The following is a 72,089-nucleotide window of genomic DNA, read 5'->3' as shown; positions in this document are numbered from 1 at the left end:
CGGGCCGACAAAGAACTTTACGGACCACATCATAGGTTGATCCAAACGGTCCATGTGATGGAACACAACATAAATAGGTTGTGCCGTAAAATCATTTCCATGGGCTGATCCTAGCCCTCCAATCTATAGAGGTTTCCGTAATTGTTGTTCCTCTGAAGGTGCCCGCAATTCGTAAATATTGGTAAAGGTGTCCTGCATTCGTCAATATTTGGGTTCGGGTTGAGAGCTTGGGCAACCCAACCTGAGTGAAACCTAACATCTTTTTATCTTTTTTATTTTTAGTATGCAACAGCCACCCAAATACCAAAATTCAAAAACACGAAGTTCAACGAAATAATCTATGATCTTACCAGGCAGTTCAAGCACCAAAGCCCAAGAGCACAGAAGATCAGAATAATGGCAGAAGAAATCGGTGAAAAGAAATCAAAGACGAAAAGAAAATGCTTGAATGTAAGAGTGGGAATGGATATTTCCACACCCGAGCTGAAGCATGGAGCCAAAAAAGAATTCTCGTCCTTTTTAGGATGTTCCAAAGAAGTCCACGAAGGTAACTGATTGACAGAATTCGTGCACATTAATTTTTCAAAACAGACCACCTTCTTTTTTGCAGCTGAGAAAAGTATGAAATGAGGGTATTAGGTATAGGGAAACCCAACATCTTTTTATCTTTTTTATTTTTAGTATGCTTAAAAACTTGAGTTGGTCTGGGTTGGAAAAAAAGGTTCATCGGGTTGAGTCAGGTTGAAACTCATAAGGTTGGAAGTCGGGCCGGATCAGGTTCGGGTTGAGCAAATGGTTCCTTGAGTAGAACCAGTTCGGGTTGGCCTTGACCTGACCTGACCCGAGTTTCACCCCTAATTGCAAATCTCTACCTCTCTATTAGGTTTTTATGATTTTTTTAGAGAGTTGACAAATCTATGATAATGTTTTTGTTTCTATCATGAAACTTTTAATTTATAAGAATAACCAGTCTTTTTTACACCTGTTTTTAGTCACAACCTGAATTTCCAAATTGCATTCCTTCTCTTAAAAAAAACATTTTTAAAGCATTTTTTCTCTCTCCGTGCATCGCACGGGTGTCCCACTAGTGTATATATATATATAGACACACACACACACACACACACACACACACACACACACACACACACACACACGTAAAAAAACCCGTGTGATGCACGGGTCGACAAAGAACTTTGCGGACCACATCATAGGTTGATCCAAACCGTCCATGTGATGGAACACAACATAAATAGGTTGTGCCCGTAAAATCGTTTCCATGGGCTGATCCTAGCCCTCCAATCTATAGAGGTTTCCATAATTGTTGTTCCTCTGAAGGTGCCCGCAATTCGTCAATATTTGTAAAGGTGTCCTGCATTCGTCAATATTATGGTTCGGGTTGAGAGCTTGGGCAACCCAACCTGAGTCAAACCCAACATCTTTTTATCTTTTTTATTTTTAGTATGCTTAAAAACTCGAGTTGGTCCGGGTTGGAAAAAAAGGTTCATCGGGTTGAGTCAGGTTGAAACTCATCAGGTTGGAAGTCGGGTCGGATCAGGTTCGGGTTGAGCAAATGGTTCCTCGAATAGAACCAGTTCGGGTTGGCCTTGACCCGACCTGACCCGAGTTTCACCCCTAATTGCAAATCTCTCCCTCTCTATTAGGTTTTTATGATTTTTTTATGGAGTTGACAAATCTATGATAATGTTTTTGTTTCTATCATGAAACTTTTACTTTATAAGAATAACCAGTCTTTTTTACACCTGGTTTTAGTCACAACCTACATTTCCAAATTGCATTCCTTCTCCTAAAAAAAAAAAACATTTTCAAAGCATTTTTTCTCTCTCCGTGCATTGCACGGGTGACCCACTAGTATATATATATATATATATATATATATAGACACACACACACACACACACACACACACATGGAGCTAAAAAAGAATTCTCGTCCTTTTTAGGATGTTCCGAAGAAGTGCACGAAGGTAACTGATTGTCAGAATTCATGCACATTAAGTTTTCAAAACAGACCACCTTCTTTTTTGCGGACAGCTGAGAAAAGTATGAAATGAGGGTATTAGGTATAGGGAAACCCAACATCTTTTTATCTTTTTTATTTTTAGTATGCTTAAAAACTTGAGTTGGTCTGGGTTGGAAAAAAAGGTTCATCTGGTTGAGTCAGGTTGGAAGTAGGGTTGGATCAGGTTCGGGTTGAGCAAATGGTTCCTTGAGTAGAACCAGTTCGGGTTGGCCTTGACCCAACCTGACCCGAGTTTCACCCCTAATTGCAACTCTCTCCCTCTCTATTAGGTTTTTATGATTTTTTTAGAGAGTTGGCAAATCTATGATAATGTTTTTGTTTCTATCATGAAACTTTTAATTTATAAGAATAACCAGTCTTTTTTACACATGTTTTTAGTCACAACCTGAATTTCCAAATTGCATTCCTTCTCTTAAAAAAAAAACATTTTTAAAGCATTTTTTCCTCTCTCCGTGCATCGCACGGGTGTCCCACTAGTATATATATATATATATATATAGACACACACACACACACACACACACACACACACACACACACACACACACACACACACACACACACACACACACGTAAAAAAACCCGTGTGATGCACGGGCCGACAAAGAACTTTACGGACCACATCATAGGTTGATCCAAACCGTCCATGTGATGGAACACGACATAAATAGGTTGTGCCCGTAAAATTATTTCCATGGGCTGATCCTAGCCCTCGAATCTATAGAGGTTTCCATAATTGTTGTTCCTCTGAAGGTGCCCGTAATTCGTCAATATTTGTAAAGGTGTCCCGCATTCGTCAATATATGGGTTCGGGTTGATTGCTTGGGCAACCCAACCTGAGTGAAACCCAACATCTTTTTATCTTTTTTATTTTTAGTATGCAACAGCCACCCAAATACCAAAATTCAGAAACACGAATTTCAGCGAAATAATCTATGATCTTACCAGGCAGTTCAAGCACCAAATCCCATGAGCACGGAAGATCAGAATAATGGCAGAAGAAATCGGTGAAAAGAAAATGCTTGAAAGTAAGAGTGGGAATGGATATTTCCACACCCGAGCTGAAGCATGGAGCTAAAAAAGAATTCTCGTCCTTTTTAGGATGTTCCGAAGAAGTGCACGAGGGTAACTGATTGTCAGAATTCATGCACATTAATTTTTCAAGACAGACCACCTTCTTTTTTGCGGAGAGAAAAGTATGAAATGAGGGTATTAGTTATACGGAATTACAGATTTGGGTACCAATTAAATTAATTATCAACACGCGTGCTTCTTCAAAAACGGGTGGACCCCAATACCCTTTTGACATGATATCAATTATCCTCGTATGTTGGTGCAAGAAGGTACTTGCATGATTCTCTTTGCAGGTTCCTTCAGGTAGCTGAAATGAGTGGTTAGCAGATTCGTCCTGCAGCGTATCTTTATTATACCAGTAGCGTATCTTTATTATACCAGTAGCGTATCTGTATTGTACCGGTGGCGCACACGTGGCGTACCACTGGCGTACCTTATACCGGTGGTGTACCTGTATTGTTTCGGTGGCACAGACGTGGCGTACCGGTGGTGTATCTTTATTGTATCGATGGCGTACCTCTATTGTACCGGTGTCGCACATGTAGCGTACCGGTGGTGTATCTCTTTTTTACTGTTGGCATACCTGTATAGTACCAGTGGTGTACCTGTATAGAAATATGACGTGATGGGAAATGACACCATCACTATGAGGTGCCGTTTTCTTCTTCCCGAAGGCGGTAAATTCGAACCATCGCCAACTTTCAATTTTCTATTTATAGTGGGCCTTGGGTTCTTCATTTTTCCTAGGGGTGTTCATTATTCCGTTATAACCGAATCGAACCGAATTGGTTTGGTCGGTTCGGTTCGGTTTTTTTTCTTTTCGGTTCGACTTCGGTTATTATTTTTTTTGGAAATTCAGTTATTCGGTTTCGGTTTCGGTTATCTCAAAAAAAGAATCGGTTAACCGAATAACCGAAATTATGATAAAAACCATTATTTTTTCAAAAAAAAAGTGTTATATGGGCATTCCATGGGATGATCAAAACAGTCAATTTGATTGATCACAACTTAATTAGGTTGTGCTCAAAAAATCATTTTGATAGGATGATCCTAGCCCTCCGATCCAAACCAAAATTTTGCTTTTTTCCCTTTTTTTCTCCCAGTATTCGGTTATTCGGTTAACCGAATAACCGAATTTTTAATCGGTTCGGTTTCGATTGGTTTTTAGAAATTTCGGTTCGGTTTCGGTTATCGAAATTTGATAACCGAAGTTATTTCGGTTATCAAATTTTGGTCTATTCGGTTCGGTTATAACCGAACGAACACCCCTAATTTTTCCCATCCATTCTTCTCGCTTTCTATCTAGATAATACTACTGCAACTCTCTTCCCTCAACACCATGCCTGAAGATCATCTCGAAAGTAAATATGACCTCTCCTTTCTGCCAAGATTTGCTTTTGTCGATGTGGAATCATTACCGGACAGTGAATACCTCCGGAAGTACATTGAAGAGCCGGTGGCCAAGAGGACACGCTGGGCAACTCTCCTCAAGGGGGAGAGTTCCAATCCTAATCCTCCCTTCTCCCCCTCCTCTGCTAACCAGGGTCTGCAATCTTCATATGAGGGTCGCCACCCTCGAGGAGGAAAACGGGGCTTTGAAGGCTCGGCTCCGAGGCTTGTCCAAAGGTGCAGGTCCATCTAGTGACGGATACCAGTGTTAGAAGACTAATTGTTTAATACCAGTGTATTTATAACCTTTTATTGCATATAGTCAAGGCCCATCTAATATATGAACTTTTGGTTACATCACAAATGAGTGTAATATGATAGAAACTGGGTAAATTCCATTTCGAACGGCAGTTTATATTGTTATACAATAATTATTAAGTAAAAATCAAACCAAATTGATTACTGGAGAATTTAATTTCAAATACCTTTGGCATTCCCTCTTTTAAATAACACAAAAAAAAAAAAAAGATTCAGCCACACAAAAAGAAAATGATTAGCTAGGTAAATTTCATTTCAAAATAGATTGTTTGGTTCTTGGGTAGCCAAGTGGTCGATTAAATCATGCTCAATTGCATATAAACCTGAGATGAACAAAAAACATAGTGATAGTTTAATTGCGAACTCTTCAATCTTAACAAAACGCCAACGTCCTTAATAAGACACCAGCATCTTAAGAAAACACTGACGTCCTTATTAAGACGCCGGCGTCTTATTAAGGACTCCGGAGTCTTTTCAAAGGGTTTAAGAGGTAAGACATTTATCATTTTTTCACATTAACAGTAAGGGTTAAAGTCTCACAGTTCTCTACACGTAACTGGCATATTTGTTCTTGTCTATCACGAATCAAATATTGTTGTGTTTTTGCTTACTTCTATTCTATTGAATCTTAACAATTTGGGTTAAGAAGATGGAGGGGGTAGAGTTACTTTTATGGTATACATGAGTGTTTCCTAGTGATCGGCAAGAGATTCTTTTAGACTTTCCAAAATTACATCGGAGTCAATAGAACTAAATCCGGTAAATGTCTGCGTAAATGGGGTATTTTCACACTTACCCAATTGAATTGTCTCCCCCACTATGGGCAATCCAAATATGGCACCCACCTCACAGGTAGTAATGGTACCGACTGCCCTCCATGTTTAAAGAACTTTGCCCCTGTTTCCTAAGTAGGAATCAACTTTTCCAGCAGGGCACGGTCTGTAGGCATGTCCTCTATTTTTCGAACTAACATTGAGAACGGAGTCCTCCCTAACTCAACTAGATGCTCCTTCCTTAGGGATAGTTGTTTGTAGTAGTTTTTAAATTTGGTGGCACTGCATCTCGAATCATACGAAACCTGAAATTAAGACGATGTAATTAAGTTCTTCAACTGAAATCAAAATCACACCTAACATAACTACCCACCCCGTCTCTTACTACCCCTTTGATCTAAAGTAACGAATAATAGTTACTCTTCCTCACTGGCAGGGCCGTGAGGAAGAGTAAAAATTGAGCTAGGAATGAAACAGAATGAAACAGTAACTAGTAATTTAATCTAGCAAAAAAATTTAATTCCATATACCAATGGCGTTCCTTTCCTATCTGGTGGCGTATCATCTGTCTTTAAAAGGGTACGCCACCGGTACTGCTCCAATGTGATTAATCCTTCATCATTATGCCACCGTAAAGGATATAACGACATCGGAATTTCAGATAACGCCACCGGAATTTGAGATAGTGCAACCGGAAAATTGGATAACGCCGGCGGTAATAGGATAACGCCGCCGGAAAATTAGATAACGCCAACGGGAAATTAGATAACGCCACCGGTATTTTATTCACACTATTAATGATAGCAAAGGTGAATCGATAACGCCACCGGAAATAGGATAACGCCGCCGGTATTTAATTTACCAAGTTAATGATAGCAAAGGTAAATCGATAACGCCACCGGTATTTAATTTACCCAGTTAATGATAGCAAAGGTGAGTCAATAATGCCACCGGAAAAGGCAATAACGCCACCAGTACTATGCTCACCCAGTTAAATATAGGAAAGGTGATTCTATAATGCCACCGGAAAGGTGATAACGCCACCTTCTGTCTCTGGTTATTTCCGACGGCCAAGATCCAGACAAACCCAAGCTTCTATCGGTTCAAACACATTCAGACAAACTAGAAGAAGCCTTGTACATTGCGCCAACATAAATGGGGTGAGATGCATTAAATACAGGGGGATTTTCTCTACAAAGAAAATACGAAAATAGTGAAAAGGTGAATATGGAAGCACCAACATACAAGGACTCTATCTTAGTTCTAATAATGTCTGAAGGGTATTAGGGTCTTTTTCACATCTGTTTTTAAAAAAAAAATTGATAATTAATTTAATTGATACTAAATCCGTAATTTCTCATAATTAACACCCACATTCCGTATTTTTCTCTTCTTTTTTTTTTTTTTTTTTGGCAACGTACGTTCACCGCACATGCCAATCTACTCGGCTAAATTATCTTGGAATGGAAAGCCTTTTTTATTTTCTTTGTAAGTGGATGAGCTATTGGAGTTGATGTGGGTAGCTCTCATAAAGTAAAATCCAAATTAGAAAGTGGATGGGCGAGGATAACATGTCATCTGATCATATGATGATTTATACCTGAGGCCATGGGGAAAGGTATTTAGAGTGATCATATGTTAAATTAGCTCTTAAATTTCACTTGATAAAAATTTTCATGAATGAGAGAGAGTAAAGGATGGAGTTGGATGAATACCTTCAAATATGGAATATGAAAGTATCTCCCTAAATTGAAGATAATTCAATATCATCTAGGTAAAGGTAGTATGTATGGGATGTAAAAATATGATGAGTTGTTATAGATGCAGGGAGTACATAATGACTAAAGCCCTTTAGAATAATAATGATGTTTATTGGTTCATCAGCCCAATAATTCTTATCCATCAGACTCGGGTGCACGAGATGAGATCAACGGTCATGAGGCATGCTGTCCATAGGAGTACAAAAAATCAAAGATTTAGACTTCAGTGCTTAGTAACAAAAGATGGTTGTGTTGATATCATTACAACTGTTGAAGCCTAAAAGAGAGAGATGGTTGTTTAATAGAGAATATATATATGATGGGCGGCCGTGAAAACACGTGAAGTCTAAAAAAAGTAGGTACGGCCCACTTTTTTTGCCTTTTTTTACACGTTTTCTGTTATTTTTTTCCCTGTTTTTATGCCTACATTTTTCCTATTTTTTACACACTGTAATAGGATGATCCAAACCGTCCATGTGATGGGCAATGACATAAATAGGTTCAACCCAAAAAATCATTTCCATAGGATGATCCTAGCCCTCTAATCTATGTAGGAATCGCATATTATTATTTATGGAAACCTCTACAGATTGGAGGGCTAGGATCATCCTATGGAAATCAATCATAGGATTTTTAGTTTTTTACCCATGTTTTATCCATTGTAATAAAAAAGACAAATATCCATCCATTGTAATAAAAAAGACAAATATACATCCATAAAATGATTATCAAAAGACAAACAGCCCCTGTTTAGCACCCAACCATCCATTGTAATAAAAAAGACAAATATCCATCCATAAAATGATTATCAAAAGACAAACAGCCCCTGTTTAGCTCCTGTTTTAGCACCTGAAACAGGGGCTGTTTAGCCTCTGTTTAGACCCTGTTGGCCCCTGTTTTGGCGCATGTTTAGCCCCTGTTTTGGCCGCTGTTTTGGCCCCTGTTTTAGTCCCTGTTTAGCCTATGTTGGCCCCTGTTTTAGACACCCACAAAATGAATTTTACAAACAATGAAACAGAAAAGTTCACAAAGTGAAGTCACATCTTTAAGCCGCATTTAAATTATCATACTCCTAAAGCTTTCGCCAATGGTCTTGTTGAAACCTATCCAAGGCATGCTACTCATGGTATAGTTCCTGTGAACAAAAATAGGCATTTACAATACATGATGAAGGGCCATATGAACACAATACATCATTGTTATCATCAATATAACTATATAACTAAATATTTTACCTGCAACTTCCAAGGCATTAGTGGTAGTGGATTCTCTCGACACCGACGCCAACAGGTTCTTGGATAATGGCACCACTAGTTGCTCATCACTTGGATCATCGCCTGCATTTACCAAATACAAATAATTAATTTATTAAAATACATAAGAAGAATATGATTAAATATTATTTGTGTACTGTAAATCAAATATTGCAACTTACTTTCTATTTCATAACCAAACAACCAATTTCTAGAGCAAATCACCGCTTGGGCATTTTCCGGTCGAATTGAAGTTCGGTATTTGGTGAGAACTTTGGCTCCAATACTAAAAGCCGACTCCGAAGCAACGGTTGTTATGGGGATGCTCATGAGATCACGCGCCAATATAGATAGAACGGGATACCTCGCATGGTTGTCTCTCCAATACACTAAAATATCCATGTTTGCATAGTGTTTGCGATCGAACTTTGGCTCTTCCAAATAGAGGTCTAGTTCGGACTTTTTTGCGCTACTATTTCCACCATCATATTCATAATAATCAAATTCCTACATTATTAAGATATGAAAGTCAATAATAAATTAATAATACACAAAATTTAAAAAGAAACTACCACAAGTGTTTAGGGGGAAAAGAAAACTTACACTAATGTCGTCATCGTTGTTACTACCGCCCCTATTTTCCACCAAAGAATGGTTCGGAGTTACCACGGGACATTTGGTAACATATTCTTGAAAAAGATAAGTCAATGAACTTCGAACAATATCCACCTTCACCTTGTGATTGTCTTCATCAATCTTCTTATAGCAAAATTCTACAAGATTCATCTTGAAGCGAGGGTCAAGCACAACGGCCATAGCAAGCACAACACTATAAGAGTCCCAATACTTTAGAAACTTTGGTTTCATTTCTTGTGCCATGCTACTAATAACAGTATCAACACTCTCTATCTCTTCATTTAGGCGCAAATGAATTTTCCACACACATTGGAAATATAAATTCGCTGTTGGATACTCGGAACCCGATAAGAGAGTTGTAATATCAAAAAATGGCTTCAAGAATTTGTGCATTTTCTCCCCCCTTTCCCATTCATCTCTTGTTGGACAATACTTGTAACCCGGTTCCATCAAAGCATAATGTGCAAAAGCCTCACGATGTTTGAGGGCACTCTCAAGCATTAAGAAAGTGGCATTCCATCTTGTCGGTACATCCATGCGCAAACCCATTGACCCCGTCACTCCCACTACTTCACAACACTCCGCAAATTTCACTAATCTACCCTCGGATCCTTTAACAAATTTAACACTTTCTCGGATCTTGTTTAATGCAATATTAGCCACATTCAAACCATCTTGAACAATGAGGTTCAAAATATGAGCCGAACATCTTATATGGAAAAAACTACCTTCACATACTAAAGCTCTTTGAACTCGAAGTTGGCTCTTTAAGATTTCAACCAAAGTGTTGCAACTAGATGCATTATCCAAAGTTAGAGAAAAAATTTTCTTTTCGATCCCCCATTCCTTTAAGAATTGAAATATCTTCTCCGACAAAAGAACACCACTATGAGGTGGAGGTAAGTGGCAAAAATTGAGAATCCTACTTTTTAAATTCCACTTCTCATCAACATAGTGAGCGGTGAGGCAAATATAACCCTCGGTCGTACAAGATGTCCATACGTCGGATGTGAGACATATCCTACCGGGAACCCTCTCCAAAGCAAGTTTGAGTTTTTCTTTCTCTCTCTTATATATTTTCAAACAATCGGCTTTGGCGGTATTTCTACAATATGGTTTCACATCATGATTTAGATACGTGTGAACATCCCTAGTGCCTTCATGCTCTACCATTGAGAAAGAGTAGTTATGTTTCATTATTGAAATGGCCACCTTCTCACGATATGTCTCTTGACATAATTTTTTACCCCTCAATTGCATTTCATTACTTAAATGCATCTGTACTACATCCATATTTTCACGTTTTGGACACTTGGAGTAGTGCTCTATTAAATTCTTTGTCCCATGACTACTACTACCAACGGCATAACTTTTACTACACAACTTACATCTTGCCCTTTCTTTCTTGTTCTCGTCAAAGTATGATTCATATTCATCCCAAATTATTGCTCTACGCTTCTTACAAACTCTACTTGCAGTACTATCATTAAGAAAATTCTCATTATCATCATTTACATCTACGGGGGTACTCATATTCACAGTGACAGACATTAATGATCAAAGGAGAAGCTGCATTATCGAAAAAAAAAAAAGAAAAAAAAAAGTGAACATCAATAGAAGCAAGATAGAGTCGCCAAGATAGACTTGCCAAGATATAAAGTAATAACAATAACAATTAAAGAAGCCCCAAAGACGACATGGAATGGGGCTAGAACAAATGTTATCAAAACAATAAAAAAACAATTAAATGACAATTGAGATATCACATGTAAATAAACCGAAACAACCACTCTCTTGTGTAAATTGAAGCAGCCGCTCTCTTGTGTAAATTGAAGCAACCACTCACATGTAAAAAAATTCCAGCAAAAATATTTTTTTTTCTTGTAATCCAAACAGGGCCTTAATGAAAATGTAGAGAAATTGCAATCAATACAGAAACTTATGTGAGATACCTTCTCAGAATAGTGACAGGCAACACAGGATCCAGCAAGGGAACATTCAAAGGACGCGTTCCCTTTTGTTTCCCTAAAACTCAGCATCGATCTACGCTGAGATCCCCTTTCTTCAACATCTTTTCCCCTGCAATTCCACAATATCTTTTTAGTAAAATCAACCATCAAAATCCATCAGAAAATTTCTCTCTCTCTCTCTCTCTCTGACCTTAGGGTTTGTGTTTGCGTGTGGGCGTGTGTGCTATAGCAAATGGAATGGCAATATGATTTTTCCTTCTCGATAGCCCGGGTTGCTATTGGAAGGAAAAAAGAAGCAAAATAATCCCAAAAAAGGAAAATCACAGAAAGAAATCAGAGATTGAAGAATGGTATTTAGATGAAATTTCGAAACCAAAGCGACCATTGTAAAAGATATATTGAAACCAAATTGAAGAATAAAAAATATCCAATCCAAGAAGAAGGGGTTGCTATAGAAAGGGGAAAAAATCAAAAGAAACCCAAAATAGAAATATTGAAACCTAATCAAAGAATAAAAAATTTCCAGTCCAAGAAGCAGAGGTTGCTACAGGAAATGGGAAAAGAAAAAAAAATCAAAAGATGCCCAAAAAAGGAAAATCACATAAAGACGTCAAAGTAAGGAATAATCAAAGATTGAACGGAGAAATCAAAGAAGGAAACCCAGAAAAGGAAAATCAAAGATTGATTCAAATTGGATTGTGAGTCTGTGACCCAGACTCTGAAAGTATGATGCATAAAGTACTCTGAAAAGAATTTGAGCATATTGGAATCAAAACATAGATGGACCCCTTCACACCCATAGAATAAATCAATAAAATGGAAAATGGAGAGTTGGGGTCCTTGGTGTTTAAACGAATTGTTTGGATCGTGAGATTAGTGGAGCCCACTTTGGTGTTTAAATCCATAACTGTAACTCTGTAAGGAAGACTCCCACATTGCAAAATGCCCACTTTTTAGCAGATTTTGTCTTCATTCACGAGAGAGAGAGAGAGAGAGCCGTACCTGTGGAGAGGTGGCGACGCCGCGCCGCCGCGACGCTTCTGGAGGTTGAAGAAGAAGAGAAGAAACCCAAAACTCCAAAAGAAACGACCTGTTTTTTGACCTGTTTTTTTTTTTTTTTGTGAAAGTGAGACTTTATAACTTTATAAGGGAAAAAAAAAACGACATTATTTTTTATGTTTAGTTTTTTACGGGCACCCGCGGGCACCCGCGGGTCCACCCGGACCCGCGCAGTTTTGACGGGCCGGGTTGACCCGCGGGTCACGATAGAAACGGGTCACAACATCTTGACCCGGACCCGGAATTTACGGGCGGGCCGGGTCAACCCGCGGGTCCGGGTCAATTTTTGCCAGGTCTAGTTATAGCCAAGTATTGTTCGATGAACAGCATGGACCCAACAACTTTTTGGTATTCTCCGAAGAAGTACCTGCAGGTGACAGTGATCGTCAGAATCCAAGCACACGATCTTAGACATTAATTTTTCAAAATAAACCACCTTCTTTCCAAGAAAAGTTGAGAAAAGTACTGATGGGGTCTTAATTATGTGGGAATTGAGGAATTATGGATTCGGGTATCAATAAAATTTATCAAACATGCCTGCTTCTGCAAAAACGGGTGGAAAAAAAGACCCCAATACCCTTCCGACTAGGGGTGCAAGTTTGGCCATGTCAGCCCTGAGCCCGAACAGGATCAGGGCTGGATTTTCCAACCCTGATGTGGAGCCCCGATCCGAGAGAGGCGGGGGGACGAGCCCCCCAAAAAGTCTCTAGATCATCCACGTGAAGGAGAGCTCCACCAAGGAACTCTCAAAAGAGTACCCCTCACAGCATGAGTGGCGATGTAAAGTGAGATACCTCTCGATTCGGGGACTAGCCCGGATTCGAGACTCACCTTAAACAAAGAAAGAGTCGCCATCCAAGAAAGTGGGCCCTGGATCACATACTATGCTCTGTCGCAACAGATAACCAGAGATACAAAAGGTCCGTGCCTAATGACGAATGGGGAAGGGGTTAGGCGCCCCCAATTCGCCCAAGTGCAAGCACCTAGTCTCTTATGCGATTTATTATTAACCTTGAAGAGTTTTTGGCGAAAATCTTGTGAAATGGGAACGAATATCCCCGAGATAACGTCTAGCTAATCATGCATGTCTCGGGGATGATTAAGAAGCACACACAAAAGAAACGAAAGACATGGCACCTAAGAATAGCTAGGTTATGAGTGTCATGCCTAATTGTTGTCTAAGTTCTGATGGGCAAACACGTGCATGCTAAAGCTAAAGGTATAGGGTATGTACATGAAAGTAAGAAAACACAGCAAAACACACGACTCCACACAACAAACCCTAGACTCTAATGCGATACTTGACTCGGACCAAGATGGCCATCCATCCTGGCTGCACTACGTATCCCGGCCTCGGGAAGAATCAGAGTCAACGTAGTTCGGCGACCTATGCTAAACTACAATGCATAACCCTCTAGGACCGCTATCCTAGACTCGATCAACTAGACTCGACTAGTTTTTAAAATTTCTTGCTATTACTTAGGTTCAAGTGAATTGTAATTTTTAGGACTCCCTATATGTCCTAACTAATACAAACTTTGCCTTAAATTAATGCAGGTGAGCCCTACATCCTATGTGTGACTAGGCTGTGCGTCCTAAGGAAAACCATGGGCTATCTAAGAACGTTTTAGTCTAGCCATCGGATCGACTAAATGTCTCGCCGACCACGACTCGAGGCCTTCTAACTCTAGGGACACTCATACGACCAGATACAGTATATCAACACAATCAGGACAGACTCATAATTCTAAGACACCCCAAACGCCTAGGACAGACTCCTAACTCTATGGGAAGATCTTTTAGAAAATGGCTTGCAAGGTTATTTTGAAGAATTTTTGTATTTTGGGAAGGTTTGAGAGGTTTTGAAGCTTATGGAAGTTTTTGAAGTTGTGACTGAACTCAGGATGCCAGCTGCAAGCCTGAGCTGCCTACGTACCCCTCAGCTAGGGATCAAGCCATCCGTAGTTCGGACCAGATTTTCCTAACTACACTCTTAATGACTCAAGATTTTTGAGATTTTTAATGTTTTGAAGTGTTTTTGTTATTTTTGACACAAGAGGACAGAATCCTATCATCATAAGGGTAGGACAGACTCCTGTTATCCCGCAAAGGTTAGACAGCATCCTATGCTTTGCGGGGAAATTGGACAGAATCACGAGTCTGCAAGGGTTGGATAGCACCCTATACCTTGCAAGAGCGGATAAAAATCACATGACTTGATGAGAGGATGGACAGAGTCCTAACTCCTATGATGATAGGACAGACTCCTGAAAGATTGACTCTCTAGATAAGGACAGACTCCTATGCTAAAGGACTGACTCTCAAACTGGTGACTCTAAGAGAGGTGCTAACGAGACATGGCATGTCTCCTAATGATGGACTCACTAATGAGACAAAGCTTGTCTCTAAAGGATATAACTTTCTCTGCATGAGACATAGCCTGTCTCCCTGAGGGTAAGTTTTTCTACGAGACAAAGCATGTCTCTCTAAAAGGGTGTGACTTTCTATGAGACAAAGCATGTCTCCTAACATGGTAAGAGATTTTTGCACGAGACATAGCTTGTCTCCTAATAGGTAAGACATTTCTACACGAGACATAGCTTGTCTCCTAATAGGGTAAGACATTCATGCTGAGACATAGCTTGTCTCCTTAAAAGGGCTCTAGATAACTCTTTCATTGCCCTTGCAATGAAGAACTAAAGGTTTCAATGTATCTAAAAGACTGAGGATTCTTTACCTAAATAAGAGGAAAGAAGAGGGAAGAGGGTACTACCATGATCCAATAAATCCCTCTAAGGATGGGCTCGGGCTATCGCCTTCATCGCCCTTGCGATGAGAAAGGGATTTAATATTTACACATGTCTAAAAGACTTAGCAAGTCTTCTAAATGAGAGGGGAATGCTATCAAGACTAGGTAAGTTCCCTAATGATGGGCTTGGGCTAGCGCCTTCATCGCCCAACCCCCTCTCAAACACCAAAACCAAACTGAAAATCCGATGCAATCAAAGTTAAAAACATACCTTGCCTATGGGACAATCACGTGAAAGTCAGGTTTGAAGGCTAAAACCCATCTCCGCCTAGTTATTTTAATAAATGCATGAAATTTTGAGGATCACAAGTCAGGTTAAGAAAAGAAACCAAAGAATCGAATCCTAGGCTGAAATAATCTGAATATTCGCATTAAAACCATGAAAAAAAAGGATAATAGGAGGTTGAGTCCTACCAAAGAGGTACAGCCGGGGTTCAATTCTTAAATCCATACTATTATAATGCCCAAGATCAAGTTGAGAATTGGGACCAAAATGCAATGACCCATCACTGTGCAATTCGGATTTACACATTAGAAACTCCAAAAGAAAAAACTCAATGCGACTCCCTATCTGTGTCATTTGCGTACACACCTTGGGGGGTCAAAGGAATACATGGGATAATAGGATAAGAGACTAAATTGTATTTGGAACTCCTTAAAAAAGAACATCATTTTTTCTGACTAAAATCATTTCTGCCTATGGAATAAGCATAAAGCTATAATTATTCATGGCAAGATAACGAAGGAAATGATTCATCAACAGGTTATCATTGATATCAATAGGCCTTCTCAAGGCCACTAAATAATCATAGAGCTGGGTTCAAAATGTCAATTGTGTTCTTAAAATGACCTTTATCGAGGAGCAACTACATAGAAGTTAAGCTAAACATGAAAAACATAACCACCAATGAGCGCTAACATTAGAGGTTCTTCTTTTCTTCTCTCTTTTTTTTTTTTTTACAAGATGAGAAATGCCAGTCAAATATGATCTGTATAAGTATCGAACCAAACATATATTTAGCATCATGTCATGACCCTCATCAGGCACAGTAACTCAGCATGGCATAAATGAATCAAACCATTAAACCTGATGGGTGTAAAACCATTTAACAATGCCATCATCACAATAGAGTAGTGCAGATATTTGTCCTCTAACACTACCTTAGGGAAATGATATCATCACAACCTAATTTCTACTAACGCCCTAACTCATCTTGTAATCCAATATTATAAACACTAATCAAGGTCATCATAAATGCCCAGAAATGACTGAAATAGCAAAAAATAAAAGATGGAAGAAACAAATCCAGTTTGTGCATCTATCTAACATGGTTCCACTGATATTATTCCCTAAGCAAGGTTGCTTCAACCATTCATGGTTAACAAGGTCACTTAAATGAAAGACATGATTCAATTCTTTATATTTCCAAAACCAACCACAAACTTAATGTAATGAAAAACTCCATGCAACTGATTAACAAGGAGACATTAACTATACTAAACATGCCCAAACATATTGATTAGCACTCTAAACAAAACTTAAACAGAAGAGGGAAAATATAACCTGAAATTTGAAATAGTGATGAACAGGGCTCTAAATTTCGAACTCTTTCTAAGATTTCTGAGATGACCCAGATTCAGATATGAAGACAACAACGGCCGATCTTCGGGTTTTGCCGGAAGATGTTTGCCAATAAAATTGGAAGCTTCGGATGTTGATGGTCCGGCATGGCAAATCACCGGAATTATTTACAAATGAGCGGAGGTGAGTGGATTTGCAGAGAATGTAGAGGCAAAAGGTGAAAAGAAAATGGAAATGGGTTTGGAAAGGATTAATAGGGCTGCAATGAAGAAATTAATGGGAAAATTTTGGTAGTCACAGCTAGATGATGGTGGAATTTCAGGGGGTGAGATCTTACCAAACAAAATGGAGGAAAATGAGTGGATCTGATTGGGGTTAGGGTTTGAGATAGGTTTCCATGGCTGGATCTAAAGAGGATCAGATTTGAGAGATGGGTAGATGGTGGTGAAAGAAGAGATGTAAGAGAAGGATGGCCGGAGAGGGTGGCCGGAATGGGTGCCGGATTCCGGAAAAATCTGCCGGAGGAGATGGAGATGGGCTGGCCGGAGATCGGAAATTGCAGAGGTGGAGAAAATGGCTGAGGAAAATGATGGTAGAGGTGGCTGTAGAGGTTTAGGGTTCTAAAAACAAATAGAGAAAATGGTGGTAGAACCGATGATGGTGGTGGAGAGGGGGAAGATGGTGGATGGATGGGGGTTTGCCAACGACAAGAGAGATGGCTCGCCGGAGATGGGGGTTATGGAGGCTCGGTGAGATGGGTTCTGGTTTAGGTGGGTTTGATGTGGGTTATGAAATGGGTTTTGGGTGGAGATGGGTAGAGATGGTGGGAAGGTATGGATGAGATGGTGGGAAAAGAGAAAATGGATGGCAAGAGGCTGGGCGGAGTGGGATGGGCGGCTGGCCGGAGAAGGAGGTGGGTGGAAGAGAGGGATGAGATGGGTTTGGTGGAGAGGAAATGAGAGGTTTAGTGATGTATGGAAAGATGAATGAAGTGGGTTAGGGTGCCGGATTTAACGGAGCTTGCCGGATTCCGGAGGCTTGCCGGAGAAGATGAAGAGTTGGGATGAAATTAATGGCAGAAATGGTGGTTGAGCAAGGTGGGAAGATAGTGGTGGTGGGTTTGTGATGGATCTAATGGAGGTTAGGGGTTAGAGAAGAAGAAGGTGGTGTGGATGGGGGCTTGCCGACGGCAAGAGAGATGGCCGGAGAAGACGATCGGCCTCTCTCTCTCTCTCTTTCTCTGCTTTTCTCGATTTTTTCCAAATGAGAATCCCCTCTTTCAACCCTAATTCGATGCATATAAAGGGAAATTTTTAAATTTTTTCCTCCCCCCATCCTCCATGGATAGCCACCACCTAGTGTATTTTACGACAATTTTTAACCTAAATGGGGGGGCCAAGTAGAAAATGGGGCGGAAATTTTCTTCTTTTCAGATGATCCTAACCCTCTAATTCGATCCAAAGGCCAATAGGGGTTGCTTACACCTTAAGTAATATCAGAATTCCAAAATTGCCCTTATAAAGATAGCAAACTCCCTTTTCGCCCTGAATAAGGAAAATGGTATCAACGCACCAAATTTTGATATTTGCACAACTCAACTTGTCTCTTCTTCTTCCTTTATGATTTTTGCAGGGTAGTTTATAAAATGACAATAATCACTGATGACCCCCTTAAACGCCTAAAGAAGATAAGCTATCTAACATGTCATCCGGAACTTAGGGGTACGAATAGAGGAGCGATAATATCAAAACTCACAGGCATTTCGAGATTTTTGCAAATTTCAGGAACACAGGTACGAGGACCAAGGTCGGCGATTCCAGGGTACAAATGCAATTTTGGGTTTTCCTAGGTTGCGAAATATGTTCAATGGGCTAGGCAACAACAATATTTCTCAAAATTTTTGGGTTTATTTCGCACTTCCGGACCTTGTCCAACCTCAGGATTTCATTCGGGTTTAGGGCCTGGTCAAAATGGGGTGTCTACGCCTGAGGGCGGGTCAAGGTTCATTTTTTTAGACCCTAACTCAGGTTGGGTCGGATTCTGGGTTAATGCCTCGGGTACCGTGACCCGGCCCGACCCTAAGTTTTCTATTATAGAATTGAACCATCTGTGCATGTTTCTTTTGCTATTGTTTTCTATTATCTTGGATTGATGTTTCTTTAGATTATTATTACTAATTGTCTCTGCTGCCCGTCATGTTGATGAATTCATATTGTCTTATTTTGTTCCCTTTCTCTGTTTATTGATCATTTTGTTCTATATGATATGTGGTTGCTTTATTTTTGGCAATCTTAACAGGTATTTGCACTAGGGTCAATCAGGGCCAGCCCGGCCCTGCCCAATCAGGTTCAATCAGGGCGGGCCAGGGCCGCATTGAGCCCTGTAGGGCGGACAATGGGTTGAGGTTTTTCGACCCTGACTCAGGGTCAGGGCCGAGATAATGGGATCCAGGGTTGGGCTAGGGTTTTGAAAAACCCGACCCTGTTGCAGCCCTACTTCCGACATGATATCAATCATCCTCTTATGTTGGTGCAAGACAGTACTTGCATGATTCTCTTTGCAGGTTCCTTCAGGTAGCTGAAATGACACATTGCGGTCAGTAGATTTATTTGGCGGTGTATATGTATTGTACCAGTGGAGTATCTGTATTGTACCGGTGGTGCACATGTGGCGTACCGGTGGCATACATATATTGTACTGGTGGCGTACTTGTATTGTTCCGGTGGCACAGACGTGGCGTACCGGTGGTGTATCTCTATTGTACCGGTGGCGTACCTCTATTGTACCGATGGCACACACATGGCGTACCGAGGCATATCTCTTTTGTACCGGTGGCGTACCCGTATAGTACCGGTGGCATACCTATAGAGAAATATGACATGACGGGAGGTGGCACCATCATTATGAGGTGCCATTTTCTTCTTCCAAGAAGCGGTAAATCCAAACCGTCACCAACTTTCAATTTTCTATTTATAGTGGGCCTTGGGTTCTTCATTTTTCCCATCCCTTCTTCTCTCTTTCTATCTAGATACTACTACTACAACTCTCTTCTCTCAACACCATACCTGAAGATCATCTCGAAAGTAAATACGACCTCTCCTTTCCTCCAGGATTCGCTTTTGTCGATGTGGAATCTTTACCGGACAGTAAATACCTCCGGAAGTACAATGGAAAGCCGGTGACCAAGAGGAAACGCCGGGCAACTCTCCTCAAGGGGGAGAGCTCCAATCCTAATCCCTCCTCCTCCCCCTCCTCCGATGACTAGAGTTTGTGATCTTCTTATGAGGGTCGCCACCCTCGAGGAGGAAAATAGGGCTTTGAAGGCTCGGCTTCGAGGCTTATCCAAAGGTGCAGGTCCCTCTAGATACTGATACCATTGTATAGATGACTAATTGTTCAATACCAGTGTATATATATTGGTAAAATCCATATCTTAAGTAGCCCAAATATTACGATTCTTAAGACTGTTGGAAAAATTCATATCTTAAGAAGCCCAAATATTATAATTCTTAAGATTGTTGGATAAAATGGACGGATCAGATTTCTACATATCTTATAAACAAATAATGAAGAAATGATATATGGCTTAGTCAAAACAAGTTTTTCGAATCTAAAACAGGTTACTGAAGCGAAAACATGTTACTCGACCTCAAAACAGTGCAACTCGAAGCCAAAAATCCATGTACTGTAAATCAAACCATAATTGAAATAAAACATGGAAAAACATATTGCACTTATCTCTTTTGATGAAAACCGTTTGGAAAAATCAGATTTGAAGAAAGAAAGAGGCTGAGTCGTGCCACTGGTCACTCTCCTTAAGAATCGTATATGCCCCCTACCGGTGCAACCGAGATCCGCGAATCGACGCTCCAAGATAAAACAGCCAAATATGGCTCCAGTCCACGTGCACTCGCTAAATGTTTCTCAAAATTTCCAACAATATATAACATTCTTGTTTCTTTTATTGCAGATAATCAAGGCCCATCTCATTCTAAATGAACTTTTGGTTACATCACAAATGAGTATTAATATGATAGAAAATGTCTGGGTAAATTCCATTTCGAACGGCAATTTACATTGTTATATAATAATTATTAAGTAAAAGTCAAACCAAATTTATTACTGAATAATTTAATTTCAAATACCTTTGGCGTTCCCTCTTTTAAATAACACAAAAAAAGATTCAGCCACACCAAAAGAAAATGATTAGCTGGGTAAATTTCATTTCAAAATAGATTGTTTGGTTCTTGGGTAGCCAAGTGGTCCATTAAATCATGCTCAATTGCATATAAACTTGAGATGAACAAAAAACATAGGGATAATTTAATAGCGTACCCCTCATTCTTAAGAAAATGCCGACGTCCTTAATAAGTCGCCGACATCTTAAGAAAACATCGGCGCCTTATTAAGACGCCGGAGACTTTTTAAAGGAGTTAAGGAGTAAGACATTTATCATTTTTCCACATTAATAGTAAGGGTTTAAGTCTCAGAGTTCTCTACACATCATTGGCATATTTGTTGTTGTCTATCACGGATCAAATATTATTGTATTTTTGCTTGCGTCTATTCTATTGAATCTTAACAATCTGGGTTAAGAAGGTGGAGGGGGTGAAGTTACTTTTATGGTATACATGAGTGTTTGCTAGTGACCAGCTAGATATTCTTTCAGCCTTTCGAAAATTACATCGGAGTCAATGGAACTAAATCCGGCAAATGTTTGACTAAATGGGGTAGTTTCAAACTTATCCAATTGAATTGCCTCCCCCTCTATGGGCAATCAAAATATGGCACCCACATCACGGGCAGTAAACGGTACCGACTGCCCTCTAAGTTTAAAGGACTTGGCCCCTGTTTCCTAAGTAGGAATCAACTCTTCCAGCAGGGCATCCATAGGCATGTCCTCTATTTTTTGAACTAACGTGGAGAACAGAGTCCTCCCCAACTCAACCAGATGCTCCTTCCTCAGGGATAGTTGTTTATAGTAGTTTTTAAATTTGGTGGCACTGCATCTCAAATCATACGGAATCTGAAAACAAGACGATGTAATTAAGTTCTTCAACAGAAATCAAAATCATACCTAACGTAACTACCCACCCCATCTCTTACTACCCCTTTGATCTAAAGAAACGAATGGTAGTTACTCTTCCTCACTGGCGGGGCAATGAGGAAGAGTAAAACTTGATCTGGGAATGAAATAGAATGAAACGGTAACTAGTAATTTGATCTGGGAAATTTTTTTTAATTCCATGTACCGGTGGCGTTACTTACCTATCTGGTGGCATACCATCCATCTTTAAAAGGGTACACCATCGGTACTGATCTGGTGTGATTAATCCTTCATTATTACACCGCCGTAAAGGATATAACGCCACCGGAATTTAAGATAATGCCACCGGAAAAATGGATAACGCCGTTGGTAATAGGATAACGCCCCTCGAAAATTAGATAACGCCAACGAAAAATTAGATAGCGCCACCGGAACTAGGATAACGCCACCGGTATTTTATTTACACAGTTAATGATAGCAAACGTGAATCGATAACGCCACCGCTATTTAATTTACCCAGTTAATGACAGCAAAGGTGAAGCGATAACGCCACCGAAAATAGGATAACGCCACTGGTATTTAATTTACCCAGTTAATGATAGCAAAGGTGAGTCGATAATGCCACCAGAAAAGGTAATAACGCCACCAATATTATGCTCACCCAGTTAAAGATAGGAAATGTGATTCGATAACGCCACCGGTTTTTTAAATGATTTTTTTCCAGTACTATATAGAGATTATCCCAACGGAGAGGTAATACTCCTCTTTAACCTAGAAAAGGAAGTTACTCCAGTGGGGTCTCCGTTTGTTTCAGATATCACAGTACTTTACAGTTTAACATGAAACATGTAAAAAAATCCTACCTCTCTCTTCATCCTTCCCTGCTTCACTAGTAATTCGAGAGGAGGAACCTGAGGAGTTGGTGCGGCCTTCTTGGATTTCTTCGAACCTGCCATTTTGCCTTTAGATTAGAGGGGAGAGGATTTGATGAAAAGAGGGAGTTTGATGAACAAATGGAAGGGTGTGTTGAACAAACAGTAGAAATGAAATAGTTGGAATGAAGAAGATGGTGAATACCTAGAGATGAAAATGGTTGAAATGACAAGGGAGCGCAAACGGTGGGACGGTATTGGTTTAAAATTTTAAGTAACGTCGGCGGTATCACTAGAAGACGTCACTGTTCCATATTGATGTCCACGAGTCCTGGATTCGACCGTCTATGCATATTGGTGACGGCCCAGATTTAAACAAATCCAAGGGATTCTGGGTTCAAGGGAATTTTAAATCCAAACCAAACCAGCTGTGAATAAAGGCGCCACCTTTCCAAAAAAATATTTTAACACGTGTCAAGCATCCCTCTCCGTCTCTGGTTACTTCCAATGGCCAAGATCCAAAAGAACCCAAGCTTCTGTCGGTTCAAATACACATCCAGACGAACCAAAAGAAGCCTTGTACAGTGCGCCAACGTAAATGGGGTGAGATGCATTAGATACAGGGGGATTTTCTCTACAAAGAAAATACTAAAATAATGAAGAGGTATTCAGCACTAACATATGAGGACTCTATCTTGGTTCTCATAATGTCAGAAGGATATTCGGGTCTTTTTCACACCCGTGTTTGAAGAATCACTCGTGTGATAATTAATTTAATTGGTACCCGAAATCCGTAATTTCTCGTAACTATTACCTACATTCCGTAATTTTCTAAATTTTGCAAGGTACGTTCGCCGCACATGCCAAGCTACTCGGCTAAAGTTTGTGAATTGGAAATCCTTTATTATTTTCTTTGTAAGTGGATGAACTATTGGAGTTGATGTGGGTAGCTCTCATAAAGTACAATCCAAATTAGAAAGTGGATGAGCGTGGGTAACATGTCATTTGATCATATGATGATTTATATCTGAAGGCATCAGGAAAGTTATTCAGAGTCTCATATGTTAAATTAGCTCATAAATTTCACTTGCAAAAAACGAGCTACAAAAGCCCCACATTATTGGACCATCTCACCAAAGTGCATTTATTTTTCCTCTATTTTTATTACCATTATAAATGGTGAAAATAAATAAACTACTTAAATTGGGTTTTATTTTTCCTGGTTTTTAAGTGTCTTTTCTTCTTTCCCTCCAACCAACCTTCTCAACTCTCCCTCTCTTGCCATATTTCACAACTGGCCGCACAAATATTCTATGGAATATTTATTTGTAGTTGCTGATGGGACATAAATACGGCGCCACTCCCTAATCTCTCCACGTGTCGTCCATGCACCGATAAAACCTAACCAAAGAAAGGCGCGGGGAAACAGCAAGACCGTGCGATTACGACACGTATCACCTTCTCGCCGTCCAAACCTCATCATCACAAATTATGAAAGGGATTATCCAGCGAAACCACGTGCGCCGTCCAGACAGGGGAACGGCCCAATCCCGCCAAGGAAGGTTTTCTCTCCATAATGATGAAAAGGTCTGCGAGCCACCCTTGAAAAAGGGAGAGAGGGGAAGAAGAGAAAGATCATTTTTCCTCAGCTCACACAAAACAACCGGAAAAAGAGGCAAGGCAACGACAGAGGAGACTAGGAACTTAATCCCACTCTCCCTGTTAGTCCCCTCCGACCCATCCATCGGTTCAAATACACATCCAGACGAACCAAAAGAAGCCTTGTACAGTGCGCCAACGTAAATGGGGTGAGATGCATTAGATACAGGGGGATTTTCTCTACAAAGAAAATACTAAAATAATGAAGAGGTATTCAGCACTAACATATGAGGACTCTATCTTGGTTCTCATAATGTCAGAAGGATATTCGGGTCTTTTTCACACCCGTATTTGAAGAATCACACGTGTGATAATTAATTTAATTGGTACCCGAAATCCGTAATTTCTCGTAACTATCACATACATTCCGTAATTTTCTAAATTTTGCAAGGTACGTTCGCCGCACATGCCAAGCTACTCGGCTAAAGTTTGTGAATTGGAAATCCTTTATTATTTTCTTTGTAAGTGGATGAGCTATTGGAGTTGATGTGGGTAGCTCTCATAAAGTACAATCCAAATTAGAAAGTGGATGAGCGTGGGTAACATGTCATTTCATCATATGATGACTTATATCTGAAGGCATCAGGAAAGTTATTCAGAGTCTCATATGTTAAATTAGCTCTTAAATTTCACTTGCAAAAAACGAGCTACAAAAGCCCCACATTATTGGACCATCTCACCAAAGTGCATTTATTTTTCCTCTATTTTTATTACCATTATAAATGGTGAAAATAAATAAACTACTTAAATTGGGTTTTATTTTTCCTGGTTTCTAAGTGTCTTTTCTTCTTTCCCTCCAACCAACCTTCTCAACTCTCCCTCTCTTGCCATATTTCACAACTGGCCGCACAAATATTCTATGGAATATTTATTTGTAGTTGCTTTGGGACATAAATACGGCGCCACTCCCTAATCTCTCCACGTGTCGTCCATGCACCGATAAAACCTAACCAAAGAAAGGCGCGGGGAAACAGCAAGACCGTGCGATTACGACACGTATCACCTTCTCGCCGTCCAAACCTCATCATCACAAATTATGAAAGGGATTATCCAGCGAAACCACGTGCGCCGTCCAGACAGGGGAACGGCCCAATCCCGCCAAGGAAGGTTTTCTCTCCATAATGATGAAAAGGTCTGTGAGCCACCCTTGAAAAAGGGCGAGAGGGGAAGAAGAGAAAGATCATTTTTCCTCAGCTCACACAAAACAACCGAAAAAAGAGGCAAGGCAACGACAGAGGAGACTAGGAACTTAATCCCACTCTCCCTGTTAGTCCCCTCCGACCCATCCATCGGTTCAAATACACATCCACACGAACCAAAAGAAGCCTTGTACAGTGCGCCAACGTAAATGGGGTGAGATGCATTAGATACAGGGGGATTTTCTCTACAAAGAAAATACTAAAATAATGAAGAGGTATTCAGCACTAACATATGAGGACTCTATCTTGGTTCTCATAATGTCAGAAGGATATTCGGGTCTTTTTCACACCCGTGTTTGAAGAATCACACGTGTGATAATTAATTTAATTGGTACCCGAAATCCGTAATTTCTCGTAACTATCACATACATTCCGTAATTTTCTAAATTTTGCAAGGTACGTTCGCCGCACATGCCAAGCTACTCGGCTAAAGTTTGTGAATTGGAAATCCTTTATTATTTTCTTTGTAAGTGGATTAGCTATTGGAGTTGATGTGGGTAGCTCTCATAAAGTACAATCCAAATTAGAAAGTGGATGAGCGTGGGTAACATGTCATTTCATCATATGATGACTTATATCTGAAGGCATCAGGAAAGTTATTCAGAGTCTCATATGTTAAATTAGCTCTTAAATTTCACTTGCAAAAAACGAGCTACAAAAGCCCCACATTATTGGACCATCTCACCAAAGTGCATTTATTTTTCCTCTATTTTTATTACCATTATAAATGGTGAAAATAAATAAACTACTTAAATTGGGTTTTATTTTTCCTGGTTTTTAAGTGTCTTTTCTTCTTTCCCTCCAACCAACCTTCTCAACTCTCCCTCTCTTGCCATATTTCACAACTGGCCGCACAAATATTCTATGGAATTTTTATTTGTAGTTGCTTTGGGACATAAATACGGCGCCACTCCCTAATCTCTCCACATGTCGTCCATGCTCCGATAAAACCTAACCAAAGAAAGGCGCGGGGAAACAGCAAGACCGTGCGATTACGACACGTATCACCTTCTCGCCTTCCAAACCTCATCATCACAAATTATGAAAGGGATTATCCAGCGAAACCACGTGCGCCGTCCAGACAGGGGAACGGCCCAATCCCGCCAAGGAAGGTTTTCTCTCCATAATGATGAAAAGGTCTGCGAGCCACCCTTGAAAAAGGGAGAGAGGGGAAGAAGAGAAAGATCATTTTTCCTCAGCTCACACAAAACAACCGGAAAAAGAGGCAAGGCAACGACAGAGGAGACTAGGAACTTAATCCCACTCTCCCTGTTAGTCCCCTCCGACCCATCCATCGGTTCAAATACACATCCAGACGAACCAAAAGAAGCCTTGTACAGTGCGCCAACGTAAATGGGGTGAGATGCATTAGATACAGGGGATTTTCTCTACAAAGAAAATACTAAAATAATGAAGAGGTATTCAGCACTAACATATGAGGACTCTAGCTTGGTTCTCATAATGTCAGAAGGATATTCGGGTCTTTTTCACACCCGTGTTTGAAGAATCACACGTGTGATAATTAATTTAATTGGTACCCGAAATCCGTAATTTCTCGTAACTATCACATACATTCCGTAATTTTCTAAATTTTGCAAGGTACGTTCGCCGCACATGCCAAGCTACTCGGCTAAAGTTTGTGAATTGGAAATCCTTTATTATTTTCTTTGTAAGTGGATGAGCTATTGGAGTTGATGTGGGTAGCTCTCATAATGTACAATCCAAATTAGAAAGTGGATGAGCGTGGGTAACATGTCATTTCATCATATGATGATTTATATCTGAAGGCATCAGGAAAGTTATTCAGAGTCTCATATGTTAAATTAGCTCTTAAATTTCACTTGCAAAAAACGAGCTACAAAAGCCCCACATTATTGGACCATCTCACCAAAGTGCATTTATTTTTCCTCTATTTTTATTACCATTATAAATGGTGAAAATAAATAAACTACTTAAATTGGGTTTTATTTTTCCTGGTTTTTAAGTGTCTTTTCTTCTTTCCCTCCAACCAACCTTCTCAACTCTCCCTCTCTTGCCATATTTCACAACTGGCCGCACAAATATTCTATGGAATATTTATTTGTAGTTGCTGATGGGACATAAATACGGCGCCACTCCCAAATCTCTCCACGTGTCGTCCATGCACCGATAAAACCTAACCAAAGAAAGGCGCGGGGAAACAGCAAGACCGTGCGATTACGACACGTATCACCTTCTCGCCGTCCAAACCTCATCATCACAAATTATGAAAGGGATTATCCAGCGAAACCACGTGCGCCGTCCAGACAGGGAACGGCCCAATCCCGCCAAGGAAGGTTTTCTCTCCATAATGATGAAAAGGTCCGCAAGCCACCCTTGAAAAAGGGAGAGAGGGGAAGAAGAGAAAGATCCTTTTTCCTCAGCTCACACAAAACAACCGGAAAAAGAGGCAAGGCAACGACAGAAGAGACTAGGAACTTAATCCCACTCTCCCTGTTAGTCCCCTCCGACCCATCCATCGGTTCAAATACACATCCAGACGAACCAAAAGAAGCCCTGTACAGTGCGCCAACGTAAATGGGGTGAGATGCATTAGATACAGGGGGATTTTCTCTACAAAGAAAATACTAGAATAATGAAGAGGTATTCAGCACTAACATATGAGGACTCTATCTTGGTTCTCATAATGTCAGAAGGATATTCGGGTCTTTTTCATACCCGTGTTTGAAGAATCACACGTGTGATAATTAATTTAATTGGTACCCGAAATCTGTAATTTCTCGTAACTATCACATACATTCCGTAATTTTCTAAATTTTGCAAGGTACGTTCGCCGCACATGCCAAGCTACTCGGCTAAAGTTTGTGAATTGGAAATGCTTCATTATTTTCTTTGTAAGTGGATGATGTATTGGAGTTGATGTGGGTAGCTCTCATAAAGTACAATCCAAATTAGAAAGTGGAAGAGCGTGGGTAACATGTCATTTGATCATATGATGATTTATATCTGAAGGCATGGAAAGTTATTCAGAGTCTCATATGTTAAATTAGCTCTTAAATTTCACTTGCAAAAAACTAGCTACAAAAGCCCCACATTATTGGACCATCTCACCAAAGTGCATTTATTTTTCCTCTATTTTTATAAATTTTTATTACCATTATAAATGGTGAAAATAAATAAACTACTTAAATTGGGTTTTATTTTTCCTGGTTTTTAAGTGTCTTTTCTTCTTTCCCTCCAACCAACCTTCTCAACTCTCCCTCTCTTGCCATATTTCACAACTGGCCGCACAAATATTCTATGGAATATTTATTTGTAGTTGCTGATGGGACATAAATACGGCGCCACTCCCAAATCTCTCCACGTGTCGTCCATGCACCGATAAAACCTAACCAAAGAAAGGCGCGGGGAAACTGCAAGACCGTGCGATTACGACACGTATGACCTTCTCGCCGTCCAAACCTCATCTTCACAAATTATGAAAGGGATTATCCAGCGAAACCATGCGCGCTGTTCAGACAGGAGAACGGCCCAATCCCGCCAAGGAAGGTTTTCTCTCCATAATGATGAAAAGGTCCGCACGCTACCCTTTAAAAAGGAAGAGAGGGGAAGAAGAGAAGGATCCTTTTTTCTCAGCTCACACAAAACAACCGGAAAAAGAGGCAAGGCAACGACAGAGGAGACTAGGAACTTAATCCCACTCTCCCTGTTAGTCCCCTCCGACCCATCCATCCGTATACCCAGAAAAGAACCTGCGCCTTGGTCCTGGTAAACCTGATCGAACCCTCTCCTCTTCTCGCTGTCCTTTATATTGATTGGTCGAAGGATCTGACTTGGGTGTCGAAGTCGTCGTCCGGGACCCACCCCGGACCCCCTGACCCCCTTTGTTTGTGACTGCAGACCCCGCGGAGGCCCTCTACTAACCGCAAGATCGCAGACCCGCATTCAGACGCCATCATATCGGCGCCATCCGTGGGACTCGTCGAGTATTGAACACCTTATGGCGATGAGAAACCACAACAATAAATAGGGGTAATGACCAGGAGCCAGGCTCAACACGCACAAACCCATGCCTCAAGTTCCCGGGAGCCAAACTCACCGCTCTCGGGCCGACACTAGCCCTCCTCCAGCGCGCCGCAAATGGTCCCCACCATGGAAATGTTCAACGAACTCCGCCAAAAGCTACTCCAACGCTTGCCTCCGCCGGAACCTCCAGCCCCGGGGAGGCCCCTGACAACACATGACTAGACGGAAGCCTATGACGAAGGTGACGAGGAACAGCCGGGGGAGCGTCATCCCTGGCGAAGGCAAGTACCGACCCGTTGGACGCCATCCCCATCGGCAAATAGCCTTTGCCTCCCACAGCTAGGGGACACCAGCGAAACGACGGGAAGCAAGCTACGCTAAGCGGCGCTCCCCCTGCCCGGACTGCTCATTTCCAGGAACCGCCCCCAGCTCGGACGGAGGAGGTAGCAACCTCAGCGCAACCCCCCGGTACGGACCTGATAGCCGACCTGCAGAGGCAAATCCGAGAAGTAAAACTGGAAATGAAAAAGCCCTACGCCCACGGCATCCTCGACGAATGGGAGAGGGAAACGGCATCCCCATTCACCTCGGAGGTCTTAAAGACCCCAATGGAAGCAGGAATAGACCACTCCCGTTTCGGTCTGTACGATGGAAGCACAGACCCCCTTGAGTTCCTCCAAACTTTCAAAAGGGTAATGACGCTCAGGGGTACGTCGGACAAATTTATGTGCAGAGCCTTTGCCTCCATGTTAAGAAAGACCGCTAACGACTGGTACATGAGATTGGAGCCCGACTCCATCGCATCCTTCCACGAATTCGGAAGGAAGTTCAGCGCAAGGTTCGCCAACAACCGCCACGACCCAGCGGATGCCCTCTTAGCCCTCCGACAAGGAAGAAACGAGACCCTAAGAGACTTCATGTTGAAATTCAACGCCGAGCTAGCCCAACTTTCCAACATGGACGTCCAAATAGCGGTCGCAACACTGAAGCATGCCACCACCGACCCGAATCTCAAACTGCACCTTACCCTCAAGCCACCACGGGACCTGCAGGAACTTGAATCCAAGGCTGACAAGTTCGTACGAGCAGAAGAAGCGTGCGCCCGAGAGCTGAGCCGGCCAGGCCCCGATGAAAGAAAAAGCAACGACGGCCGAAGGGCCATGAGGCCACGGGCCGAGGAAAGACAGGAGAGCCGGAACCCAGTCCCCGTCTTCGAAAGACTGGGAAGCGCCCCACTGAAGGTTCCCCTCTCCCATGTCCTACTAGCTATCAGAGATCAGGGTCTCCTGACCCCCCCCCAAGAGAATGGCTAAGGACCCGAAGAAGTGGTCCACAAGAAAGTTCTGCGAATTCCACGGGGACCATGGCCACGAAGCCGACCATTGTTTCCACCTCCGGCTCCAGCTAGAAAAACTGGTCGAGGAAGGGCACCTAAATCAATATCTCAGGAGCCCTGGCGAAAACTCCCACGAGGCCCATCACCCCGCCGACGAACCCAGAGGCAGGCGTTAGTCACGTAGCAGGCGCCGGTCCAGTAGCCGTCGCCGATCCACAAGCCGACACCGATCCCCGAGCAGGCATCGCTCCCGAAGCAGACACCGATCCCGTAGCAGACACGACACACCCCGCCACCAGCGCCCCAAGAAAGAAGAGCCCCCTGAAGAGCCGCAGCCCGCGAACAGCTGCCCACCATTATCGCAAAAATCAACATCATCACGGGCGGACCGGCGGCGGGAGGACCAACAACAGCTGGTCGGCGAGCGTATGCAGAGCAGGTGTTTTCCCTGGAAATGCCTTCCAAAAAGCCCCGGACGGATCCTCCCCATGAAGATCAGGTCATCACTTTCTCCCCCGAAGACCTCAACGGACTACAAGTCCCGCACGACGACGCACTGGTCGTCAGGCTAGTCGTCGCCAACTTCAACATAGGAAAAATTCTGGTTGACACGGGAAGCTCCGTCAATGTGCTACACCTCGGAACCTTCGAAGAGATGAAACTGGGCGAAGGGAGACTGGGACCCGCGGAGTATTCCTTCTACGGGTTCTCCGGGGCGTCGGTACGGGTCAATGGCAAAATTGACTTACCCGTAACCTTTGGGACATATCCCCTCCAAAAGACCATCTTGACCACCTTCATGGTCGTAGACATACCTTTCACCTACAACGCCATCATAGGGCGCCCCGCTCTAAGAGACTTGGGAGCGGTAGTCTCCACCCCCCACCTCAAGATGAAATTCCCCACTCAAACCGGGGTAGGGGAAGTTCGGAGGCAGCAGATGATAGCACGCCACTGCTATGCGGCAAGCCTAAGAGGAAGCAACGCCCCGACCGAAAACTTCACGATCGGGAGTGAAGACCCCCGGGAGCGGGCCCGCACGGTCAGAGGAGAGCCCGCCGAGGAGCTAGACTCCATCCCCATAGCCCAAGATCAGCCGGGGAAACAAGTCCGGATTAGTTCCCTGCTGAAAGGCACCTTGCGAGACCAAATGATCGATTTCCTCAGAGCCAACAAAGACGTGTTTGCATGATCCGCTAAGGACATGCCCGGGATACCCAAGGAATTAGCCGTTCACAGGTTAAACGTGAATCCAACCCTCAAACCCGTCCGACAGAAAAAGAGGAATTTCGCGGTAGAGCGCCAAACTCACATAAAAGCCGAAGTGGAGAAACTGCTACAAGCCGGATTTATCAGAGAGATCCGGTACCCCGAGTGGCTGTCAAATGTGGTCATGGTCAAGAAAGCCAGTAGGGGCTGGCGGGCCTGTATAGACTTCACAGACCTAAACCGAGCTTGCCCAAAGGACCCCTGTCCCCTCCCACGTATAGACCAGCTCATCGACGCCACATCCGGGCACGAGCTCCTCACCTTCCTAAATGCCTTCTCGGGCTACAATCAGGTGAAAATGCACGAACCAGACATCCCGAAAACAGCGTTCGTCACCGATCAGGGCGTCTACTGCTACACCGTCATGCCCTTCGGGTTAAAAAACGCAGGGGCCACATACCAGCGGCTCGTAAACAAGCTATTCCGGGAACAGATCAGAAGGAACATGGAGGTGTATGTTGATGACATGCTGGTAAAAAGCTTGGAAGCCTCCAAACACATCACCGACCTTCAAGAAACCTTTGACACCCTGCGACGAGCCCGGATGAAGCTAAACCCCGCAAAATGCGCCTTCGGGGTGACTTCCGGGAAGTTCTTAGGGTTCATGGTTAGCGAGAGAGGCATCGAGGCCAACCCCGAAAAAATCCAGGCCATCCTGGACATGGAGCCCCCGACAACAGCGGTAGTGGTGCAGAGGCTCGCAGGGCGAATCACCGCCCTCGGCCGTTTCATGCCCAAGTCGGCGGAGAAATGTCAGCCCTTCTTCAAACAGCTAAAAAACATACGAGAATTTGAATGGACCCCGGCCTGCCAAGAGGCCTTCGACGCCTTGAAACAGTACCTTCAGACACCGCCCGTACTAGCCAAACCTAAGCCGGGGGAAGAACTATTTTTGTATCTGGCCATCAGCCCTACGGCGATAAGTGCGGTATTGGCCAAACAGAGCGACAAGAAGGAACACCCGGTGTACTATGTAAGCAAGACCCTCCACGGTGCGGAGATCCGGTACTTAAACATAGAGAAGTTCGCCCTCGCAGTTGTGAGCGCCGCCCGAAAACTCCGCCCCTACTTCCAAGCCCACCCCATAATACTTTTGACTGACCAACCCCTCAGGAGAATTCTCCAAAAGCCAGAGACCTCAGGCAGGATGGTAAGCTAGGCCGTCGAGTTGGGAGAGTTCGACATACAGGTCCGACCGAGGCCGGCCATTAAATCCCAGGCCCTTGCCGACTTTAAAGTGGAATCCACAGCTCCTGCCACGGAACCGGCAATAAAGGAAAATGCCAGAGGCCCCACCGAACAGACGGCTTGCGAAGACATGAGGCCAGACTCGGCGGAACAGAGCGGCGAGATTCACTGGACCCTGCACGTTGATGGCTCAGCAGGTAAAACGGGGCGCGGGGTGGGAGTGGTCCTCCACGGCCCCGAAGGATTCACATTAGAATACGCCCTCCGGCTAGATTTCAAAGCCTCCAACAACGAGGCTGAATACGAGGCCTTGTTAGCAGGGCTAAGCCTAGCCACGGAGCTCGGCGCAAAAAAGTTAAAAGTCTATAGCGATTCCCAGCTCGTCATCAATCAAGTAAACAGGGCATACGAGGCCAGGGGCCTCAGAATGAAGAGATACCTCCAGAAGGTAAAAGAAAAGCTGCAGAGAATGGGGGAAGTTGAGATTCTCCAAGTACCGCGAGACATGAACAATCGAGCGGATGCATTGTCGAAAATGGCCTCTGAAGAAACCCACGACTTCAGTACCGTGCTCACAGAGATACTGTCCCACCCCAGCATCGATGAGGTACAAGTCTTGGAAATTCCACCAGGACAAACTGGATGGATCCCATCATGCGATACCTGAAAGATGGGATACTACCCGAAGACAAGCTGGAAGCCCAACGCCTAACCGCAAAAGCCACCCACTACGTGATCCACGGACCCAGGCTGTACAAACGGTCATACACATGGCCGTACCTCCGATGCCTGGTACCCTCCGAATCGGAATACGCACTACGGGAGGTACACGAAGGAATTTGCGGGGACCACGGAGGCGGCAGGATCCTAGCTCAGAAAATTGTAAGGCACGGCTACTTTTGGCCTACGATCCTCAGGGACGCCAAGAAGTTCATCAAAAAATGCAGCCCGTGCCAGAGGTTCGCCACCACCCCCCGTCAACCGGCCACCTCATACACCGCGATGGCAGGGCCCCTGCCTTTCGCCATGTGGGGCATAGACCTGCTCGGGCCGTTCCCAAAAACCCCGGGAGGACACACGATGTTGTACGTCGCCATCGACTACTTCACCAAGTGGATCGAAGTTAAAGCCGTGGCAAAGCCCAACTCAAAAGCAACGGAGAAGTTTTTCTATCATGACGTGGTCTGCCGCTTCGGCATTCCAAGAATACTCGTAACAGACAACGGACCCCAGTTCGCAAGTGCTGAATTCGGCAGATTCTGCAATAATCTAAGCATCGAACACCGTTTCGCCTCCGTAGCACACCCGCAGGCCAACGGGCAGGTGGAGGTAACTAACAGAATCTTGCTCCAGAGCCTCAAGAAGCGATTGGGAGAAGCTGGAAAGAACTGGGTAGAAGCACTCTCTAGTGTCCTCTGGGCCTACCGAACAACGCTACGGACCGTAACCGGGGAGTCCCCTTTTAGTTTAACTTTCGGGGCCGAAGCAGTCATTCCGTTGGAAATTGGCCTCTCCAGCTTCCGCACGGAGAACTACGACGAACAAGGAAATTCTGAGCTCCTCCGGAACACTCTCGATCTCATGCTCGAGAAAAGAGAGCAAGCCCTCCTCCGAACCGCCTCCTACCAGCAAAGGGTGGCACGATACTACAACGCCCAAGTAAAAAAGCGCACAGTAAAGCCCGGAGACCTAGTACTACGGAGGGGGGAGGTATCCGACCCCCGAAACATCGGAAAATTCGCACCAAAATGGGAAGGACCCTACAGGGTCGTTCGAGCACTCCGCCCCGGGGCCTACCAGCTAGAGCACCTCGAGGGACCCCAGTCCCTCGAAGTTGGAGCATGGATAACCTCCGAGAGTTTTACCAGTAAAAAGGTAGGGTAAGGTCCGTGTTTTTCTTTTAAGATATGACGGATGTTTTGTTTGTTTCCTTTTTTTGTGATTTCTAGAAGCAAAGCCATGTTTTCCCCTTTACAAATCAATGGAATAACGTTTCTACCTGAGCCATGTGCATCTCCACTTTCCAGCCTATGATGAACAAAGGGCCAGAAAAAGACAGGGAGTGGGAAAGAGGTAGCATCTGAGCCGATCCCCCCGAAAATACCCTAAAACGCTCCCTATGAAAAAAAGACCTCCCTTTAAGGGCAGGCGGGACCCATTAACTCCGAGCTGATCACTCGAGGGGAAGATGGTCCTTCCACGAACAAGACGCCCTACAAGGGTGCACTAGAAGTATTCTCGCCAACCAGATTAGAACTTAATAACCCGCCGCGAAGAAAAATATTGAAAAGCAAAAATGGCCCACGGCGCATTGTATAAAAAAAGGGGGAGAAAAAGAAAAGAGAGTTCAAAAGTTATTACAGACCAAGCATGTTAATGAAACCATGAAAAGGAGCAAATCCCCAAGGCATCCGAGCCTCACCGAGCCCCCGCAGAGGTCTCAGTGACTGTCGAAGCTTCCGGGGCAACCGCCGGATCCTCGGCCAGTCTCATGGTATCCACCGGCACCGGCAAAAGATCCTCCGGAACGGCCTCCTCGGCCTCGTGCACCAACTTCTCAAGAGGAAAGGAAGAATCAACCTCGCGAACACGCCGCCGGCACTCGACGAAAGCATCTATCTCAATATCCACGCTGAACGAGGCTGCGGCCTTAAAAAACTCCTCGAAATCTCGCCATTCCTCCCGCGCTTTCACCAGCTCATCAGCGAAAGTTTGTCGGGCCACCACAAAGTTATTTTCCGCAAGGTTCCTCCCATCCTCGGCCAGCTGGAGTCCCCCCCGGAGTTGAGAGACGGTGTCGTCAAGAGCCGCCTTTTCGGCTTGGGCCTTCTCCAGGTCCTCGCTCAACTTGCGAACTCGGTCCTCGAAGGCACCGCTCTCGGACTCATCCTCAACCATGTACTGCAGCATATTCCTAACGAAGGTTTGAGCCTACAAAAGCCCCCGCCACAAACAAAACATCAGAGAATTGCTGCGAAGACAACCAAAAAGAGAAAAAACGAAAGCAGAAAGGACCAGCCATCCGGTACTTACGCAGGACATCGACTGAAGATACCGAGCCCCCAGGGCCCTGCGGCTGAAGCCTTCTAACTCAGCCTCATCGCCAGGAAGGGCGGTCATCAACCCTAGCTCCACCCTGACCCGGGGATTTCCGAGGACGCTATCCTCAACACCAATCTTCCAGTCGGGTTTAAACAGTTCTCCTTGCGTCCGATAGTACTGCGGGGAAAGCTCCATCCGCTCCAGAAGCAGCTTGGTCATGACCGACCCTTCCAGCAAACTCGGCATGTCCTCCGCAAAAGTGGCAGAAGGACGGGCCCCACGGCCGATCTTCCCCTGTTTGGCACAAGAAGGGGCAACCCTCTTGGCGGGAGGTTCCAACTCCCGGGGAGGAGACCTAGCCGTATCCTTCTCTCCAACCGACCGACCAGAAGAACTCGACGGCGCGGACGCGGGAAGCCTTGTTTACGACCGATCTATCCTGGCCGGGCCATAAAGCCTGAAGGGATCTTCTTACGGTTAACCGGACCCTTGGCCGTCGTCGCCGCGACCCCCTTTCCCCTGCCAGCATCACCAGGAGAAAACATGTCTGCTGCCAAAAACAGAAGAGCAACAGCAACTCAGCGCAAAGAAAATGACAGCTAAAATTTAAAAAAAAAAAAGAAAGGACGAGGGAAGCGAGGGGGAGACCAACCCAGGGAAAAAGGCTCACCATGATGACTAGCGGAACTCTCCCCCACTTCCTCGCCCGTACACCAAGTTCTCCTCTTCACAGCACCCAGCAAACCGGGCCTCCTCAGACCCCTCTCCCATCTAAACTCAAAAACATCAATAGGCTCCTCGGAGGCAAGCTTCTCCAAGTCGAACTTGCTACAGTCGGACTCGTCGGGGAGGGCTTTCCTTCGCCACTCAACAGAGCGCCTCCAAGAATGGGAGAAGCCCCAACCCGCATCCAACGGGGGAATGATGATCACGTACTCCTCTTTCCACTTCTTAATGGAAGAGGGCAAGTTCGCCGCAATCTTCACCTGGGGACGCTGGGTCAGGTACAACCAGCCATCCTCCCCCTTCATCAATGGGCTAAGGGCTACGCAACTCCGAAGCAAAGGAAGGGTAGGCTGAACCTTGTGAAGACCCGCCTTGGCCACAAAGGCCAAGAGAGTACGCCAACTATTGGGCGCCAGTTGGGAGGGGGCCACTCGGTAAAACTCGAGGGCCTCTACTATAATACCCAAGAGCGGAAACCTAATCCCCGCCCGAAAAGCCTCCACGTAGAAAGCTACCTCCTCCTCCGTAACACCCTCGCACACCCCATCCCTAAAATAAGAAACCTAATCCCGTAGTCCTCGTGAATGTGAAACTCCCTCCTAATCCTCTCTGCCGCCCCTTCTCCCAAAAAACTCTTACAACCCGCCACCCGACCGGGGCGAATAACGGCGCCGGACCGAATGTCCCTAATCTCCGCCTCACGAGCAGAAGAAACGCGAGGGAGAGACTCAAAGGGAGCAGCCCCCAACGACGATCCAGAAGCCTCGGAGCTATCTTCCAACCCCCTAGGCAGTTGTTCATATCGAGAGCCGCCGCCGCCGCCTTTCACCAACCGCCTCATTTTCCTTGGCGGAGCCCTCTCCACTACTTCTACTGACTCGGAAGACAGACTATGGGAACCGGTTGCAACAGACATCGTAAAATAATCAAATGACAGACGAAGTAAAAAGCACAGAACTCACCGAGGCAAATAAACGGGGAAGGGCAAAAACCAGAGGGAAGTTGGTGAAGAACGGCACCTAGAGAAATCAACGCAGAAGGGAGCCCACTCCACCCAAGAGAGACAAAGAGATAAAGCAAGAATGAAATCCTCAGAAAGGCCTTGAAAAGGGCTAGGGTTTCAACATGCGTCGATTAATCTCCCTCCCTGTCTAATCCGATGGGACGCGGACACGTGGCGTCGATTGGGAAATTCGAGGAAACCGCCAAAAATCGCAGCGCCATTTCCCCCCGACGGAAAAGACGTTACTACCCCTACCGCTAAATGACTTCCCTAGCAAGCCATTGCCACCTAATCAAAGGAAGGGACCGGTTTACAGCTCCACTGAATGAAAAATACCAAGTACAGTGGGAAAAGGCTCGGGACCCACCACAAGGGTCCGGCTTACAATCCCACTAGATGAAAAATACCGAGCATAGTGGAAAGGGCTCGGGTCGCATGACAAAGGCCCGGTCTTATTCCTACCGCTCCACTCGAAATAATTCGGCTACTGCGCAAAGGGAAAGGAAGCATAAGATACAAGTCGTAAATACAAAAAAAAAAAGAGCCATTCATAACTATTTCCTTTTGGCCCGCGGGCCTACAAAAAGGGGAAGAGAGTAAAGACAAAAAGATAGGGCACGCAGGCCCGGGCCCCCAAGACCCCCAATAAAAAAAAAGGAGAGAAAAAGGGAAAGAGCCCCTCCAAAGTCCCCCTCAGCCCATTCCCTCCCGCCTAAAGCAACTAGCCACTGAAAGAATTTTTCGCATCAGAGAGCTCCTTATCGCTATGCTCCGCCTCCGAAGAACTCCCCCAATCCGGATCCGCTAGGCCCGCCGCTGTCCGGTCATTTAGCCACCTCACCTGGTTCCTCAACAAGTCGTTCTCCGCACGCAAGGCCGCGATCTCTAGATCCATATCGAGCATCCGGTTACAGACCTCCATTCCCCTACCATAAACATAAGAGAAGAACAAGCAGTTGCGATGAACAAAAGCTTCATGGGACTCCCTCTCGTAAAGGGGAGGGGGATGAGAGCGTGGGGGAAACCCTTGAGGCGGACTCCGCTCAGGAATTGTTTGTTGAGGCTCCAACCCATCAAGGTTTGTCTCGGGGCTACTGGGAGGGCTCCCCTCGGTGCTTTCCCCTCGTCAATTACAGAGAGACCCTGGAAAGACAACGACATATTTGGCAAGCCCGAAGAAAGGCCGAAAGAAAGAAAAGAAGGAGAAAGGAGCAAAAAGGCAATCTGCGCAAAAGACGGAAGAAGTCACCCCTTATAAACCCTATGAGAAACCCTTGGGTAAGAAAACGAAGCAACTTGCCCTACGCGTGTCCGTTTCCTATTGGATGATCCGCCAGCACCGCGTGATGGCACTACAATTCCTCGGGAAGGAACCGCCGGATGAAACGGCACGTCTCCTCGTACTATGGAGCCCCCATAAATGCCCTCACCATGACGTCGCTTGACCAGACATTACTCCCTTGGCCCATTAAATGGACCAAAGGAGTAAGGGGGTGTTATGATGGGACATAAATACGGCGCCACTCCCAAATCTCGCCACGTGTCATCCATGCACCGATAAAGCCTAACCAAAGAAAGGCGCGGGGAAACGGCAAGACCGTGCGATTACGACACGTATCACCTTCTTGTCGTCTAAACCTCATCATCACAAATTATGAAAGGGATTATCCAGCGAAACCGCGCGTGCCGTCCAGACAGGAGAACGGCCCAATCCCGCCAAGGAAGGTTTTCTCTCCATAATGATGAAAAGGTCCACGTGCCACCCTTTAAAAAGGAAGAGAGGGGAAGAAGAGAAGGATCCTTTTTTCTCAGCTCACACAAAACAACCGGAAAAAGAGGCAAGGCAACGACAGAGGAGACTAGGAACTTAATCCCACTCTCCCTGTTAGTCCCCTCCGACCCATCCATCCGTATACCCAGAAAAGAACCTGCGCCTTGGTCCTGGTAAACCTGATCGAACCCTCTCCTCTTCTCGCTGTCCTTTATATTGATTGGTCGAAGGATCTGACTTGGGTGTCGAAGTCGTCGTCCGGGACCCACCCCGACCCCCTGACCCCCTTTGTTTGTGATTGCAGACCCCGCGGAGGCCCTCTACCGACCGCGCGATCGCAGACCCGGATTCAGACGCCATCAATTGCCAAACCTGCCCATAGACTTAGTGGGAATCTGTTACATTACATGTAAGGGTAAGTGTAGTGGTGTTGTAGGCTGTTAATTATAGGTCTCTTGAGTTTATTAGTGGGAGCCTATTAGGAAGAGTGGTTGGTAATTAATGTCTCGTGTATTAAAAAGATTATTCAATCAAAGAAAGGGTTCTTGCAATTATTAACTACCTATTGTGTAGGGGTGTCAATGGACCTAGACGGTCTTATAGACCATCCAAATCCAAAGATCCAAACTGATACGGTCTAGTTCTAGACACATTACCAACATCCATGCATGGACACATTTCTAATCCCTATCAGGCTATCATAAAATCAGAAATAACTAACAAAAACCCTGTGGGACTATCCTAATTCCGATTTTATTATTTATTTTATGAAAACACCCTTCATTTTTTATAACTTTAAGTATTTTTGGGTGCAATTTAGTAAAAATAAGCCATATGCATTTTTTTTCTATATAGGTTTTCATAATGTGCAGTCCTTCAACACAAAGAAACAAATAAACAAATCTAAACGAATAGAGCGTAGGTGTCATTATCAAAAACATGGGAGAGCAGATTAACAAATAAACAAATAAACAAATAAACAAATAAGAAGAGGGATAAAATAGAGGGGAGGTGTCGTTATGAAAACACGGGATAGGGACCCACGCGGCTGGCTGTTGCATGTGAGAGGAGCCAACTCAGATGAATTAAATCAATAAGACAAAATTTGCTAAAAAGTAAGCCTTTATGGCAGCTCTCATATGCAACAACCAGCCAAAAAATGCCTTTCTGCGATTGTCTCTAGCAAATCTCAAACAAATAATTAGAAATGTAAACTAGAAGCAGGTAAGGTGTCATTATCAAACATGGGAGGGCGTTTCCTGTGATTTTATATGGTGAGTGTGCGTGAAAGTCCAGTAATATTCTGAAACTACTGTGGGGCCAACTATACTTTATGATCTAATACCTGCTACCAGTATGAACTCTTTAGAACTCTTTGGATACCATTAAAATTGGTCATAAGACTACTTTATCTTAATTACCAATGGAACATATATTAAGACAACTTTCAAAGTTAGATATAAATGTATTATCTATTTTTGCCTAGAAGAAGCAAAACTGAAAATCACCTTCACTCTCCTTTAAATAGAAAAAGCTTCTTTTTTTCTCAAAAGGTTGTGAATGTGGTTTTTTAATGTGCATCTTTGCAATGAAAAATTATGAGATCAGAGTCAAAACTTCTCTTCCGATTACCGTATATTGAATTGTGCAATTCTTTTAGGGCCCGTTTGGATGCCGAGAAGATTTTGATTTGGAATTCTCACATTTGCAGCCCTTTTTAAGTTGACATTTGGATCCCGATCAAATCCTTGAATTTCCAATTCAGCAACTGACAGTCAAAAAAGTCAGATTTCCAAATAAGCTGTGGAAATAAGAAATTGGAAATCCAAAGATCTGGCAGTTTTCTTCACCCTCTTGGCTCCTCAACCTCTCCCTTGTAGTAGGAATTACCCCCTTCCTTCTCTGTCTCCCTCAACATGAGCTGGCAGATCTATTCATTTTGTACTAAAAACTCAATTCCAAATTCAAATACAAAATCTGAGGTATCCAAACGGGACCTTAAGTTAATTTTTGATGAGGTTTATGAGTAAATTTGTTAAAAGTGCGGTGCTCTTTGTTTAGAAGTAAGTACGAAAAATCAAGTTAACTCACAAGAGGTGGAAAATACATGTTTCAATCAAATGTTATCTGAAAATGAAATATTGGGTTGGGTTAGAGTTGAGGCCTCATGCAACCCGAACCGACCCAAAAGGTTTAACTTGATTTCTGTTCTTGTCGAGTTAGGGTGGGGAAAAAGCCAGCCCGATTTAGTTATAGGTTGGGTTAGGATTAAGGCCTTGGGCAACCCGATCTAACCCCGAACCCAATATCTTTTTTCTTTTTTTTTCTGATTTTGTCCTGGGCCAACACGAACCCAACCCGGGGTTAGACGAGTTGGGTCATGGTTGAGAGATTTCAAGGTGGGTTGGGTTAGGGTTGACACTCCTCAACCCGAGGTTGGGGCAGGTTAGGAGTGAGATAATGCTGCCTTAAGTACAAAAAAATTCAGCAGCTATTTACAACAAAACCCTATAATTTGTTTGGGTGACAAAAAAAAAACATGAAACTTCAAATAAAACCTAACCCTTGTCCATCCTGAGTTCTGGATCTCCCTCTCTCATATGTTCCGAGTTACGGATGGCGTATTGTGCCCATAAATGTATCATCTTTCTCTTTATCAAATAAACCGGAAAAGAAAAAAAAGAAAAAACCAAACGAGCAGCATTTTAGAGTTAAAACCCTACAAATCTAAGCCGTGTTCAACAAAATCTCAATCTATTTTACTCAATTCGAAACAAACTTCACCTCTTTCACAAAAAGAAATACCTCTAGAGTTGATTCTTCCGTTAAACCTCAGCTAAATCTTGCTTCTTTTCGGCTAAGCACTGAACGAGATTTGGGAGATGAAACGGAGGTGAAGTTCGGCGGCTGGATATTACAGTCAAAGAATCTGACAAAACTCTAAAAGAAAGCCATAAATAAAAGCCCTTTGTATGAGAAAAACCTTAAAGGATATATAATAATCAAAGAAAAACCCTAAAATATATATTACAATCAAAGAATCTGAGGAAAACCCTAAAAAGATAGATTGCATGTGTTAGAATAGGGAGATTAACCAAAATTCGTTTGAACAGGAAACAAATAGAAAAAACCCAATGGTTTGCAACAAAAAAAAAACTGAAAATAACCCTAATAACATACCTTCTAAAAGAGATTTGGGAGATTAGAGAGATTTGGTAGCTAAAATACCAGGATTTAGGGTTGTGGATGGACATAATCCAATTAAGGAAGAGGCTTTGAAGAAACCCTAAAAACCAAAAAGATAAGAACGAATAGAGAGAGTCCGGGGTCGCGCGCGGGAGAGAATAACTCCGTCAAATTTCCTACTTAAAACAATACTCACCGACATGTATATATATATATATAAACATCGGTGTTTTCTAATTCAGCGACGTTTTAGAAAACGTCGGTAAATTATAAATAATTAAGTAAAATAAATTAATCTTATTACCGACGTTTTAAATAATAAACGTCGGTAAATATTAATCTTTAATGACGTTTTAATAACGTCCCTAATAATAAATAAGAGATTTTTAAGGCGGGTGAAGGTTTTCGTGCGGGAACATCCATACACCGACGTTTTTTCTATGAACGTCAGTGTATATGTATTATTAACGACGTTTTTTTGAAACGCCAGTAAGAGAATGCCGGTAATAACCATTTTTCTTGTAGTGCTTGGGTTGGGTTAGGGTTTGCGTCAACCCAAACCAACCCTGCCGAGTTGCACCCGTATGAATCTGTAGGAGTTATATTGAGTATGCATTACTGAATGTAACAAAATGACGGACATCTCATCAGTGATGTTGAGTAATGAAATATATGTGAGAATGGCATATAATTTCTCATTAATTACTATATAGCATCATGTGAATAATAATAATAGATGAAATTATATAAAGATATAGTTGTGCAATAATTATATAAGAAAAAAAGGGGACGTGCTAGAGAATTCTGCTGAAAGCCATTTCGCAGCTCACTTTTGCCTGATAGGACAGCCACCTCAGAAGACTTAAATGAATAAGACAAAATCTGTGGAAAAGTGAGAGCCACCTCAGATGAATTAAATGAATAAGACAAAATGTGTTGAAAAGTAAAATGGTGTGGCTGTCCTCCCATGCAAAAGCAGTTTTGGTTGAAGCCTCGATCAAAGGGTTAGGATCATCTCATCATATCACAACAAAACTTGTTCAACGGATCCGATTATGATCTTATTACCCAAAAGTTAATCTTGGCTGGCACAGTTCAAATTTCCTACCCTTACATTTCATCAATATCACTCTAAATTAATGTAAAAACTGAATTTCCTAGCGTGGCCGTGATCAAGTAATCCTCCCCACAAATTTTGGCTATGATACAATGGTCAGATCATCACCGGTGATAAGTTAAGAGTCAGATGAAAGCAAAATAAATCAGAAAAATCCCATTATACTAGGATCATTCGATAGGGATGCCCAACCTATTTTTGTTGAGTCAAAAGGTGCCTCCAGTCCCTTGCTAATTAATAGCTCTAATGGCAAGGGGTGTGGAAATATCAATTCCCACCTGAACCAAAAAAGTTCCACACCCCGGGTGGAACTTGACAGTCACTGCCAAGTTTTGTTCGATGAACCCAAAAAAGTTCTCCCAACAACCCACCCTCCTTTTAGTATTCTCCGAAGAAGTACCTGCAGGTGACAGTGACTGTCACAAGAATTCATTTCATGCACACGATCGTGGACATATTAATTTTTCTTTTTTAGACTTTCTCTCGATGCAACAGACACAACAAAAGCGCAATAAAATCACCACAATCATCATCGGGAAATGTATTTTGATGATCCTATGGCCCGCACCATAGGATGATCCAAACCGTCCATTAGATGGGCCACAGCCTTAATAGGTTGTGCCCCAAAATTATTTCCATAGTTTGATCCTAACCCTCCAACCTAGGATCAACCCACTAACATTTATTATAATATATTGAAATAACTATATTATTATAATTACTATATGGCTTAAATCAAATGAGAAATAATAATATATAGATGAAGTTGATACTTGTATAGAGATAGTTGTGTAATAATTACGATAAAATGAATTTTTTCAAATTTAAATTTAGTAATGTAGTAATGAATTTTTACACTGTTTTCAAACTAAAAACTTGGATTCTAAAATGCACGTATCCAAAGGGCCCCTAAAGGTGGTGAATTTATCCCGGGGGTTATTTCCCTTCTTTTATTAAGTTAATTTCTGATAAGGTTTAATGAGTAAATTTGTTAAAAGTGCTTTGTTTATGGAAAAGTAAGTATGCTTACAAGAGGTGGAACAATCAAATGTTATCTGAAAATGAAATATGGGTTCGGTTAGGGTTGAGGCCACGGGCGATGGCACTTGAAAGGGAAGGGGGACAATTGCCCCCCTTATTTTTTTGGGAAAAATATATTTACCTTTATTTTTTAATTTTTTTTTATACTTACTCCCTTTTCTAAAAAATATGCCCCCCTTTCCAATCATCCCTAAGATAATAAAAAAAAATTACTATAATTTTTGTCCCCCTTGTGCAAAATTTTGGCATCGACCCTGGTTGAGGCCACGGGCAACCCGAACCTACCCAACAGGTTAACCCGATTTCTGCTCTTGTCGAGTTAGCCTTCCGTCAAGTTGCATAGGGGTAGGGTTGGCAAAAAGCCAGCCCGATTTAGTTATAGGTTAGGTTAGGATTAAGGCGTCTGGCCACCTGACCCCAAACCCAATGTCTTTTTTTCTCTTTTTTTTGTCCTGGGTCAACATGAACCCGAGGTTAGACGAGTTGGGTTATGGTGGAGAGATTTCAAGGTGGGTTGGGTTGGGTTAGGGTTGACACTCCTCAACCCGAGGTTGAGTCAGATAAGGGTTGAGATAATGCTACCCTGGTTGGGTCAGGGTTGGCATCAACCCAAACCAACCCTGCCGAGTTGCACCCGTAGGAATCTGTAGAAGTTATATTGATAATGCATTACTGAGAAGTTATATTATGAGGGCCTTATGAACACGTACTCATCATCCCAACCTTGATATTTGATCCAACAGCAGCTCATTGCTGTTGGATCAAATATCAACGGTGTCACCTTTATCGTACCACCTTTACGTGTTCATACGGCCCTCTATCATACAATCTCTATAATAACTATAGGGTGATCATAAATTCGCACCTCCTGTAGGATAATTCACACTCCTCTTAATGTGATTTTGATGTCGTTAAAGTCTGCCACATTATAATTATCCTAGAGGGAGTGTGAATTTATCATCACCCTTACTATATAGCATCACGTAAATTTTGAATTTTATACATTTTTTTCAATTGAAGTCAAACTCCTGTTCTAATTAGAATTTTCTGAATTAAATGCAAATATCGAACCCATATCCTAATTTTTTATGACTTGATATGGTGGGCCCCATTGTTCTCACAAGAATGGTAGTCACACAATATTGATGAAAGAGTACTGATCGTTTTGCTTTTACCAAACAAAGTCTCTTTGCTAATTATTTTCAAGCCTTGATCAAAAGGTTAGGATCATCTCATCACAACTAAACGTGATCAACGGACCCGATTACGATCTTATTATCTTGGCTGGCACAGTTCAAATTTCCTACCCTCACTTCTATAGCAAAGCTTAGATTCTGGGCTTGGGTTTATGTGCTTGACTAATTTCAAGTTGAAACACCCAAAAGAAAGCAATGCGTTGGAGTATTAAATAAAAAAATTTGTGAAACGTTTGAAGGGAAATAGAAGATCCGAAACTATCTCGTAACGGTGTAACGTGGCATTCCTAACGGCAACCTCTCCATTTCCCACTTTTTCCCACAAAACTCATCCATTTTCAAATCCCTCCCCACTCCACTCTTCAAATCCAACCGTTCCATATTCTTACTTAAGCACTGCTAGAGAGAGAGAGAGCTTTTTACTCTTGTTATTCTTAATTCTTCTTGTGATCAAGAAAAAGGGTAATGGGGAAACTGAGTAAAGAATCTGATTATAGATCACAGCTAGTGATGGAGATCTGTTCCATGTCATCTAGCTCTGCCACTTGCGCTCACCACGGTTTCCACCTGAAAAAATCCGCTTTTATCGATTGGTATCTTCTTCTCAGTGTATGTGTTTTGCCAATTTTGCTGTTCAGTTTCAAATCCATCAAATACATATTGTTATTGGTTTTATGGGTTTGATTGAGATTTCTCATTTGATTATTATTTATATGGCTGCAACAGATAGATCAAAACTCAGGAATAGATGACATTCGTAAACGATATCGCCAACTGGGTAAATCAACAAATTAACCATTTCCAACAGCTAAAAGATAATCAATCATATCTTCTTGATTTTATTTTATTTTTGCTGAATGATTTATATCTCCTTGATCTGCTTCTGTTTATTTGTGACTCCAGCTTTGCAGCTTCACCCAGACAAGAACAAGCACCCCAAGGCCGAGGTTGCATTCAAGCTTGTTTCAGAGGTAAGATCCCTTCTCCTCCGTATTTTTCAGAACTGGAGTTGCTCTTTGTGCACACCCCCATCCCCCAAAACACATGTTTTTGGTCTCATATTCCCCACTATTCCATTAAAAAAGAAATCCCCACTATTTATTTAAAACTCTTTCATTGGTTATTCTAGTTATATTGGAGATTGTAAGAACCTATGGAAGAGTTTGAAAACAGAGAGGTGTGTGATTATCAGCTCTTTCGAGTCATTTGTTATTGTTTGATGAGTTGACCTTCCATTTTATCCCATCCAATCATCAACTAGGACTCTGTTCTCTAAATTACTAATGACGATAAAAAATAAAAATAAACCTACAAAGTTCAAAACAGAGACGAATACACAGGATATGCAGTGCCTAGCAAAGCCAATACAATCTGCAAAGTTCTGATGGAAATCAGAACAAAATTTTATTATAAGGATGAAAAAGAAATTTGTAACAAAACTTAATGACTTACATATCCTGAAATTCAGTATCTAATATGACACTACTAGCCAACCAGTACACTAACCCATCAATCCAGACTCTCTACTCCCCTCTTGAGTCTGCCATAGTCCAAAATCCAATTAATCAATGTTGGTTTTATGCCATAGCCCATCCAAGAGGTCGCAAATCAATTGTACAATTTGGTTTGATTGTCATGTGCCTTCAGATGATGCTAGAGATAGAATGCAAGTAATATAATGAAAAATCTAAAAGATGTTACTGCAATTTAAATTTTCATCAGGGTCAGTGGTTGTACTGATCTCTCCTTGTTTTTACTTTCATTGTTGTCAGGCCTATGGATGCCTCTCTGACAATGCGAAGAGAATAGCCTTTGACTACGAGAGACGAAGCAGCTTCTGCAAGGAATGCAGCAGAAAGCCCAAGTATCAAACCCACAATTTTAACAGCAATTTCAACATCGAAAAACTGGGCACAGGCAAGCCCATGGAACAGGCAAAATCATACAAAGTTTTGCAAGCTATGAAAGAAGCTCGAAAGAGATTTAAGGAGGAAGCCAAGGTTATAGAAACGTGTTTACAATCCTATCAAGCATTTCGGAGAGAACATCCACTTTTCAATCCATCCAATTCCCCACTGCTCCCAGGCTATCCCCACCAGAGGACTAAGATTCAATGTCAACTTCCAATCTTTTAATGTTCTTTGATGGTAAAATTACCCCAAAATGTTGACTGTAAATTTATGGTGCTAGGTATTTTCCAGGTCTTGATTTGTCTCTCTTTGACCAACTGAAGCTTTTTTATCAGAATATTTGGAAAAAAGAAAAAACATTAGAACAATTACACTGATTTCAAAATGTGGATATTATCTCCATATAGAACTGTATATGAAATCAAAAAATGGTTCATATAGGTATGATTAATGAAACATCCTATATCCGCTTTTCGATCCATAAGACAGTTCCCAGTGAACAAATATCCTGCCAATAGATATGGGATTCCAGAGCAACAAGGGTTGTTTATAGGCCTACAAATGACAGATCTGCAAATGTTCTGCTAGGGGATAGTAACAGCAAGACCCGAGAGTCTAGGATAAGTCATTGTAAAGACAAGGATAACTAGCCATTGATATTCTAGCTCTATGTTTTCTCCCATAGTCTTGTAGAATAATCCAGAAAAAGAAAAAAGTTATGATACTACCAAGACTCATGTCTTGCCAGTATCATAAAAATATATGAGAGGCTACCAAGTAAAAAAAATATATGAGAGACTACCAAGTAAAAAATATATGAGAAATTGCATCATTGTGTATTTTATGGGTGCCATATGCTGGAATTCGGCTCGAGCTCAGCTACAAAATTGTGTGTATCTATATAATGCCACACTTTATAATAAAGACTGAAGTTCAACAGAAATACACTCTTACCTCCAGAGTATTGCATGGACGGCAAAGAACAGAAACAAGAAACAACCATGTAAGAAAAAGCATCCGTTCCTTTACCCCCATGGAAGGAGATCCTAGTGACTCCATTGTAAAAAAAATCCAGGGGAGTAGACAAATAGACGGTAAGCTATTCACAGACTTGTTTCTCCAAGAGCATGGGTCTCATTAGACAAGTGCATGTAATTCAAGCTTTTTTCTCCAATTGATTGGTTAAAGGAACTTTGAGAACACCCTTATCTATCAGAGGCTGCAACTCATGTTTCACCAATTTTCTTACCATGGAATCAGATGATTCCATGAAAGCAGAAACCACCTTACAACTGCAATGACGGAAACATCAACCACAGCAAAACATAAGCAATCTCATTTATCAGTCATGGAATTAAGTATTATTTCCTGAAAATAAGAAAGTTTATTACAGTCCCTCACCTGTGACCTTGAGCCCACATTTCACACTTTCCTTCCAAAGCCTCCTTCCATAGGGTGGCAGCAAAGGCAGGGCAGTCCAAAACCAGTTTTCTAATTGTCCTGCTGGAATGGAAGTTTTCAAGCAAATGCTCCTCAGCTGAATCCTCTGACTTAGGCACCGCCACAAGGGATGCTATGGCTACATGTAAGGCCTCCAATTTGTCAGCTAAAACAGGCTGAAGAACACCACCAGCCCCACCAGTAGCTACCTGTTTACATAACAATAGAAACATGGATTAATTTTTTGAGGGCTATTTCAAATACATTGTGTTTCACTGATATAGAAGTAAGGCAAACAGTCCAAATAGCTGGATTGTTGATACATAGGCTACTGTAGATCAATTTTCTGACTGTAAGTCGATAATGCCAAAGAAAAAGAAACATCATTTCTGAGAAGAGAAAAAATTTACGTCCAGTAAGAGGGTACACCCAATGGGTTGTTCACCGGATAGAAATCCTTGCATAAGCTATTATTCCTGGGATTGGCTACCTTATTTGGATAAGTTTATCATGAAATAATTTTGAGACTTGCTATCCTCTGTTCACAAATTGTTTTGGTAATATTTTATCCAAGGAAGAAGGTCAGGCGTGCACAGAGGATAGCAAGTCTATCAAGGATAAAATAAATCACGGCTTGCTATCCCACGATGAATAATCCAAATAATGTACTACAGTATCATCAGGCACATGATTGGAGCCAGGATATCTAAACATTGGTCTTTGACAAAAATCATCGCGGAAACCCTTCATGGGGAAGATACCACATCCTGTATGAACTGTCTTCAGATGTATACCATCATTTTTGCAAATGCAAACTTGAAGGTGGTAAACATAAAAAGGCTGATTTGATATTGACAACATGTTACTGTACAAGGAACTAGCTCAATATGGATTTTCCTGAATCAAAATATTCAAAATGGCAACATGGGATTCAAGGCTCTCATTATTAGATTTATCTATCCTTGCAAATCATAGTCCTTCAGGCTCTCTTTATTTCGGGTTTGGTGGGTTATAGTTCAATATCAGAACAATTGGAAGCCAGTATTTATCTTTCTTCAAGCAAAAAGGACATTAGCTAGTGGCAGACTCGTGGCAACGTGGTCTATTTGGAAGGAACGTAACAGCACAATTTTCCAGGGCAAAAGAAACAATTTAGAGCTAATTAAAGAAAATATTTTTAGTCTATTGTTATGCAGACATCTATCATGCCTTTCCATGGTGTTGGCCGCCGATAGTTGAGAAGGTGTTGGGCAACTTTTTCTAGCTTTTCAGAGAGAGAGAAATACAGAATTTGTTTAAATCCTCCTTAAATATGCTGAGACCGTGGTTTTAAATTTCGGCCGAAATCCGAATTAGCTGACCAAAACCGAAATTTGGCCGAAGTTCGAAATTTCGGGAATTTCCAAATTTCAGCCGAAATTTTGAGAAATTTTTTTTTTTTAAATAATATTTTCACGGAATTTCTGCCTAATTTTCGTAAAAGATTAATTAAATGATTTTTTTAACAGATTTCGGCTGAAATTTCGGTTTTGGCCAAGGCCGAAATTGGTACTGAAACAGAAATTTAAAATCATGGCTGAAACTAAATTTTCCCAGGCGAATTGTGGGCAACCCAAGGCCAGATAGTATCGGTGGTATTATTAGGATCACGAGGGTGTTGTTCAGTTGGTCTTCTTGGGGGCTATTGGAGTTAGAAACTCAAGTGAGGAAAAGATTCTAGCAAACATATAGGGTATGATACTATAGACTAGAAAGTAGAATGAGTTATGTTGGATTATATTGTAGATAACAAATCTAAAATAGCTATTTTATTATTTTATACTTTCATAATATGCACCAAAAAGGGTGTTCTGTAATTTTCCAGGACGAAAAATTATATTAGAGAGACTATGGAGTCTCTTCAACTCTTTCCCTCCACATCGTAAGGTCTCTCTTTCTCTTTTTCTCCTATTTTCTCTTATTTGAGATGGTATCATAGTAGAGATGGTTTAGAAACATCCTGTTTCTTGCATTCCCATGAGTGAATCATGTGGATTGTCACTTCATCCATCCGATTTTCACCAAAGATCTGATTACACTTATATTCCAACTCAGTTATCAGCTGGCAGACCACTTCACCAAACCTCTGACACACTCTACACGACTTTCTTGTGGAAAGATGCTTTTCGACCATGTCCATCAATTTGAGGGGGCTTGTAGATAATAGTAGAACTGTAGAGGTTATTTTGGTTTGTGTTGCGTGTAAAAACAGGTAGAACCTAGAATAGTCCATAAAGAAGCGCCCATCCTTCCGCTTCATTTGAATCACATTCCATCTGTTGCAATCTTTCTGTTAAGTAGCAAAGGTGAGTTCGGATTCGGGGGGGGGGGGGGGGGGGGGGGGGGAGGGGGGCAGAATTAGAGGGGGCGGAAATGCCGGAATCTGTTTCCCTCCCCAAGAGGTGATATTCTGATTCCACCCCGGCCAGATGGAATTTTTATTAGAATTTTTTAATTAAAATTTTTATTTTAATTTTCTCTCATTCCATTTGCGGGAGAATTTAAATAGGAATCAGAATAAGATGTTAGTTTCTATTCCTAATTCCGGAAATCCAAATGCAGACTAAAGGTTTCATTGTTAATGCTCAAACCCAAAAAAGGGAATAATTGTTATTCTATCCTGAGGGAGCGGAAATGCCGGAATTTGTTTCCCGATCTTTGGAATGGAATTTTTATTAGAATTTTTTTAAATTAAATTTTTTATTTTAATTTTTTCTCATTCCATTTATGGGAGAATTTAAATAGGAAACTGAATATGATGTAGATTCTTCAAATGCAGCCTAAAGGTTTCATCGTTAATGCTCAAACCCAAAAAAGGGCAATTAAGTGGTTCAAGAATCAATGTGAGTTCTCATGGTGGCTTGCTGATTATATAGGTGAGGCTATTGACAGATCTAAATCGATTCTATGATCCTTTTCACGCATTAAGTGAGGCATGAATCACAAGTCTGCCCTCCAACCAATGAGGGAGCTAGTCAAGATTTCCTGCATGTTGCTGATGTATTCAGTACGACGTAGTAATTAAGCCATGAGCCAACTGAGTCCTTAGTTTTCTTTCTTGCTTGATTTGTGATCAATTCGGTCCTATGATGCTGCTAATTTTTTAATATTAAAAAATTCACATTTATTCTATGATTTGTGGACACGGACACGAGTGTCGAGTGTCGACACGGACACGGAGTGTCGGACACGGCAAACCCCCAAGCTTTAGAAACGGTGACACGGCTAAAATAGAAAGTATATGTAATCGTGATATGTGGATATGGATCTCTGTGTCCAGTTTCAACATGGATACGAGTTGTCTAAAAGAGGTAAACACAATATTCAATAAAAAAAACAGAATGTCACACTTGACACGGTACAAAAACATGTCCACACACCCACATGAACACTTCCAGCAATACAAGTAAAAGTGTCCAAAGGAGTGTCGACACGTGTGGACACGGGTATCGTGTCGGACACGTGAGTCGGCAATAAATTCAAAGTATCGGCCAAATCATAGCATTTATTATCATTCCAAAAAAAAAAAAAGGAAAACAGGAGCAGAAAGGAGGCATGATAAAATGACAATATGCGTAAGAGAACTCTGAAGTATAGTTAGTGTTTTCCTATTACGTAGAATATGTCATTACTTATTTCCTAATGTTATGGGTGACTTCATCCTTGCCTGAAGAGCTGAGCTAGCTTCCTATAAGTATGATAATTGATAAGTCTCTTTGATTCTCTGTGAATAAGAACAGTCAAATTATATAAACCTTAATACTTTGATACGATGTCATATCATCCAAAACCTCCAACAATCTCTGGCGCGGTGAGGTCTCTTGCTGACAATCCATCTGCCAAAACGAATGGAGCTCTTTCGATCATTATGAGAGAGTGTACCACCAGATGCAATAAGCCGACAAATAGCCAAGTAAAGGACCTCTGCAGCTCTGCCTTGTCTCTGATAACAGCATGGTGCCAAAAGAACCTTCTGTAGTTGGACAGACACTACCCCAAATTCTTTTTCCCATGAGATCTACTGTGGAACTGTGTATTTGTAGAGAAAAGAAGATAAAATTTGCAGGGAGAAGAGGAGAAAACCATCACACTTTGTGGGGCTAGTACTGTATTCTTTTAATAATAATATACAGCCCTTAGATGATGATATAGGTTATATAAATTACAAGACGGCCATTACTAAAGTAACATACCATAAAATACTTGTGTATTCACTCTACTCAAATCATGAAAGTTGCATGTCATTCCTAACAGTTATCTATCAGGAAAAGATAGTACGGTCAAAACTTGATAGAACTCGCTCAAGTGGCACATATATTCACAACTCAGATAAACTATCACGGCAAGCAATTCCCCAACGATATAGTTCGAATTTGCAGTAAAAGAAACATATCAAAAATATCAAAAGGGACAAAGGATCACCTCATATATGACTTCCTTGCCAAAATTTGATCTAAGCAATTCTCCAGCACTCTCAGTACACATGCCAATGAGACTCTACAAAAGGAATTGTGGGCGAGTCAAACTTTTGGTATCCAACACTACGGTCGTGAACACTTGCCACAAATATTTTAATTTGACTAAAATAAAATTATGAAGAAATTCAGAATATACTTATTTCAATTGGTTGAAAAAAGAAACAGGAGATAATTTGGCAAAACCCAAAACCTAATAAGAGGAACATCATGCTGGTTGATGACCAAACATCCTCCTATGAAAAAAGCTGCCAGCCCTCTCAATTATTTTTTTCCTGTAGATAACATATTTACTGCCCTAAAAGCAGATAAATTACAATGTGGGCAGTAGAGACAAGACAACTAAGGATTCTCTGCTAACATCCCCTCTGGCCATCCCTCTAAAAATAATCAATAGGGAATGGAGCAGCCGGAACTCGTGGCTTTGGATTTTCAGCAAAATAAAGTAGAAATGAAAGAAAAAATATAGACAAGAGCAGGGCTACTTGAATTTATTTTATTTTTCATTTTTTTTATTTTTGAATGGTAACAGGGCTATTTGAATGATTCCTAAAATCTACAATTGAATAAATAGTGTATTTGGGACAACTCCTAAAATCAGATAGCCTACAGCAAGAACCAAACAAACAAACAATATCACACATATTGAATACTTTGGCTAAATTCTCAGGGAGCTGTAACCTCCGCCAAAATTAGCAATTATATTGCATTCTAAAAGCATTAAGATACACACTTGCTAATAAATTTGTATATATTGCAGTCTTGGGTTCTGCGGTCCAATATTTTGGGAAGAGGGTACTTCAGCAACAATTATCATTTCTAATTACAACACTACTGATGTGACATTACACCAAATCTTATTGAGGAGACAGCATCTGATGCAAGATTGGATCGTGTCTCAATCTTTATTGTCTAATTCCAAATCCACCGCAAAAGAAGAGCAAACTCCATTAAGAAGAACAAGAAGAGGAAGAAGGGACACCATGATCAACCCCAAATCCACCACCAAGAACGCTTGTGGTCGTCGTGATATGTTTTGTATGAGCCCTACCTGATTCAATGACCAGGAATGTGGGGTTTTCATGTTGTATCTCACTATTTTAATAGTAGCAGGTATTCTTGAGCGAGGTTTTATGGAACATAGGTTGTGTTTTGATGGCCTCCTATAGTGCAATATCACAGGAACATTAAGGGTTACAAAACATGGGTTTTGGATTTTGGAAAGTCCATACTTAGGACATTCTAAATTAATATTTGCATTTGCCAAAGAGTTTTAGAAGTATTTGGAAACTGACATATTCTTTTCACTGGGCTTTGATAATTATTGCAAACTTTATGCAGTTGAGAAATTTTGAAGCCTAATTTCCGCTTAGAGTGATTCCAATCCTTAACCTATTGATCTACTCCTTCAATCATCTCATAATTTCAGCATTCAGTCAATTTTTGTGTGAATTTTGTGATTCCCTCCATCACTGTGATAACTTTACAAAGAATAACTTGACAAACCACAACTGACGACTTTGTAGACCATTTTTGCAACACAAAAACAGTTAAATGACAAACCTCGGCAAGCCCACTGTTCACCAAAAGTTCAAATCTTCGTAACAAAGGATCCTTCTTGCCTCCATCAATTAAATGCTGGCTGTCCTCAAGGCTTGCACTATTACTAGTATCAGTTGCAGTCACTTCTGCATCATTCCCAACGCTATTATGCCCTAATTCATCAATTTCTGAAGGTTTTGTTTGCTTTTTTGAGTCAGCATCCAAAACAACATCTGACCCTTCACCCTGAAATGAAAAGCAAATTATTTTAGTATGTTTTTCTGCAGCTTCAACAAGAGGAATGCTGAAGTGAGGGGCGCCCTTGCAAAAACTGGATGAAAGGGCGCCACCATTGATTGCCCATCACCCAGTGCAATTAATGTTCTTTGACTTTTACACATTACAAATGCACTTTGGTGATGGAAAACCAATGGGGGGCGCCCTTCAGTAAATTCCTCTAATGATAATGATCCATAGAGCTAAGGTTTCAAAATTGCCTGGGTGAAGAGAGAAGGAACCGATAAATTGAGAGACGTGAGTTCATCCGGAACAAAATAACGAGGACAGTGTGGATGAAGTAGCTGTAACAATGAGCGTCTTCCATTCTGACAGCTCAGAACAATAAGCAGACTTAGAAAAACAGGTAAAAAGGAATATGATGCTAAATCACAAGCACCAACTTGGGAGTTGTCTGCTAAGCTCCCTGCAGAAAGAAATTCTAAACACTAGTTACCTTATCCAACACAAGCTCCTTTAGGATTTTTTGTAGCTCACGAATAATAACCTGATATTGGGAATATAAATCAGAAAGTTAGAATAATAGCCTGATAATAAGAATGTAAATCAGACTGTTCTTTTTATTAGAATAGGCGAAGTCACAAAATGTCACTAGTTCAAATCCAGTGAGGTATATAGGAGTTATCTACGACAAACATCGGTTCTGGAAGTAACCTTCGTTAGAAGCTTTGTATCATCAACTACGGAAAGAATACAGACAAGCACCTGAAAAATAAATAACACAGACATAGTTAGACAAAAGGAAAAGACAAACGGATTACACGGTTCGAATAAACTGATGAAAAAATGGATTACACAAAATTCATGGCACACTGCCTGATGAATATAAATAAGAGGAATGATAGATGCAAGGGCTAAAGAAGGTCCCTTGAATAGATCCACATCATTAAGTGCAACCGAATTCAGTTTCTCAGCCGACTTTAAAAATGACGTGGATCTATTCAAGGGCCCTTCTCCGGCCCTTGCATCTATCGTTCCTCTATAAATAATCAAATTTTTACAGTAAAACAGGAAAATTTTTGCATATGCCTCTTGGTAATCTGCAGGAAGGCCATTGAAATAACATAAGTTACCCAGGAGATGTGTCAAAAAGTGCAATTTAAATTGACCAACTCATAAACAGGCATTATATCTGATCATATTGCATGTGCTTCGTAATTTAGAAACAATTGCAGAACTAAGGAGTAATTTTGCATTGGCTCAAGCAATGTAGAGGGAGAAGTAGATATTTGAGAAAATTCTGAACATATAAATCGTCCTAATAGGAAACACAGAATGTAGAAGTCCTGGAGTCTACAACCTGACCAACTCATAAACAGGCATTATATTTGATCATATTGCATGTGCTTCATAATTTAGAAACAACTACAGAACTAAGGAGTAATTTTGCATTGGCCCAATCAATGTAGAGGGAGGAGTAGATATTTGAGAAAATCCTGAACATACGAATCGTCCTAATAGGAAACACAGAATGTAGAAGTCCTGGGGTTTGCAAATCATCCTAATAGAAAATCCTGAACATACGAATCGTCCTAATAGAAAATCCTGAACATACGAATCGTCCTAATAGGAAACACATTCAGTGATTTCCATGAGCTTGGGATTCTAACCCCTATACTACAAACATAGCTAGCTTTCAGTCACTTCCAAGGTAACTGATTGATGGAAGGAATATATGAGTGACATTCTAGTGGAACACAGTCATATGAAGTGGTCCCTTCCTTATTCTGTATAAAGTGCCTGGTCAAGAGTCTAGAAAGCAATGGGAAGCAACAACAAAGTTTTTATTCAGAATTAAATAAACATAAGAAGCGCCAGTCAAAAATTTTAAAATAAACATTAGACACATTCAATGACGAATTTATGCTTAGTTTACGAAAGTTACTAAAAGGGTGCAGTAGTAAAATGTTATTATTTAAAATGAGAAAATAAGAATAATTTACACTAAAGAACGTGGTTTAAAATTTCGGCCAAAATATGTCGTTTCGGCCGAAATATGTCGGTTTCAGTCACGAAATCCACATTGAACCTGAAATATACACGATTTCCTGGATGCCAATTTTATTTTCACGAGGGGTACAACCTATTTACTAGATTTCCACCGAAATTTAAGAGAAACTGAAATATTTCAATTTCCATGATAGCCGAAACTGAAACAGAAATTTAAAGCCTTCCTCGGGAAAGAGTTTATCCAAAAGACACTAGAGCACGATGCAAATCAGTTAAATAATAAAGAAAATCAGGTAAATTATCTGCAGGTCTCAGCAGCACAACTAAGAATATTTCAGGTGTTTTTTGAAATCCCTAGGTAGTACCTGAACTATTTCTTTTTAGGCTATGATACCCACATACAGATATGGATACAAACACGGATGCGGACAGGGGAACAACGATACAACTCATCAATTTCCGAAATGTAGGACATGGTTATCGGTATGGGTATCCCATTCAATGAGATAAGACAAGGCATGCGTAAATAAATTAATAAATTATCATACACTTACACAGATTCAAGGTTGCCCCATTGTGACCTAGTGGTCACGGCTTCGAGTCACGGAAACAGCCTCTCTGCAAAGCAGGAGTAAGGCTGCGTACATCTAGCCCTCCTCAGACCCCGCAATGGCGGGAGCCTCATGCACTGGGCCGCCCTTTTTACCCAGATTCAAGTTAGAAGTTACATTTAATGATAAATCTAAAATAGCATTTAGGGGACTAAAATATTATAAATTGTAACTGAAAATTGGTAACACTAATAAGCAAAAAATCACGAGTTAATTTGAAGAGGGTGACATATGTTTAAAACGTGATAAATTTTTTTTTGTTGAGATACATTGATGTAATAAGCCCAATACATATAAAGACATTTTAGTCTTTTTCATTAATATAAATAATACTATTAGGGATCGGGAGACATAACATGCACGTGATCACTTATCCCCAACACTCACGTTTCTCTTTTTCTCCTGCTCCCTTCCATGTCTTCTCTATCTACGTCTCCATTCTTTCAGCTTGTATAAGAGCGGGGTTCAAAGACCAGGTTTCCTCCAATCTTTTCTATCTGAAGATATGGCTGACGTAAGCAGCTGTGTTGGTGATTCTTTAGATCAGGTACAATCGAATCCCACTTTTATTCCATAAAATATACTGGAAAAATCATATTGGTAAAATTTGGGTATGCTATTGAGTAAGAGAAATAGAATGCATTAAAATTCAAAGCAATAAAAAACACATTAAATTGGAGGGATCGTATACGTTACACTTTAACGAAACTGAAAACAATACCAACTAATGAGTGCAAACCCATCGTAAGCTATCGACATTTAAGAAAGATGATAGGGGAAAGCATTTCATGTTAAGATCAGATTTGGATACTGATGGACATTCCAGCAGAGATGAAATTAAGGTAGTTAATATAGATTAAATTTGCCACGGTCTCAAAAAAACTCTTACCATGCTTCCATATTGATCATGAGCTATCTTCCCAATGTGCCCCTTCATGCCTTTAATAATTTTCTTTCTATCCTGAAATCAAATGCATTTATATTTTAACATCAAAGTACAGCCAACACTACACTGATCAACATTTCTAAGATTAAAATGGCACACAAAAAACAAGACAGATGGTGCTGACACAAAAGCCTTCTACTTAAGTGAAAATCAAAACTCTGTGAGAGAAATTTTGTTTTCAAATGAGTATGAAAGGAAAACCTGCTTATATGCATAATTAAACAATGTACTATGCCCACCAAAAAAAAAACCAATGTACTGTAACAACATCATCACCTCAAAAACACATATATAGTTGCAAGTACACCACAATTTACAAAGGTTTTTTTTTCTTTTTTTTTTAATGGTCACAACCTACGATGGTTATTCCACGTGTATTTAAAATTTGAAACATCTTATTGAACAATTGGCAAAGTATAGAGAAAATCAATGTCTGTACATCCGTTGGTATTGAAAGACTGAAATTTACACTGCGACCGACCTTTGCATTTCCATGCTTGATACAAAGCATGCCAAGCTTTGAACCATCTTTGGTGTGGATCATTCGAATAAGAAGTGGGCCTGACAACTGTTGAATCACATCTGTGGCAGAGGACTTTTAACAAACATAAATCAGATCTACAGAGCAACACCATATGCAAGATGAAAGCATATTCAAGAAGATAGAAAGAAAGTTCGCTGAAGAAGATTTCCATTTTCTCTTCTTCTTTTTTTGTGTGTGTATAATATGAAAGCATAAAGAAATGAGGAGCATACAACTATAAAAACAAATGGGAAGATAAGCAACTTTTTATTACCCTGTCAGCAATGCTTAAGTACTCCATTAATGCATGATGTATAATAGAATGATCCACAATCCCTTTCTCCATAATTGGCTGAATTACAGAAGTCATGTGTTGTACAACAGAAGACTTCTGAAGACCAAGTTTGGAAATTATATCTACTAAGCTGATACAAGGAAAAGAAATAAACAGTTAAAGAGTTACCCAACCGAAATAAATGCAAACAAAAAATCATAAAAGAAACCAGAACAAAAGAGATACATCATGAAACAGGTATGCACTGTCAAAAACATCGATCAAGAATGAATGACCAACTACGATCTTGAAAAAACCATCACTTTTTTTGGTAGGGGGTTGAGATTGAACCTCCGACCTCAAGGTTGAAGAACAAAGCCCTAAACAATTGAGTTAGAGGGTCAAGCCCTTGGAAAACCATATTTCATGACACAAACAAGGAGGACAAGAAATATCAAGGTACGCATTTAACCCTAAGAACAAAGATCATTAAATTGTTAGCCAAGCCAAACAAAGACCTTCAACCCTAGTAAGAATATAAATCTTTAACCTCTTTCAAGAAAAAATTAGTGAATGTAAAAAACCCTTGGTAAAAAGAAAATTGGTCACACATAACAAAATCAACATTTAAAAACTTGATTGCATCATAACAGCATGGAACACATAACAAAAGGCAAGTTTAGATCTTACAGAAAACTTTATTTCTCCTTACAACACAGCCAGCGGTTGCGCAAAAGAAAGATATGAAGATGGACAAAGGTGATCATCACCTTTGATACTAATTCAACGGTTGAAGTAAGAAGTTCAAACTATATTTTACAGATGATATGACCTAAAATTAGCAAACACTTTCTAAGAGCAACTGCAAAAAGAGAAGTATAACAGTGTGTAGTAGCGTAGCATTTCAAATAATTGACCAGCATACCTGCCTTCACTCGTTGAGGTCAAGTCCTTAAACAATTGAAGCTCAGTAGAGTACAATTCTGACAGAAGGAGACGTTTTTGGGACCCATTTCCCAATTGGAATGCATGTTCAACAACTGCAAAGCAAGAAACAACAGTAAGTGTTAAGAGAACTGATGGGGACCGTCATAATGTCCAAATTTTAATTTTAAGTGCCTTACAAATCCCTTAAGTTATACTAGGGTTGCATTAGTCTTTTTCCAATCAAAATTGCTCGAGTTTTTTAAGTTGTGTGTTTTAAATAGGCCCAATATGTACTGCAGGAATTTTAAGTGGGGAGCAAGTTTTTAAGTCAATTGAGGGTATTTCTAGTCCAAGAGTGTTAGGTTTTTGTTTAGGGTTTTAGAAGTTTATGGTTCTCTTTCTTTTCTTATATATTTGCAGTCTTAGGGCACGTTTCTTTTATATATGACATGATGAATGCTGATTGAACAAAGATTTTGAAAGCTTCTTCGCTAGTGTGAATGTAATGTCTACTCCTTGCCAAGGTGTGATGCCTTGATCTTCCCTATGATGTGATGCCTAGGAACCCCTCGGTGCGAAGCCTTAGGTTTATGTTGGTGAGATTCCAACCTTGCTATCTATCTCTTTCATGTTTTTTTTTTGTTTTTCCCTTAAATCTTCTCGGGAACCCCAAACCTAGATTAATCTCACACAGAAGCTCTCTTGCAATTTATTTATTTTTGAACAGTTCTCTTGCATTATTCTCCACCTATCTTTTTTCCCAAAACTCCTAAAATGCCCATTAAAATAATTTTCCAACCTTAGAAACATCATTCAAATTCATTCATACCTTACACCCTTTTTGTTTTGTCCCAAAACTAATTTTACACCTTCCTAGCATATATCTGTAGCTTTCTGGCATAAACCTGCACCCTTCCAAACCTACCCTAAACCTAATAAAAATAATTTTTTTCAATAAAATAACATATTTTAGGATCCAAAATACTAATTTTTACCCATCTTTTTCACACCTATCGTCCATTCTATAGATCCGTCTGGCATCACGATGATGATGATTGCCCACACTAGCCAGCAAGTTTGTTTGCCATATTACAATAGATGCTGATTTGGAGACTGATTCACAAGCATGAGGTGGAGTGAATTGTCCAGCTTCAATTGTCAATGATTTTTTCCCCATAAAAGATAAGGAGCTCTAAGTGTAGTTCTTCCTCTCTATTTCCTATTCTTTTCCCACGACCAGCTTGATCATGTCTCACTCCTTTTATTTTCCCGGTCTCTAGTAACAAACCTCCATTAAGCTTCAAAAGAAAAAAGTGACATCCATTATACAATGATGTGATCAATTGGCATGATCTACCTGAGCTCTTACCAGTAAAATGTCAACTACATAGCAACCGGAGGGGAGACAATGGCTACTCATACTTAAGAGTGCTTTTTAAACTAGGTGGGATTTTGACTTCTAGCTTCTGAATTAACTAAAGTCAGAAAGCTATTTGGTTGTGTTTGGAGCTTTAGGCTACAAAAGCTTTTGGGGATCCTTTTTTTTTTCAAATGTTGCTTTTGGGGATACTACTAACCAAAGCTTTGGGAGTCAAGCTGGTTGTATCCTTAGGCAAGCTTACCGTCGGAACTTTTACAATTATTCTACCACTTAATGCATGCAGCTGTCCTTATTGAATAAAAAAAGGAAGGCATAGGCATAAAGCACATAAACAAGCACTCAAACTTACAGATAAGAAACAACAAGTACTCAAACTAGCAAATAAGAAAAAAGTATGAACATACTCTACAAAAAAGAAAAAAATGTTTTCATGATCATAGAGAATATATTGAAATATCAAAGGATATTCATCAGATTATGTTGGGTAATGCAGAAAGAAATTCACATATGTTTATAGCATACCAATTGATCCAACCATATGGCGAAGAAGAGAAGCAACATGTCCATGGAGAGCACTGATGAACCCTTCCAACTGTTTCTTGCTAGCTACAAAAACAAAATCAAGAGTGTTCAGTTGATGTAGTACCAAGTAACCACTAACCACGAGATCTAATCATGTCTTTTTGGTATTGTGTCTTAATAAATATGATGTTTATTAAAAAAAAGCAAGAAGGAAAAGAAGAAACTCGTCCATGTAATAATGTCCTTGAAAGCTGACAATTTTATTCACTCCTTCAAAGTTGAACATTACCGTTATCCAACATTTTCTTCACAAGATGAACTGCATAAGTATTACGTGAGAGGTTAAGAAGATGTGGCCTGAGCTCCTCGAATACAATATCTCTTTCTGGTTGTGAACAGTATTTGACGCATGTCTGGAACATTGAAAATGAATGTCAAAGAAAAATTTAAGACGCATGCTAAAAAACACCGAGGTTGAAAAACTGGTCAAGTCATGACTCTTTTTCACATCAAATTCAGTCAAAAAATGACTAGCATTTAAAAAAGAAACAAAGAAGAAATCCCCGAGTCATCAACGTTTTTCCGAGTCTTGGCTTTGATGAAAAAGATAAATATCAAAAGCTTGCTGACTGGAACAGAACTTCAACAAATAAAAGATAAATTATTTAAGTAGATATAAAATAAAATGGAAAGCAACTTGCAAAGTGCAAGCAACTGCTTACCTGCAGAACACGAGAAGAAACGTGAGAGCCCGCAATTTCAGGAATTTTTCCCTTCATCTTCCGTAGAGCTTCACTTATTAACCTTTTTCAAAAATGGTGCCCTTGTCAACTACTATAAAAAGAATTTAGCGTAATAGCTCTGTAAGTAAAACACATACTTGGATCTCTCTTCTTTGACAATATTACGGCGTCTCATCTTCTCCCATAATGATGCAAGCTCCTAAATGCATTAACATATTTACATGGTCAATCCTACAAGAATGAGCTTCAATTTACCTTGTGACAAATGCCAGAATCAAGTAATGATCAGAAGTCAGCACTTTCGGACTCTATAAAAGTGTTTGGAACAATAAAGGAAAAAATATCCAAAAATGAAGATATTTTGCACTCGTCTACAATGACACTTGCACTTGAGCACATTGTTTAATAGGTGTCAAAAATGATGTTGACAACTTTACAGAAATGCATAGGTGTATAGCTCATTTGGAAAATGGTTTGGAATAATATACTCTACATATTCAAGCATCATGGCATGGATCCATAATAGATCTACAAAAGCTCACTTGAAAGCTAAAGCAAGGGATAAGATGCACACTAGGCAAGGGATGAAGCATAACATAGAAATAGATAGTGTTTTTTGCAAGGTTGCCAAAACGAGAATCGAAGGCTCCCAAGGAAGAATCCTGCTCAAGGTTGCCAGAGCGGGAATCGAAGGCTCCCAGGGAAGAATCCTGCTTCCTTGGTTTTTTAACATGTAAAGCATGCCAAGTCAAAGCCTTGAAAAAAGGTAAAAAGGTCAAACCATAGCATTCAACATTTGCATGATTACACCTATATTTTTTACCACATCCATCATCTAGTGGAAAAATAAAGTGCACACACCACTTATTGTAATCTTGATACAAAGTACTGAAACCAACGACAGTTTATGGATCCATAATATAATGGAATATCCTCAAATGATATAAAAAATAACAGAAGTTAGTTTTGGATGTGATGATTGAAGAAGATTAAAATCATGTGTATAATACTAGATTTTTTTTAATAGAAGTGGATAATAAAACCATCATGGGGCTCTCAAGCAAGTAGAACCAAGATTTCAAAGAGTTGGACAAACAGAAAAGGCCATTAATTTCATTGTACTCCTATTAATACTTAAGAGAGACCGATGAAGGCCGTACTTTCTAAATTCATAAATCATTCTTTCTGGAAACTAATAAACGCAATAATACGTGAATACAAGAAGAAACAAAACGTACACTGATGCAGACAAAACAAACAAGTATGAATAAAATTTAAGCAAAAAAAAAAGTGGGAGGGGTGGCCTTGTTGTCTTTTGGATTATTATCAATATATTCTACTCTAAACTCAACAAAATGAAACATACACTGATGCACACAAAACAAACTAGCAAGATTAAAACTTAATATATTCTACTCTAAACTCAACAAAATTTGCACTTACTTGTTGAAGAGTATAATGGGGTTTCCTCTTTTTCTTCCTCACCTCTGCCATTTCCTAGAACAAACCATAAAACCAAATAATGATTTTTTATTTTTATTTTTTAAATTTGAATTCTCCAGCAAAATAACACATATAAACTTGTATCCAACACTATCATAAACAATACTCCACTTCCAAAAATCCAACATTTCCAATCAAAAATCAGATTTTTCTTAATGATATGATCAGCATTTCCATTTAAGCTACAAACCCAATCACACCATTAAAAAACAACAACAAAAAAACGACGATGACTAAAATTAAAAGTAACCTTTGCGGCCAAACGGCGTTCTCGTTTCGATTCGGGTTCTTTTATCTCTCGATCAACAAACGCTTTCTTAGGAGCTTCAACAGGGTTTTGTTTCGAGGGTTTTAAGGGTTTTTTGAAGGGTTTTGTTGAGGGTTTTGATAGGAGGTGTTTTGGTTTCTTTGAAATGGGTTTTTCTCCCTCGTTTTGGGTAGCTGAAGTTCGCTTCCTCTTCTCACTTTTGTGTTGTCGATCCTTTGACGCCATTAGAGAAGAGCACAAGCCTTTTTATTCTCTGTTTTTTCTTTGGTTTTCCCTCTTTTTAACGATCTTTCGATTTCTAGGTTTTGCAGTGCCGCTCTCTCTCTCTCTCTCTCTCTCTCTCTCTCTCTGCAGGGTTTTGCCGAGCGAAAAGGGATTTTTATACGAAGTGTGTTTTCTTTGAGGGTGTAGGTTAGGGTGCCAACACCTATCGTACATGTTAGATGAAAGACAATTGCAGTGATATTCCCACCCCTTTTGTTTGTCTTATCTGAAAATAGGAAAAATATGAACAAATGAAGGTGAAAATGTTGTGGGAAAGTACAAAAGAACATGGCGTGTGATGCACTATGTTCTCATGACTTGGTCTCGGGCTAACTCAAGAATGTTTCCCATGAAATGAACAACCCACACTCACAACATAAGAACATTTTTTAGGTTAATCTTACTGCCTTACACTTGGGATATCTGGCCTTTAAATAGGCTAAGAATACAACCACCTAACCTAAACTTCCCTTCATGCCTCAAACCGTTGCTATGTGTGGTCCCTATTTTGTACCAGGCCCACTTGTGCCTGTTATTGCCTGCTGCGAGTGCGCTCATAGGCCCCCCACTTGAGTATGTTGTACAGGGGTTGTGCACTGTGGGTTGACAATTCCATTGCTTCTCTTCTACTTCTTCTAATTTCATTATATTCATCATTTACATGCTGTGGTTCCATTTGTGATTTCATTCATGTGCTATACCCAGATAATTTCAAAATTGAAGTGAACATATATTCTCAAAGAAGATAGCATACATAGATTCAATAATTGTGTTGATTTCTATTAGGTTTTATAACAATAATGTTGGGACCCGGGTAGAACTCAACCTTAAAGCTTGGGGGGGGGGGGGGGGGGGACCTTTCCCAAACAACACTTATATTTTGAAAATATACAGGAAATGAATAAAAAAATAGAAAGGGTATTGGCAACTGTACAAATTAGGTAGGGGTGAGTTCCACCCTGTTAAATTCCCTACAAATGGTATCAGAACTGGGGCATGGAAACTCACGGTAACCCCGGTGTGCCTCCGAGGACAGTGGAACTCTCTCTCAAAGATCTGGGGTGAGGTCCACCCAGTTAAATTCCCTACAACACCCCTGCCAATTTGTAAATTTGACCACTGTGTAAAAACGCAAAAGCGTCAATAAGACATCTCTAGTATGGTTGAAATAGCTTAAATGGGTGTTAATGCCGAATTGCCGATTTCGATTCTTATATATATATATATATATATATCTACTACAGTAAGCTGGGATGAAAAGGAGAGGTTTTTTCAATTTTTTTGAAAATTACGTGAGAATTACACCTCATATTTTTTGACTTTTTTTAACAAATGCACCCATTCAACTCATATAATTTCAATCCTACCCCCCCTCCTTTATGCTTTTAACAAAGGCACCCATTGAATCATATAATTTCAATCCTACCCCTCCTTTATGCTTTTAACAAAGGCACCCATTAAAGCCATATAATTTCAATCTTACCCCCTCATTACATAAATACCTCTTATGCCCTTCATTCCTTCGTCTCCCTCTTCTCCCCTTACCATCGAACAACCACAAAAAACTAATCCCTAAACCCCAAATATAAAAACCCATGTAGCAAAACCCATGTAACTAAACCCCACCCAAAAAAGGAGATCGAATTGGGGTTATGCACCTCTCTCTTTCTCCATGTCGCCATTCCACCTGTACTTTCTACCCATCTCTGTCGCCATCAACATGCACATAAAGTGGCTTCCAAGCCTCCCCCTCCCTTAAGTCCTCTCATTTCTTGGATATTTTGATTCAGTATTAACTTTAGCAATGCCAAAAACTTCATGCTTCTGGAAGTAGATTAGTTACCTTTCTCCTTCTTTCTTATTAACTCCGAATAATTCGGGTTTTTCATTACTTCTTTTTATGCAGTCTATTTAGGGCGGAAATGTTATCCTTGATAGGTTTGCTTTACTCAATGGTGTTTTGGGGGTTAAGTGGAAAATGATTGAAATTTATCTTTTTCTTTCATTTGCAGGTTGTTCCACTATCCGATGGACTCTTACTTCATCTTGGGCAGTGATTGTAGTTTATTATTCTTTGGGTAAGAAATAAATTATTGAAATTTTAGTTGATGATTAGGTTGAAAATAATTGAAATTTATACATATTTTTTACTTCCAACATTACTTGATGTGCACAACTTAGGGTTAACTTTGTTTTTTATTCTTACTCTGCTTTTGGGTCATTGATTGAGGGACAATTCGGGGGTTTCAATTTTTTTCCCCAAAATCATGAAGGAGAATTACAAAGTCAGAATTGTTGATTGAAGGTATGTTTATTTCATTAATTTGTTTTGTTTAACTTCTGAAGCGATTCAAGCATTTCTTGCTTAATCTAATTTGAGTGTGTTTTGCTTTCATTATATGTTCTTATTCTAAATTTGAATAATATTGATAAATTTGAATTCATGGGATATGGGTCTGTGGTTTCGTAAATTCTACTTTTTCCTTTTTAGAAGCTGGTTTTGTAAATTGTTTTTTTTTTATTTGTTTGGTTAAATTAAATTTCAATGATTATGTAGATTTGAATATATTTTTCTTCTATTTTCATGTATTTACACCATTCAATTAATGGAAAATATATTATTTTTTATTTCTAATCTAACTATATGGATCCACACAGGTGCATTTATGTGGATGTGTCGGTTTCTGATATGAGACTTGGTTCTAGCATGAAACATGTGCTTCTCTTCTCTTTTCTTTTTTTCTTTTTGCAGTGTCCTTGCTCAGCTTCTTCTTCGTCCTCTACTTTTTCCTTTTCACAAATTGGTTTCACAAATTAGTTTTTCAATTTGTTTGGTTAAATTGAATTGCATTATAAATGTGCAGAGAATTTAGAACTATGTACTTTTCAAAGAGAACTCTGTCTGTGTTTTTTTTTTTTCTTCTTAAATTTGATACCTGCTCACAATATGGTAGTCCTTCCCTGTTTTAGAAACAACAGAGAACTTAAGTGTTTCATATGTGGATGCAAGCTCACCCTGTCTCTGGATGTGTTGTTGTTGTTTTTTTGAAACAAAATCTCAGGATGTGTTTCTTTGCACTATATTTCAAGCGATGCTTCAGCCAGCACAGTTACAACATGATAATCATCTATCACTTTTCTCCATTCTTTTCCACTTTGCTTTTATTGATATTTGACACATCTTTATGTCCATTCAAGATGCAAGGTTAGATCTTAAATGCCACACCATTTGATCCCTTATTTCACTATTGTCATGCAATTCAAGGCATCTGTCCCAAATTTCACGCAAATATGTCTTTGATTCATCTAAACTTTGGCTGTCTTGGTAAAATCATATGAAAAAAGTGAAAATGTAGAAATTTCATAACAAAAACCCCCATGTACTGATGAGGTTTTCAACTGAGAAAATTATCACAGTTTCTGCTATTATTCTCACATATTTATAACCACTATGGTTCCCAGGTCTGTTCTTTTTTCATGGCTCTCTCTCTCTCTCTCTCAGCGGGCTCATGACACGAGCACTAGGGATGATTTAGTTTTGTCTCATAATGTTGTCAACAAAGCCATCTCTCCAATTGAGATTATTGTGTCTTTTTAAAGACAGAATCTATCAAAATTGGTAGTTAGTGGTAGATAGATCATAGGTGTATTTGTTTATTATTAGTAAAGAGTATTATAATCTTCTGCTACTTGCCATTTCGAGTGTTCGATTATGATGCTTTCAACAAAATGCACAATTTGCTTCTGACCCGAAAATAATCTTCTCCATTGAAAAGGTCGATATATATATATATATATATATATATATATATATATATATTTAGTATTTTCAAAGCATAACTAAGTTATTGAAAACATTGGTCAGATTAATGAATGTATCTCCTTTTTCGCATGTACTTTGCTTTACTGTTATCTCTCTATTATCGTTGCAACAACATTACCTTGATATATCAAAATAACTTTGTTACCAGTGATCAATAAGCTCCAATATAGAACAAGGGGAATGATTAGGATGATCTAATCATAATGTTCAACTAGCATCCTCGGTCTCGTGGTCTCATGCATGTTACTTGCTAACTATCTTTAAATTACTGATGCCTCAAAATTTGAGAAAATTATAATTGTTTGTAGATACATGAATTGTATCATATTTTCCCATAAGAAAAAATATTCAACTTACATTTTTTGTGGTTTGTTTCCTACATCAGTAGTTTTTATAATTATTTTGTTTTTCTTTCTCTTCCCGTGCAAAGGCTATGGATCACATTCAGTGTTTTGATCAATTAGAAGCTCAAAATACCCTTTCTTTTTTCTTTTATCCTTCCTGAAAGTCTGGAATTTTCCTTTTGATTAACTATAAGCCGTATAACAATGTTTTCTCTTTTCGGTCTTATACTCAGTACATTTTCAGTTTGTATTTGAATTAATTCTTGGGTCACTCGAAAAAGATATTAATTTTCATGCCGCCCCGTGCATCGCACGGCGGGTCTTTACTAGTATATATAAATAGTATAACCAATAGTCAAATTTTCATCTCTGTTTTTGGTTATACTGTTTTTCATTGAATAATAAAGAACACCACCCCGCATAATTATATTCCTTCCTTTTTTTTTTAATGGCTACCACGTTCCCTTTTCTATGTGGGGATTATCTGTGAGCTAAATCGACACGCAACAAGATAATTGAACCATAAAACAACGATTCTTCTTTCTTTTCCCCCTTTCTCGTACACAAGCCTTATCTTTGAGACGTCCATCTCGCCTCGTTGGATTTACGGGGTGAGACAGTGACAGAAAATGGAATGGCAAAAAAAGAGGTCACGAACCTATGAAAGAGATTCTAATCCAGCGTGGCCTTTAAAGGTTCCTACATTTAGCATGGAAAGGTAGATATCTCAAGCGATTAGGCATGTATACCATGTAATATTCTCCATCTCACCATGTAAAATCTTTCCACTGTGTAGAGTGCTTTTTCTCGCCATGAAACTAGCTCCAGTAAGACAAAATTAGAAATTGTTTTACAAGCAAGCTAGTAAGCAATTACAATGAATTAAAATGGTTAGTCAATAGGATTTTACATCCCAATCCTCCAATTTGTGTAGGTTTAAAATGAACGGCATAATATAAAAACGTCTACAGATTATAGGGTTGGGATCATCCTATGGAGAAGATTTTCGAGACATGCCGTATGTACATCGGAGCCCGACAAATGAATGGTTTAGATTACCCAATAAAATTGGCTCCATTATATTTGTTGTTAATATACATTTGAATAGTTACAGAGGTGTAAATTCACATAATAATTAAGAATAAACTGAAAGAAAGAGCCAGCCCAAGAAGAACCATCTACGCTCATGTCAACATCTACGTCTTGGATTAATGCCTACGTGCAGTGTAAAGATTCAATCTGATTTTCCAAGCGATTATCTCAACAGGTCATATAGGTCCATTAACTCTATTTATCAATTATATATGGTCCATGGTCGGAACATTTGACCGTGTTAGGTTATTGTTGAAACAAATTGAGGTCTTTACTGCAATTATTTTTTTTAGACAAGGGAGCCTACAAATTGAGGTCTTTACTGCAAACATATTTATTAAGAGATTTTTATATGGTGTAAGCCCATAAAGTCTAGTACTTCTCAAAAAGTATTTTACGGCTCACACCATAGGATGATCCAAACCGTTCGTAAATAGGTTGTGCCCAAAATATCATTTCCATAGGATGACTTAGCCCGGCGATCTATTGATGAATGCATATTATGGAAACCACTATAGATTGGAGGGTTGGGATCATCCTACGAAAATGACTTTTTGGGCAAAACCTACTCATGTTGTGAGCCATCAAATGAACGGTTCGGATCATACTATGTTGTAAGCCTTATAGTTCTTTTTGAAAAAAATACTGGACTATATGGGCTTACAGCATATAAAAACTCATTTATCATTTACCTTTTGATAATTTTATATCGTTTGCCTATTGAAAGTGTTATAGATGCTCTTAAAATTGTTCTAAACTGTTTGCCTTAGAGTAACACCCTTGTAATCTCGCTAAAATATACATAAAAGAGGAAGTCTAAACTGAAGGAAGCCCTTGCAAAAGAGAGGTGAAAGGGCACCATCATGCATTAATAGCGACTGAAAAAGTATAT

At 40.6% G+C, this 72,089-nt stretch overlaps 3 protein-coding genes across 3 annotated transcripts; 2 read left to right on the top strand and 1 right to left on the bottom strand.

Annotated features, from left to right (window-relative positions):
• The first annotated feature begins 33,371 nt into the window (after positions 1–33,371).
• Positions 33,372–33,908, top strand: LOC143852302 (uncharacterized). The gene has a single exon (XM_077361701.1). It carries the CDS (start codon positions 33,372–33,374, stop codon positions 33,906–33,908), a length of 537 nt encoding a protein of 178 aa, XP_077217816.1.
• Positions 33,909–46,762: 12,854 nt separating this feature from the next.
• Positions 46,763–48,570, top strand: LOC143852663 (uncharacterized). The gene is made up of 4 exons (XM_077362181.1): positions 46,763–46,932; positions 47,050–47,101; positions 47,227–47,294; positions 48,096–48,570. Exons 1-4 carry the CDS (start codon positions 46,789–46,791, stop codon positions 48,456–48,458), a joined length of 627 nt encoding a protein of 208 aa, XP_077218296.1. The 5' UTR covers positions 46,763–46,788; the 3' UTR covers positions 48,459–48,570.
• Positions 48,571–49,029: 459 nt separating this feature from the next.
• Positions 49,030–66,038, bottom strand: PUM24 (pumilio 24). Its single transcript, XM_077362179.1, has 17 exons — positions 65,657–66,038; positions 65,347–65,400; positions 64,041–64,102; positions 63,883–63,964; positions 63,450–63,573; positions 63,161–63,244; positions 61,256–61,370; positions 60,331–60,481; positions 60,015–60,128; positions 59,477–59,548; positions 56,681–56,731; positions 56,463–56,513; positions 56,227–56,334; positions 55,751–55,975; positions 54,135–54,209; positions 49,635–49,882; positions 49,030–49,525 (listed from the first exon to the last, which is right to left on the bottom strand). The coding sequence occupies exons 1-17, from the start codon at positions 65,897–65,899 to the stop codon at positions 49,390–49,392; spliced, it is 1,995 nt and encodes a 664-aa protein (XP_077218294.1). The 5' UTR covers positions 65,900–66,038; the 3' UTR covers positions 49,030–49,389.
• Positions 66,039–72,089: the final 6,051 nt, after the last annotated feature.

Source organism: Tasmannia lanceolata, unplaced genomic scaffold (assembly GCF_043159265.1).
Source record: "Tasmannia lanceolata isolate RefF3 unplaced genomic scaffold, GAP_Taslan_0.1 ptg000019l, whole genome shotgun sequence".
Taxonomy (NCBI): domain Eukaryota; kingdom Viridiplantae; phylum Streptophyta; class Magnoliopsida; order Canellales; family Winteraceae; genus Tasmannia; species Tasmannia lanceolata.
This window is presented reverse-complemented; position numbering and strand designations above follow the sequence as displayed.

Excerpts from the sequence above, each read along its gene's own strand:
- LOC143852302 (XM_077361701.1), top strand. The coding sequence starts at position 33,372 with ATGAGGCCAGACTCGGCGGAACAGAGCGGCGAGATTCACTGGACCCTG.
- LOC143852663 (XM_077362181.1), top strand. The coding sequence starts at position 46,789 with ATGGGGAAACTGAGTAAAGAATCTGATTATAGATCACAGCTAGTGATG. Across the intron at positions 47,102-47,226 it reads TAAACGATATCGCCAACTGG|CTTTGCAGCTTCACCCAGAC; the intron begins GTAAATCAACAA and ends TTGTGACTCCAG. Across the intron at positions 47,295-48,095 it reads CATTCAAGCTTGTTTCAGAG|GCCTATGGATGCCTCTCTGA; the intron begins GTAAGATCCCTT and ends CATTGTTGTCAG.
- PUM24 (XM_077362179.1), bottom strand. The coding sequence starts at position 65,899 with ATGGCGTCAAAGGATCGACAACACAAAAGTGAGAAGAGGAAGCGAACT. Across the intron at positions 61,371-63,160 it reads CCATATGGTTGGATCAATTG|TTGTTGAACATGCATTCCAA; the intron begins GTATGCTATAAA and ends CTTGCTTTGCAG. Across the intron at positions 54,210-55,750 it reads TGAACAGTGGGCTTGCCGAG|AGTCTCATTGGCATGTGTAC; the intron begins GTTTGTCATTTA and ends TTCCTTTTGTAG.